The 67,834-nt window shown below is 51.7% G+C and overlaps 5 protein-coding genes across 16 annotated transcripts in view; 2 read left to right on the forward strand and 3 right to left on the reverse strand.

The window, feature by feature from the left end:
- Positions 1-2,504: 2,504 nt before the first annotated feature.
- Positions 2,505-15,795, reverse strand: RSAD1 (radical S-adenosyl methionine domain containing 1). 12 transcript variants are annotated; one of them, XR_006652986.3, is made up of 12 exons: positions 15,241-15,719; positions 14,699-14,832; positions 14,386-14,590; positions 11,696-12,061; positions 11,430-11,493; positions 10,831-10,978; positions 10,567-10,621; positions 9,763-9,866; positions 9,426-9,563; positions 6,085-6,340; positions 3,646-3,771; positions 2,513-2,959 (listed from the first exon to the last, which is right to left on the reverse strand). XR_006652986.3 is itself a non-coding variant. In XM_024573322.4 (10 exons), exons 1-9 carry the CDS (start codon positions 15,373-15,375, stop codon positions 9,446-9,448), a joined length of 1,329 nt encoding a protein of 442 aa, XP_024429090.2. In that variant the 5' UTR covers positions 15,376-15,719; the 3' UTR covers positions 5,637-6,340; positions 9,426-9,445. The 12 variants fall into 12 exon arrangements, 10 of the variants coding, with proteins under 10 accessions (XP_024429090.2, XP_024429089.2, XP_045038189.2 ...); XR_006652987.3 differs by lacking the exon at positions 9,763-9,866 and having other exon boundaries at positions 2,505-2,959; positions 15,241-15,786; XM_024573322.4 differs by lacking the exons at positions 2,513-2,959; positions 3,646-3,771 and having other exon boundaries at positions 5,637-6,340.
- A 1,803-nt stretch (positions 15,796-17,598) lies between these two features.
- Positions 17,599-39,013, reverse strand: ACSF2 (acyl-CoA synthetase family member 2). The gene is made up of 16 exons (XM_024573022.4): positions 38,845-39,013; positions 29,710-29,905; positions 29,224-29,352; positions 28,908-28,961; positions 28,416-28,534; positions 28,114-28,279; positions 27,463-27,558; positions 27,168-27,325; positions 26,788-26,879; positions 26,476-26,552; positions 20,741-20,848; positions 19,394-19,545; positions 18,441-18,582; positions 18,242-18,352; positions 18,033-18,101; positions 17,599-17,750 (listed from the first exon to the last, which is right to left on the reverse strand). The coding sequence occupies exons 1-16, from the start codon at positions 38,952-38,954 to the stop codon at positions 17,700-17,702; spliced, it is 1,830 nt and encodes a 609-aa protein (XP_024428790.2). The 5' UTR covers positions 38,955-39,013; the 3' UTR covers positions 17,599-17,699.
- Positions 22,009-26,271, forward strand: CHAD (chondroadherin). Its single transcript, XM_053910728.1, has 4 exons — positions 22,009-23,074; positions 24,915-25,078; positions 25,348-25,493; positions 25,838-26,271. Exons 1-3 carry the CDS (start codon positions 22,295-22,297, stop codon positions 25,487-25,489), a joined length of 1,086 nt encoding a protein of 361 aa, XP_053766703.1. The 5' UTR covers positions 22,009-22,294; the 3' UTR covers positions 25,490-25,493; positions 25,838-26,271.
- Positions 39,014-50,849: 11,836 nt separating the features above from the next.
- LRRC59 (leucine rich repeat containing 59) lies at positions 50,850-61,220 on the forward strand. Its single transcript, XM_045182336.3, has 7 exons — positions 50,850-51,186; positions 52,891-52,950; positions 54,586-54,744; positions 54,958-55,062; positions 58,121-58,193; positions 60,301-60,474; positions 60,841-61,220. Exons 1-7 carry the CDS (start codon positions 51,082-51,084, stop codon positions 61,083-61,085), a joined length of 921 nt encoding a protein of 306 aa, XP_045038271.2. The 5' UTR covers positions 50,850-51,081; the 3' UTR covers positions 61,086-61,220.
- A 1,319-nt stretch (positions 61,221-62,539) lies between these two features.
- The window catches only part of EME1 (essential meiotic structure-specific endonuclease 1), a 7,173-nt gene continuing 1,878 nt past the window's right edge, over positions 62,540-67,834 (reverse strand). The window contains exons 2-9 of the mRNA XM_045182335.3: positions 67,013-67,825; positions 66,801-66,928; positions 65,315-65,416; positions 65,106-65,227; positions 64,775-64,898; positions 64,427-64,542; positions 63,497-63,686; positions 62,540-63,246 (exon numbers count right to left, since the gene is read on the reverse strand). Of these exons, the coding sequence (XP_045038270.2) occupies positions 63,070-63,246; positions 63,497-63,686; positions 64,427-64,542; positions 64,775-64,898; positions 65,106-65,227; positions 65,315-65,416; positions 66,801-66,928; positions 67,013-67,799 (1,746 nt within the window). The 5' untranslated portion in view covers positions 67,800-67,825 and the 3' untranslated portion in view covers positions 62,540-63,069. The remainder of the gene's footprint in view (positions 63,247-63,496; positions 63,687-64,426; positions 64,543-64,774; positions 64,899-65,105; positions 65,228-65,314; positions 65,417-66,800; positions 66,929-67,012; positions 67,826-67,834) is intronic.

Below are 67,834 nucleotides of genomic sequence, written 5' to 3' on the forward strand. Positions count from 1 at the left end.
CACCCCAAAAAGAAACCTTGTACTCATTAGGAGCCACTCCCCATCCCCTCTTTCCCCTGCCCCTGGCACACAGTGATCTGCTCCCCTTCTCTATGGACTTGCCTATTCCGGACATTTCGTATGAATGAATGAAATACTATGTGTGGCCTTTCCCGTCTGGTTTCGTTCACTTAGCAAAATGCTCTTAAGGTGCATCCATATAACAAGTATCTGCACTCCATCCCTTTTTACTGCTGAATAATATTTCGCTGTATAACTATATATATCACGTTTTCTTTATCCATTCATCAGTTGGCTATTTGGGTTGTTTCCACTTTGTGACCATCATGAGTAATGCTGATGGGAACATTTGTGAACACGTTTTTAATTCTCTTAGGTATGTACCTGGGAGCGGGTGGCGGGGTCATATGGTAAGTCCATGTCCAGTTCTCTGAGGAGCCGCCAGACTGTTTCCCACAGCATCTGCACCATTTCGCATTTCCACCAGCAATGCATGAGGGTTCCAATTTCTCCACACCCTCACACACTTTTCTCATTTTCCTTTTTTAAAAAAAGTACAAGTATTCCAGTGGGTGTGGAGTAGTTTTGATTTGCATTTTCTTTTTTTTAAGATTTTATTTAATTTTAGAGAGAGAGGAAGGGAAGGAGGAGGGAGAGAAACATCTTGATGTGTGGTTGCCTCTCACATGCCCCCTACTGGGGACCTGGCCCTCAACACAGACTGGGAATCAAACCAGCGACCCCCTGGTTCACAGGCTGGCGCTCAGTCCACTGAGCTGCACCAGCCAGGGCTGATTTGCGTTTTCTTAATGGTTGTAATGATGTTAGCGGTTTCTCACGTGCGTATTGTTTCTCTGTGTATCTTCTTTGGAGGAATGTCTATTCACATCCTTTGCCCATTTAATTGGATTGTTTATCTTTGTTGTGTTGTAGGCATTTGTAATATAAACTGGATATGAAACCCTTATCAGATGCAACATTTGCAAATATTTTCTCCCATTCTGTGGGGTTTCCTTTCACTTTCTTGACAGTGTCCTCTGATGCACAAGTTTTAAATGTTGATGAAATCCAATTTATGTATTTTTATCTGGTTGCTTTAGTTATGTGTGCTAATTTTGTGAACATTCACAACCACCACGAGGTACGCCCCCCCATTTTACAGATAAGGCAACTGAGGCACAGAAATGTCAAGTACCTTGCCTGAGGTCAAGCAGCTAATAGGAGGCAGAGCTGGCTTCTGAACACAAGCACTCACGCTCACAGCCCCTGTGCTCGGTCTGGTGCGCAGGAGTAGACCCTCGAATTGTCGCTGGACCTTCAGACCTTGTTCAGGCACGATTGCCTGCGTGACAGTTTTTATACCTCATTTTGTAGTGTTTATAAGTTAATCTGAAGGGTCAGTGTGGGGTCAGGACCCGGGAGGAGGGACGTTTCCACCGCAACTTCCTCAGTGGTCTCAAGCAGCCCCCACAGCTGAAGCTCTGCCCACTTTGCCCCCATCAGTGCTGACAAGACACTCAGAAAAGGGTTCTGGCCTCTCACTGGGGACTGAATCCCTAGAAAAAAGGTCAGCAAAACAAATGAGGCCTGTGTAAATTGGTCAGGTTCAAGGGCAAGGGTTAAACCCCGGGCTGGGTCAGGGACAATGGGAATGGAGGTAAGGAGGTGTAAGGTCTAGGGAAGGACGAGGAGTAATGAGCAGCAGGAGAGGCCTGATCCGGATGTTTGGGCAAAGGAAAGACACGTGCTGGGAGTGTGTCCCAGGTGTCAGGGGTCTGGGAGGGAGGTGGGGGTGGCTCCTCCCTGCAGAGGTCAGCGCCTGAGGAATGGGGCCATTCCTGTCTGACCTGATGGGGTGAGCGTGGAGCAGTGTGAGGCGTCCCTGGCCGAGGGGCGTGCCCCTGTCTTCAGCTGGAGGCTGTCAGTCTGCCCCGTGGTACACACCCTCCCGGCTACCTGGGACGGGCAAGTTCTACACTGGGCCAGGGGGAATTTTCCAGAAGCCCAGGTTCCCTACCGCCAAGTTTCAGCATCATGGGGAAACGAGTCTCTGTTGTGTCAGGCACCAGGAGTTCCTGTTTGTGACCTGCCTTCTTTAGAGCTGGCATGCCCAGGGCACTGGATATCACAATGGAAACACTAACACACTTGTCAAATGTACAATTTTTGTGCCAAGAACTGCACTAAGGATCTTTCCTTCCTTCCTTCCATCCATCCGTCCATCATCACCAACCTCATAATAACCCTGAGGAAGGCACAGTCCCTGCTTTCATAGGTGAGAAAATGGAGGCTCATAGAGCGAGTGGCTTAACTAAGGTCACCTGGCTAGTGACACTGGCACCCATTCAGGGGCATTACTGTGGCATTGTTGTGGCAGCACCCCAGGCTTTACCCCAAAACTATGACCACCATCCCACCTCACCTCCACCCACAAGGAAGCAGGATGACGGGGCTGCTGCTCAGGCCAGATGTGAAATGTGGGCTGTGACCCGGGAGGAAGGAGTGGGGCGACTGGCTTCAGTGGACACAGAGGCCACGGGCTGCCGCCCTCCTGTCACTTGCTACTCCGAGAGCCCAGCACAGGAAGAACCCTCAGACTGGCTGAGTCCAGAGGCTCTGAGACACGTCTGAGCTCCCTGGAGAGCATCCACAGATGCAGGTTCCCGGACACAGAGACTTGCCGCAGACCTGAGGGGGGATGTCCAGACACCCATGTGATGGAGGCCCTGGTGTTGTGACGCAGAGCCAGGTCTGAGAGCCTGGGGCTGGCCCCACCCCTTCCCTCAACAGCCAAGAGAACTAGATCTCAGAGGAGGGCAGGTGTCCCGCCTGCAGTCACACCGGGAGGGAGCGGTGAGGTGGACATTCGAGCCGGGTGGGCCCGGCTGCCGCCATTAGACTGTGTCTCCTGGGAGAGGAAAGCCAACCAGAAAGGTGACCAAATCTCCAGAGTCTGGAGCTGATAAGAAAAGTCACAAGGCAAAAGATGGAGGAGATATATAAATATTTGAAATTTCTAAAAAACTCACTTCCAAAAAAGTAAAAATCCATTAACGATAAAAAGTATAGCGTGGTGGAAGCAATACTTGCAGCGAATAAGAGGGAGAGTCAATACTTGTAACATCTCTCTCTCTCTCTCTCTCTCCCCCTCTCCCTTTCTCTCCCTCTTCCCATCCATCCATCTATCCAGTCCATTCAAGTTAATTAAGAAGTCTTCAAGGCTTTAATTGGCTAAATAGCGAGCCTAAATGTGCACACGATTATCAGTAAACAAATATTTAATGGAGAATGTTCAATCTGGTTGGTAAACTTTAAAATGTAAATTAAAACAAGGTACCATTTATACATTAGACTTTTTCTAAACTCTACTTTTATATCTGTACCTATGTGTACGTTGCAGAAAAGGACTGGGAAGGATACACACAGGGGCAGAGCTGTCTGATTGCCTCAATATATATTCTCCCCCCTTTTAATTAACCATCCCTTCCACTGTGGGAGTCTGGGGTGGGGGAAAGCAGCAACGTGCTCAGTTTAAAAACTACACTTCCCAGCCTCCCTTTTAGAAAAGGGTGGCCAATGAGAAGCAAGCTGATGTCAAGGGGCAGGGGGACTTTCGAGGAAGCTCTTTAGGTGGGACTGATTTACCTGGGAAAAACCCACTGTTGCCCCGCCAGCCTTTCTCCTTCTTACTGCCTGGAATGCAGACATGATGGTTGGAGCTCCAGGGACCATGTTAGCCCAGAAGGAGACCTTAGAGATGGAAGCTGTAACCTGAGGATGCAGAACACAAAGATGGAAGCCTGGGTTCTTCCTGACCAATGAGCATGGGGCCACCCTGCCAGTCCTAAAATGCTGTGTCCAGACTTCTGTGTGGGACAAATGTACATTTATTTGTTCAAGCTTATGTTACTTTGATTTTATCATATGCAGTTAAGCCTGCACTTAACTGATACCTCAAACCTCTGAGGAAGTGGAACTTTCTACGCTGTGGTATCGCCTGCATGTATTAGCATTACTTTTTATACAATGTATTGGGGTATTATTTATAGAAGCCTCTGATTTGGAGCCCCAGAGAACTCAAGGTGAGTGCCAGCCCCACCACTTCCTAGCTATGTGGCCTGGAGCAGTCATTTTCTCTGAGCCTACTCTGTCCTCTGCAAAATGGGCGTGATAATAATAGAACTTATGTCACCAGGCTGTCGTGGAGCTTAAATGAGCTAATGCAGCTAGCGTTCTCGGTACGTGCCTGGCTCACAGCGAGTGTGAGCGATTATTGTGTGTTCTGCAACATGGGCACGAGTGGAGGCAGAACCAATCGGAGAAGCCCAGGGCATGTTGTTGAATGGAGGAAAAAGAAAACAAAACAGGTTGCAAAACTGGAACATAAGTATGATCCCTTTTGTGAAAAATTATTTTTATTTCTACATCTATATGTATATTTATGCATCAAGAGACGTCTGGAGGGATGGTTATCCAAATGTCAGTGACGGTAATTTCCAGGTAGGGGAATTTTTCTCTTTCCTATATATAGTTGTAAAAGAGAAAAACACATTATAATTCTTGAGCAGGAAAAGAAAAAAAGAAAAACCCTTTGTTAAACAATATTACAAGTCACACCCAGAATTATTAAAGCGTTCATGCCCTTTGACCCAGCTATCTCACTCTCGGGAACCAACCTGAGGAAATGATTCCAATGAAGGAAGACGCTATATCCATAAAAACAGGCACTGCAGCATTATTTATAATAGAGGAAAATGGGGACCCACTTAAGCGACTCACATTAGGGTAATAATCATTACATTATTCACTCATTGGAACACTGCAACAATTTAAATGAGAAAGATGATGGCCATGTAACAACATGGAAAATCGCTTATGGCAGGACGAGAGGCAGAGGGGCAGAACGCAAACAACACCTGTGCCAGGAGCGCTAATGGGCAAAGACCCTGCATGCACTTGGACGAGGGCTGGAAGGGAGCACGAGCAAAGAAAAACAGTTTAATTTGTAGGGGCCACTGATTGTGGGTGATTTGCTTTTCATTTAGAATTCGAATGTTTCCATAATGTTGTTTGTCTAATAGAAAAAAAAAATGGCTTTAAAAATCCCCACAAGGAAAAGAAGGAAGGGGAGCATGGAGAGAAAAATAGAAGAGAGATCTGGGACCCTGCCCGAAGGGGGGTCTGGGTACGAGAGATTCAGAGGCAACACACAGGCAAGTACTCCGAGGCCAGTCTTCTACCTGGTGGCCGCAGAGGTTGCCTCCCTTCCGCTCTCTGACTTGAGTGATCAGATGGGCAAAATAATTGCCAAAGTTAGGGAGGCAGTGTGTTAGCTGCTGACGAAGCTGAGAGTGCTCTTCAGGTTGGAATCATTTGGAAAAATGGATCACGCTTGCTATTGACAACAGTTTTAGAGAAATGAGAACACTAGCAAACTAGCAAGAGGGTGAGCTACTTCCTGCAGGGCAGTTTGGTATTGTGTACCGACCCCAAGGGAGGTGTGTCCTGGGCCAGCAGCCCCACTTCCGGGGATGTACCCTAAACCTAAGGAAGCGATTGAGCCAGTGCATAAAAATATTTACATACGATGCTCATCACAGAGTTTGTAAAAATAAAAAATTAAACCGTCAGTTTCACCAAAAAAGGAATTGGTAAATTTTGGCATAACCATGCCGTGGTACCTTATGAAGCTACACTAAAAAAAATGGTATGTAGGTGGGGGGAGGGGCGTGTAAGGGAACTGAAAGGTACTGTAAAAAAGAAATTACAATGAAAAAAGATTAAGAAATAAAATAAAAAATAGGATGTAGCTATAACTTTGACATGAAAGGACGCCCACCACATATTAGCTAGAACAAGAAGGCCCCAAAGAAAGAGGCATATTAACCTCATTTTTATGAGACTGTACAGCTAAATATGTTCATTTGCACATAAGAATGTTTGCTCATACACCAGAATCTTAACGGTGATTAATCTTTGAATGGTGGGATTACAAATTGTATCAGTCAGTTTAGTCTGTTATGCTGCAGCAATAAAGAACCCCCAAAATCTACTGGTTTACAAGAGTGAATGTGAATTTCTCACCCCTGCTCGAGGCACTGTGGTCCACTGCCCCTCTGCTCCTCTGGTCCCCGCCTTCTCTCCTCGAGTAAATCTTTACTTGAGGACCCAGGCCTACGACACAGTCTCTGTCTGAACATCGTGGTCTCTGCCTCGGAGAGAAAAGCCGGTGGACCCCCTACTGGCTCTTACAGTCAGTGCAGGCGAGTGAGTCTCTTGGTCCTTCCCAGATTCAGCGAGGCAGGGATAGACAGTCCCCCACAGGCTCTCGGGACGGGCCCTGGAGGAAGGGTCGTAAGCATTTTGAACGATAATACAATCTACTACATAAGTCGTCCTTGTCTTAGTCCGTTCGGGCTGCTGTAACAAAAATACCATAGACTGGGTGGATTAAACAGCAAACATTTATTTCTCACAGTTCTAGAGGCTAGGAAGTACAAGAGCAAGGTGCCGACAGATTCAGTGTCTTCCCTATGTGCCCTCCCATGAGGTGAGGGAGCTCTCTGAGGTCTTTTTACCAAGGGCGCTAATGCCATTCATGAAGGCTCCGTCCTCATGGCCTAATCACTGGCCAAAGCTCCTCCTCCCAGTATATCAGCTTGGGGGTGAGGTTTCCACGCAGGAATTCTGGGGAGCACAAACATTCAGTCTACAGAAATTTGATTATTTAAGTCCTTCTCTTTGCAGAATGCAGTTCTGTCCCAGGAAGTGGATGGTCTCACAGAGATGGGACACGCGGGCTCCCATTGTTCAAGCCTCTTCAGGAGAGAAAACACAGGCACTGAGTCTGAGCTACCCAGCACCAGGCAGAAATGGCAGCTTCAGGCTTGAGGCACATGGGCCAGAGAGAGGTGAGGATTTCGCCTGATTTTAGAGACAGGTCAAGTCAAGCTGAACCCACAGTAAGTATAATGATGTAACAGAAACTTCCGGATGCCCAGAACTTGAGGCAAGTTAGAGAGCCTTCTTGAATCTAAAATGAAAATTACAATAGCCACCCTGCCTCCTGCACATTACTTGGCGGGCGGTGGCAGGGGTGGGGGGGAGCTCAATCTTGGCTCTAAAATTGTTAGTGCTCTTGCAGGAGGAAGGTTTGGTCCTTCAAGCTGTGACCACACACTCAACATATTACATTTTACCAACTCCTCTCATCACCGGAGTAGCTTGATTCCCCCCTTTTAATTGTGTTCCTGAGTTCTTTAGTAGGGCAGGTGAAAAATGGCAATTGAAGTCTCAACACAGGGCATCCGTTTGAAGGATGAGCTATGGAAGAAGGCCTGGATGCAGAGGGAAGTAGCTATGTAGCTCTGTCCCCCTTGTCCCTCCTGACCCCAGCCTCTCAGGGTGGAAGGCAGACAATGATTAGAGCCATTTATGAAGCCTTTAAAAATTAGATTCCTGGGCCCTGATGGGTGTGGCTCAGTTTGGGGGCATTGTCTTGCAAAGCAAAAGGTCACCAGTTCGATTCCAGGTCAGGGCACATGCCTGGGTTGTGGGTTTGGTCCCCAGTAGGGGTGTGTATGAGAAGCAACCATCTGATGTTTCTCGCTCATATTGACCATTCTCTCCCTCTTTTTCTCCCTCCCTTCCCCTCTCTCTCAAAGCAAATAAATAAAATCTTTAAAAAAAAAATTAGATTCCTGGGCTCCACCTCCAGGAGGTTCTGATTCACCTGCAGAGAGTGGGACCAGGCTGTCACAGAAGCTGGTTCGTGCCACCCCCACCTGGCCCTGGCTCCAGGCCAGGCAGTCAGCCTAGGCCTAGTGAGCAGGGAGCCTGGGTGTCTCAGGTGGCATGAGCCCTGGCCGCTGGGAGAAACCTGAGCGGGCCCAGGTTATCTGATGGCGCACTTGCTCCGGCCCTGTGCTCACTTCTTGAATATCAAGATGAGGGGAAGGCTTGGGGACAGGCTGCCCTGGGCAGCACAGGCCACCCTGCCAGCTGCCCCAGGGCCAGAGGAGGTTGTAAGGAAAACGTATTCCTCCTTTCAGCTCCCAGCCCCTCAGGACCAGACGTGTTGCAGCCTTCCACAGTCCGCATGCCCATCCTTACTGATAACCCTGAAATCTATCTCTTTACACATCTGTCAGCGTGGCGGTGAGTTCCTCGAGGGCAGGGACAGGTCTTGTTCCCCTGTGCGCGCCCAGCACAGTGCCTGGCACACCAGCAGTGCCTGCTGAATATTTCATGAATAAATGAGAGGTAGTAACACTTACTACGTTACCTTGGGTCACAGAAGGACTGATATTCACACCCGCTAGGCACACGGGAAATGCACGTGCTCACTTCGAAGGGGCGGGGAACACCATCCGTAGTGGCCCAGCCAGAGGCTGAGCCGAGCGTGCCCCGATTTGCAGATGTACTAAGTTACTTTTGGTGTCAGGGTACCCTTAGACAGGAAAAGTTATGGAGCCTCTCCACAGGAAAACGGCTCTCTCTCACATATGCACACACCCTGCACACAATTTCTAGGTTAAGAGCGTCAGCCCTTCAAAAAGGGAAAGCCCTTTTGATGTGGATGAATGCCAATTAATGAACGTAGCCAGAGTGACAGAGTCAGAAACCAACATTTGCAACCCTCGATCTCATCATTGATTTAGACAAGGATTACTGATAGATGCTAAAATCATTGGGGAAGTAATTGTCAGGGAACAAGAAGACATCTCTGCCTAAACTAAGCTTCTTACCCCAAATCAGGATTCCACACTCCATAAAGGAGCCCGGACAAAGGAGAGGACCATAGTTAAGCCCGGACAGGCTCCAGACCATCTTATTAGGCTTTTCAATAAAACCAGGTGACGGTTGCTGCAAGTGAAAGGCCAGGGGAGAATTACCAGGCCGTGGGTCCTTTCTGAATCCTTCTCCCCTCTCCTTTTCCTGCTTGCCCCGCCCCCTACCTTCACTCTCTCCAAGGAAAGGCTGCAGGGAGAGGGGACTGAGGGAGGAGACCCTGGAGGATCTGTGAGGCTCCTCACACCCAGACAGATCCTGGTTGCCACTGGAGAAGACACAAGGCTTGCTCTGACCTCCCACTGTTCTCAGAGTCCAGCAGGCCGCTGTGCTGGACACACACGGGCCCGCCAGTATACCTCAGCCCCTTCTGGAAGCCTGAGAGCTCCACTCCTCAGAGCCTCTTGCCAGCCAGGATTGGCTTTAAGGCCACTAGTGAGAGGCACCTGCAGAAACCACCACTCCTTCTCTGGCAGTGGAGGGCGCACCTGCTGCCAGTTCCCAGACCAGAAAGGCCCTCCCACCCACCTCACTGTGGGTGGTCCCCTGAGGAAGCCAGGCCCCAGCAATGACCAGAACTGAGATAGCGCCCACCAGAGGAGATGTCTGAAGTGTCAGCTCAGCCCCAAGCCCACCTGGGATGCAGGGACATCTGTCATCCTCCTGGCACAGGGGAGGGAGTTTTCTGCTGCCAGGCCTCTTGGAGTCGAGGTAGAAGGGTCAGCAGCAGAGAGTCCAGCACAGCCAGGCCTTCCCAGGAACACCGAAGACCCCTGGAAAACCAAGAGGCCTGCACGTGTGACTGCCTCGTCTTACCAATTTCAACGCCTACCGTCTGCCAGTGCCACCAGCACCCGCGGGCCCCTCCTCATCAGTCTTTCTCACTTCTCCCAGGTGTGTGATCTGTAGTCAGGGCTTCCTGGGACTCCTAACCACCCCCCTCCTCAGCCCCCACCTCCACCGCCAACACACCTGCGATCCAGCAGCAACAGGCCCTGCTCCAGCAGCGTGTCCACCTCCTTGCTTGCTCCAAACACGTCCCACAGGGTCAGCTGGGGCTCAAACTGCTGCCAGTGCTGGGGCAACCAGGAGGGTCAGGGACCACAGGGTAGGTGGCTGGAGGGGCGACTCTGGGCCATGTGTCCGGGGGTATGGTGGGGGGTGAGGAAGGGTCCAGTTCAGGGATCTCAATCAACTGACTCTCACACACACCGGGCCCAGGCCCACAGATCAGCAGGGACGTGGGCACCTTCACTCCACGTTCAGGCCGAAACCCAGCTCCCAGCCAAGCCAGGACTCCCTTGGTTCCTTCCCACCACCACCCCCGCTGCTCAGCATGTGGTCAGGGCTTTATAGCCTCGACTTCACCCAGGGCAGCTCTAAGTTTGACTGATTATCTGCTGCACTGCCTATCTGAGCTCTCAGTGCTATTTAAAAACCTTTGAAAACCCTTAATCCAGCCTCTTCCCCCACGTAGCCGAGAAACCTGAAGTCCAGACAGGTGAAAGGGTGTGTGCCCAAGGTTGCAGTAGAAGGGGACTAGACCCTGGGTCTCTGTAGCCCTAGTCTAGGATTCTCACCATTGTACCACACTGCCCATTGATTCTGCCCATCAGGCCTTGGCTGGACTAAAGCCCACCCTCCAGCTGCCATCCCCAGAGGAATAGGAGGGGAAGGGTGTGTGTGTGTGCGCGCACGTGTGTAAAGAGAGAGAGAGAGAAATGATTATGCACAGCTTAGGAGGAAGCAGTGTGCCAGAGCCCCTGGACCCCTTACCTGGTGAGTGATCCCCACGTCTGTGCGTAGCCCCATTGCCAAAACTTCCTCCAGCCTGAAAGGAAAACCACCACGGGATCTTGGAGAAGAGACCTGTGCTTCTCCCAGTCTTCCAGCCCTATGCTGGGATGTGTGTATGGGGGGCGTGGGAGGGTCATGCAGTACGGGGCACGGCAAGGCAAGAAATAAAAAGGTGCGTGTGGAGGTGGTTCTGGGGGCGTGGGGCAACACCGGGGGAAGAGTCCTGTGCCCTCAGATGCTCACAGCTCCAGGTTGCCCAGGGGGGAGCGCTTCCGGGTCCCGTGGCCAAACAGCATCACCTCCTTCATCCAGCTGTCAGGCTCCAGGGTCTGGATCCTCGCCTCCCGAGCAAGGCCCCCGGCCCCCTGGGGTATAAACCGCCCATGGGCCCCTGGTGACATCAACGACCACACCCACTTCAATATCAGCTAATGCTGCATGCCTGTCGGATGGTAGGCCAGTGGTTCTCAAGGGTGATCCCTGGGCCAACAGCATCTCATATACTAGAAACACGAATTCTTGGGCCCTGCTCCCACCCTGCACAATCGGAAATTCTGGAGCGGATCTGGGTTCTGACAAGCACTCCTGGTAATTCTGACGTGTGCTAAAGGCTGAGAACCAGTGCCAGCCAGCCATCACCAAGCACCTCAAAATACACACTCAGTGGCTTTAAGGCGTCTGTCTGTCTTTCTGTCTTTCTCTCTCTCTCTCTCTCTCTTTTGTCACACTTTAATTATGAGGAAAGAGAGGCATGGAAAGATTAATAAGTGGCTCAAGATCACACAGCCATGACATTCCACTCCTGAGTCACTCATCCCTTCTATAGTTCACAGGGGACTCACCAGGCCCAACGCCAATGTACTGACCACACTGCCAGTAAGTCCAATTGTGGGTACTAAGCGCCCCCTGTGGGGAGGGAGGGAATAGTCAGCGCAGAGCAAAGCTGGCAGCCCAGTTGCTGCTCAGGTAAGGGGTTCCTGGTTAGAATGTCCCCCGACCTCAGGGTTCAAAGCACCCACCAGAGACCCTTCTCCCCACGGGACCACTTTCCCAGGTCACACCTTAGCCTGTCCACTCCCCACCTTCAGCCACCGGCCCCAGGACTTACATTCCGGGCGAAGTTGGAGACCTCATACTGGCGGAAGCCAGCCTCCCGAAGAACTGCCCGTCCCTCCTGGTACATCTCAGCAGCGAGCTCGGGGTCTGGGGCAGGAAGGGCACCCTTCTGCACCTGGGTAAAGAGGGCAGTGCCCCGCTCCAAGGACAGCTGGTAGAGGGAGATGTGGTCGTCACAGTGGTGCAGCAGGTCCTCCAGCTGCCTGAGCCACGGCCCCACCTGCTGTGCCGGCAGCCCCAGCATCAGGTCCACAGACACACGCCCGGGGAACAGGCACCGGGCCTCTGCCAGTGTCCGCAGAGCATCGCTGGCCGAGTGCGTCCGCCCCAGCACCTGGAGCTCAGTGTCATCCAGGGACTGCAGAGAGAGGGCCCGGGGTAAGCGCACAGGTCAGCTCAGGGGGAAACAGAAACACCTGACTGACCTGTCAGGAGAAAATGCAGATACAGGTGAAAATGCGGAGCATGGCAGGCAGCTGGAAGGTGGAAGGTCAAGCCAATACGAAGGGTATACCACTCACCAAAGGGCCACTACGTGCCAAGCATTTTTTGCAATGCCCAATTCATCCGCATAACCCTCCAACATTCATGCCATTTTACAGATGAGAACACTGACTTTCAGAGATGTTATGTAACTTACCCAAAGGCATACAGTGGCAAAGGCAGACCTGGAATTTAGTACTGTCTGGCCCCAAAGCCAAAGTCTTTTTTAATTTTTCTTTTTATTTTGAAATATTTCAAATCTATAGAAAATTTGAAAAAATATTTCAATAAACATCTTCATCCAGATTCACCAACTAACATTTGCCACATTTGCTTTGTCTCTCTATGAATACACACATGTATGAATTAGTATGCTGTTGAATCATACATCATACTAATAGTTGTAGAGACCACACGGTCCAAAAGAGCTTTCCGCAATGATGGAAATGTCCTACTTCCGCACTGTCCAATACAACAGGCATTGACCACATGGGGCTACTTCAATTTTAAGGTGATTAAATTTAAATAATCACCTTCCAAGAGTTTACTGGCATGTGGTCAGTGCAGATATAGACCATTTTAGTAGAATGTGATAGCAACTGGCCACATTTGCAAACTGGATATTTAAATTTTTTTTAAAGATTTATTTATTTTTAGAGAGGGGAAAGGAGGGAGAAATAGACGGAAAGAAACATCAGTGTGTGGTTGCCTCTCACACGCCCCCTCCTGGGGACCTGGCCCACACTCCAGGCATGTGCCCTAGACTCAGAATCGACCCGGGACCCTTTGGTTCACAGGCCAGCACTTAATCCACTGAGCCACACCAGCCAGGGCTGATTGTTTAAATTTAATGAACTTAAATAGTGTACCTTTTCACCCCTAAATACTTAAGTGTGCACTTCCTAACAACGAGGACATTCTCTTACATAACCACAGTCCAATTACAGAGTTCAGGAAAGGTAACATTGGTCCAATGCCATTATCTAATACACAGTCATATCCAAATTTGGTCAGCTGTGCCGACAATGTCTACTGTAGGCATTTCCTCTCCCCGCCCCACTCCAGGATCCAACCGGGGGTCAGGTCACCCATCGCACTGAGTTGTCATCGTCTCTCCAGTCCCCTTCAGTCTAGGTCCTCAGCCTTTGTGTTTCAAGACATTGGCATTTTCGAGGAATAAAGGACAGATGTTTTTCAAAATGTCTCTTAATGAAGAAATTCTAGAGATCAGCAGATCTCTAGACACATCATCGTCTTCACAGTTAACAAATGGTTAGTGTATACTGTACACTAAAGATTCATTAAGAGGTTAGATCAGTCTCATGTTACCTGTTCTTACCACACACACGAAAAGTCTCTACAGTTAGGTTTGCCTGAGGTTTCCTCACAACCAGATTCAAGGAATGTATGCACTTGGGGCCAGACTATCTCAGAAAGGATGGGTCCCTTTCCGGATGTCCCGCCGGGACCGGGCTCTGGCCCCAGATTCTATGGTCAGCGGTGCATGTATTAGCAGTGGGGAGAGCAATACTGGACATGAAAACACAAGGTGTCGGCCCGAGGGGAATATATTTCTGTCCACTGAAAAACCTTTAATGGCTTCCCTGTCACCACCAGGTGAAACCCAAACTCCCTAGTAGGGTGCTGAAGGCTTCCTTATCTCCATCCTCTTTAGTCATAAGGAATGACTCACAGCTCCCCCAAAACATGCAAGCCTCTTCCATATCCTGTGTCTTTTCCTCCCACACCCTCTTCCCTGGTGAACTCGCCTCCTCATTCAAACATCACCTCTCCAGGAAGGTTTCCATGATGTCATCAGACTGAGATGCCCTTCAGTCTGTACTCTGAGGGCCTTTTGTGGACACCCCCTATACCATGCTGCAATGACCTGACTACATGTTCGCCTCCTCCTTTATCTCCGATCTTGGAACAAATCTTTTTTGAGCATGTGCTATGTGCCGGGCACTATAGTGGGTGCTTGGAATTCTGTGATGAACAAAAAGGCATGCATGACCCCAGCCTCCCAGAGCTTGTGGTCTAGCACAGAAGCAATCACGTAGTTACAAAAGTGTCACCAGAAACTTTTCAGTACCTACTAGGCCCTGGCACCCAGAAGGAGCTCAATAAATGAATGTGACCAGAGGAGAGAGAGCACGGAAGGGCTAGGTGCCCTGGGATGGGGTGGATAAGATCGGTTACCTGGAGGCCAATGGACAACCTGTTGACTCCTGCTGCCCCAAATGCTGCCAGCCTAGACGCTGGGGCAGAAGTGGGGTTGGCTTCCAACGTGACTTCAGAGTCTGCAGGCAGGTGAGTTGCCTGGGCCACTGCCTCTAGGACAGCAGCCACAGTGTGGGGACTGGCCAGACTGGGAGTGCCCCCACCAAAGAACACAGACTCCACCCTGGGTAAAGAAGATGGAGAGGATGAGACCTGGGCGAGCCCTCCCGGATGCGTGCAGCACCTGTCCCATCCACCCCCTCCAAGTCCTGCCTCTGGCCCCCATACCCACCGATGCACCCCGCTGAGCCGCAGCAGCGTCTGAGCCTCAGTCACCAGGCAGCTCCGCACAGCTGCCTCCTCCACGCCGCGGGGGATGTACTTATTGAAGTTGCAGTAACTGCAGCGCTTCTCGCAGTAGGGCCACTGGGGGCAAAGGGTATTGAAGGGGGCGAGAGGTGACTCCGGACTGTCCTGGGTTCACATTCAGGGTGCAGTCGCACACATTCCCATCCCCATTCCAGGTTTGTCAACAGTGCCTACGTCATCTGAGCCATACAAGCCCCCAAGGCATGTCGGACTGGTATTATTATGCCCACTTCGATAATATTATACTGAGCTCTGAAGGGATATCACATGGTTAAGGGTCACTGAGCTGGTGAGCACCAGAAACTTCGAGTCCCTGGACCCAGACATTTCCCTGCCAGGGCACCAGGTTCCATCCAAGGCCTCGCCTGGGAGACAGGGGAAGTCGGCAGGTGGCAAGTCACTAGGTAGGTTCCGGCCGGCGCCGCCGCCGCGCCCCCGAAGCTCAGCCACCTCCTTCCCACTCACGTGGACGTAAAGCGCCGCGCGCTGGTTCTGAGTCACAGGACTCAGCGATCTTCCTGCGCCCTCCGTGCGGCGCCGCCTCCGCGCCACTTTGGCCGCAGCCGCCCAGGCCCCAGCCCGGGCCCCGGGAAGCGTCATGGTGCACACTGCGGCGAGACAGCCTGTGCACGAGGCAGGATCCGAGCCCGAGACGTGTCCAGGGTGCACAGTGTGCGCAGAGCCGAGCAGGTTGGGCCGACCCAGCGGAAGGAAGAGGGTCTGCGTGAACGAGCGCCGCTTCGGAAGACTCGCCTGGAGGACCCGGGGCCTTGGGTCTGTGGCGCCACCTGCCGGGCACCTCTGTGCCTGCAGTCATCCGTACTTTCAGGTTGGGGGGTGAGGGGCGCGCCTTTGGCACCTTGTCTTGGGGCGAGTTCCCTGACCCATCTAAGAACTCTTAGTTCGTTCAGTGAATTCCTTCACGTTTTATGTGCCTGGCAGAGAGCTGGGCGCTGGGAACAGCAGAGGCATAAGACCAGGTCACAATACAAGTGCATAAGATAGGAAAAGCAATCCAAGAAGAGACAACAGGCAACATATATTAATTCAGCACCTGCTGGATACCAAGGCAGCCTGCTCTGTCCTTTGGGGCGGTATGTTACAAGGGTCTCGGAGTCAGTATGGGAGCAGAGGATCCTTGGGCTGGATGTTGGAGGGGCAGAAACTCCCAGGGGAAGCCACTCGGCCAGGAGGTTAGGCTGTCATCTCCTGGGTCAGGCCTCCCCCATGTCTATACTCGCTGGTGGGAGAGTCAGGGATGGTAACTGTGGGAGAAACAGAGTTCAGGTGGAGGGCTGGGAAAACAGGCCCCTGAACTGTCCCATGAAGTTGAAAGATCACGGGCTTTTGGAGTCAGACAACTAGGTTCTAATTCCGGCTGCGTGTCCTTCAGCAAGACACCCAGCCGCCCTGAGTTTCTGCGTCATTTGTGAAGCGGGGCTAATGTCTACTTGACAGGGTTGTTGGGAAGATTTCAAGAAAGTGCCTGACCCTCGGAGTATCCTACACTTACGTTCGTTTTCTAAAAAGCAAAGAGTCTGACCGCTGTGGCTCAGTGGGTTGGGCATGGTCCCGTTCAGCAAACTAAGGTGGCTGATTGATGCGACCCAGTCAGGGCACAAGCCTGGGTTGTGTGCCAGGCCCCCACTAGGGGGCGTGCAAGAGGTAACCAACTGATGTTTCTCCTGCACAAAGGGAGCAGACACCTACGAGTGAAGATTGCAAGCAGGAAGAACTGTTTTTATTTCTTGGGTCAAGTTATAGCCTGCTTTATCTGGCTCTGCCCATCTGAGAAGCGCAGGTTCATTGATGAAAAAATAATAATAAAAATTGGGTTGCTTGAGGAGGTGGGGGAGGAAGAGAGAGTAAGGAGATGTGGGGTGATAGCTAAAGAATATGGAGTTTCTCTTTTTTAAACATATGAAGGATTTTTTCCCATCCCTAGTTATCCCTTCTATACCCTCTCTCACCTTCACCCACCCTCACATCCTTGGAGTTTCTTTTCAAGGAGATGAAAATGTTTAAAATCGACTGTGATGATAGTGGCATATACCTGTCAATATACTAAAAGCCAATGAATTGTACATTTTATTTGTTTTAAAGAAAGGGTAGGCTTTTTAAAATTGATTTTTTTTAATTTGTAAACATTTTTGTATTGATTTGAAAGAGAGAGAGAGAGAGGAAAGGGGAGAAACATTAATTTGTTGTTCCACTTGTTTATGCATTCACTGGTCGATTCTTATGTGTGCCCTGACTGGGGCTGAACCCACAACCTTGGCGTACCAGGATGACTCTCTAACTAACTGAGCTACCAGGCCAGAGTTTTGTTGATTTTTAGAGGAAGGGGGAGAGAGAGGGGCAGAGATCGAGACAGACAGACGGACAAACACCAACTTGTTGTCACACCCATCCATGCATTCATTGGTTGATTGTTGTATGTGCCCTGATTGGGGAATCAAACCCACAGCCTTGGCGTATCAGGACACTGCTCCAACCAACTAAACCACTCAGCCAGGGAGAATGGTACACTTTAAATGTGTGATTTGGATGGTACGTGCATTATATCTCAATGAAGCTGTTATAAAAAAGAACACTTCTTGCTGGACTAATCTGGTGACAATGTGAAAAAGAAATACGTATAGTTTTTAAAAATATGAAATACCAAAGGGACTGAGGGAGGATTAAATTAGTACATAACACACACCAAAGAGTTTAGCACCCTCACTGATAAGGAATGAGTTTGAAAGTGCTAGTTTCCCTCTGGCTTCTTCCCTTCTCCTTCCCATAGTAGCTGCCAAGAAATCACACCAGCAAGAGATCAGCCAAAGAAAACAGAGAAGCCCTTTATGTCAAATCACAAAGACAGAGGAGGGGAATGTGGGGGAAGGGCAGGCAGGGCCTGGGAGGACCCCTCTCCCCTTCATTCACAGGTTTAGATGCCGTTCCATCTGTTCTCGAAGCTTGAATTTCTGGATCTGGAGGAAAGAGAAAGGAGCGAGAGCTGGTCTTGTGACCTCTGCCAGCTAGAGAGACCTACCGCCTGGGCTTGCCTGGGACTGAGGAGTTTCTTAGGCTAAAGCCAGGAGAACTTTGGGCAAACCAGGATAAGCTGACTAGTTGGTCATCATACTGCCAGACTCTTACCTGTTGCTGAGGGAAGCAGGGGCAGGGGCGGGGGCGGGGGCGGGGCTGCCTGGCCTTCTGCACTTGGGCCCCAAGCTACCCTGCCCCTCCCTCATCTCCTTCACCTTACATACCTTTCCTGTGACTGTGAGGGGGTAGTTAGTGACAAACACAATGTATCGGGGAATCTTAAAGTGGGAGATCTGCAGACCAGAGGGAGATAAAGCGTGAGGCTGGGTGAAGGTCATGGGGTTAGAGAAGGGGACAGTGGGCTGAGTGGCTGGCAGGGAGAAGGGGCTGAAGAACCAGGCACCATCATTTGGGGGTGCATTGAGGCTCCCACCTTCCCTTTGCAGAAAGCCTTGATCTCCTCTGGCGTGGCCTCCTCCCCATTTTTCAGACGAATGCAGGCACAGATTTCCTCCCCCATCCGGTTGTCCTTCACTCCCACCACCTTCCAGAGTCACAGACAGATAATCAGACATCCCTAGCCCCATCCGTGTTTCCTACTCCTGGGGGCTCACCTGGACTGGGTGCCTCACCTGCACTTCCTGCACCTGTGGGTGTGTGTGAAGGAAGTTCTCCAGTTCTACAGGGTAGATGTTCTCGCCACCCCGGATGATCATATCCCTGGAGCGGCCCACGATTTTGCATAAGCCCTGCTCATCCATGGTGGCAGTATCTCTGTAAGGAAAGGCCAGAAATGGCCTCTTGCCTGTCTGCCTCAGCCAGCCGGCTTGCTCACTCATTCATCATGCTTTTATCGAGCACCTAATAGGTGTTTTGCACTGCTCTAGCCTCTGGAGGGTACAACATGAAGAAGACATTCCCTGGAATTTACAGTCTAGTTAGGGAGGCAAAAAAAAAAAAAAAAGCAAACCAATACCTACATATTCTCTTTCTCAAGATATCTGTACATACGCTTTTCTTGGTCGGCTTCTTTTCTATCATTCAGGTCTCAGGCAAACATTTCCATGTTAAGGAGGCCTTCTGTGACCACCCAAACTGAGAGAAGTTCCTCTCCCTATTAGTAGAACTTTCTTTCCTCTGACCCTATTTTTTTCCTTCATTTTTATCAACGTCTGAAATTATTGATATGTCTGGCTCTACCAGACATGTGAGAAGTAAGAGTAGGGTCCTTCTCGTCTTGCTTTCTCCTGGCCCGCTGGTGTCTACAACAGTGCTGGCGCGTGATGAGCACATAAGAAGAACTCGTTGCATTAACAGATGAGTGACTAAATCTGGCCCCGATTTTGCCAACGCTGGTGCAGCTTGCTGTCCTGGGCGCTCTCTTCAGTACCACGTTTGATCCTTCCGGGAGCCCTATGCGCTGCCTGCGACCATCCCCATTTCACACACTGTGGAGATGAAGTCTGTGAAGGGGCCACCTCGACACTCATATTCTCCCTCTTCTCATTGAATGTTCTTAGCTCAGCCCCAGGACCCCCGGCTCCCCTTCAGCAGCCAAACCCTTCACCCTGCCCTGCACTCTCACCCTGTCCGATACCACTTGTCGAGTCCAATCACTTCCTCAGTCTTCTGGGGATCGTTCCAGTAGCCCAGCATGACGCAGTACCCTCGGATGCACAGCTCTCCGGGTGTGTTCAGCTCTGCTGTGGCCCCCGTCTCCGTGTTCATGATCTTGGCCTGGGACAGGGCAGCTTCAGGCTAGGGTCTCCTACTCTCTCATTTCAGGATGGAGTGGAGTTACTCAGGAATGGGTGAGAGCTTTGCCTTTCCTCTCCCCAATAATGAGGCCCTTCTGGCTCTGCCCAGCCCGATCCAGGGAAGGGAGACAAAGGCCAGAGCGGATCCATCACCAGACACCTAAGCTGGGCATGCAAGAATAGGGGAAGCCCAGGCTGGGTGTGGGGAAGAAACAGGGTGGACAGGAGCTGCCACAGAGAAGGCCTATGGAGGGCCAGGCAGGCTGAGGAAAGAAATTTCTTTATAATTGTGCAAAAGAAAAGGAAGTGTTCTCTTACTTCCCATTAAGAAGTAAACAGAGAAGCCAAAGAGGGTGGTGTGGCTGGGCCACGAGAACAGGAGAGGTGGCAGAGAGGCAGAGTCTGAAATGAGCCTCAGCCAGTGTGAATGGACAGCTTAGCCTCTGTGTGCCTCAGTGTCTGCATCCGTGAAATGGGGAGAACTACGCTGGCCCTGTCTACCTCCCAGGTGGGCATCCCACAGAGAGGGGCAGTGAGGCCGTGGGATGTCACAGCACAGCACGCTCACTCCAGGGAGGAGGGAAGGAAAGATGTGCACCAGGATGGCGGTGGCTGGGGTGGGGGGGGCAGCAGCAGGGACACACTGGCAGTGACCCCAGAGGCACAAGGGCACAGGGGGCAAGGGAAACCAGGTGTAGGCTGGCATAAAGCACCACTGTTGGAGCAGGAAAGGAGTCACGGTTGGGAATTTGAGAGCGAGAGATGATCTGGGTCAGCCTTGAGGTGCAAGGGACACCCAAAGGGACAGGCTGCTTGGGAAATCCCGTGTTTACACAAAATGCAAAGACGAACTCTGCTGAAATAAGGGCAGGGGGGTCTACGGGAGAGAAAGAGCTGTGTAGGAAAAAAGATCTCTGTGCTTTGGCTCCTCTTTGAGGCTGTCCTGGCTGCCCCGAAACAGACAGTGGTGCTTGGCAAAAACACACCTCAGACAGGAAGGGAGGCTGCAGAGAAGTTCAGCTGGCAGCTGCTCACGGCCGGCCGCAGCCCAGCTCTTCCTCCCAGGCCTCAGCCCACAGAAAGCCCCAGGCCAGGCCGGGGGAAGACCCTGCTGCAGGTAAGGGGGAGTGCTCTCTGCAGGAGGTGGGGTCTGGGGGTCCTGGTCTGGGGCTCACCTCTGTGTGAGGCATGACTCTGCCCACACTGTGTGACTTCTGCTCCAAGGTGTCCTCTGGAAAGTGCATGAAGGTCACAGGGCTGTTCTCTGTGGTTCCGTAAGCAATCTGGAGGGTCCAGAAAGAATGTGGGGAGGGAGCTGGCTGACTGCAGAGGGATGGGTGAGCTGCCCTGAGGGGCTGGAAGGAACTCAAGGGAAAGTGAATGGCTGGAAAGAGTTGCAACTGGTAGAGGTCAGGGGTCAAGAGGCAGAGGTGCTGGGACATTGAGCTGATAACAAACAGAGGCCTCAGATGTGAAACTGATAGCAGGGAAACCACTCTCTTCTCACCAGGGTTCTCTCAGTCTCTGTTTCCCTGGGACCCTGATTGCGAGCCCCCCACCCCCGCCCCGGCCCCGCCTTTCCGCAGGAATGCGGACATGGTGGTTGGCAAGTGGGCACAGAGGTCTGGTCAGCTGAGGCAGCGCTGCCCACAGGACCTGAGCTGTCCAGGGCTGGTCCCTTGTAGCCAGGACCCAGGCCCCCTCACCCGCCAGCCCTCCCAGTCCTGGGGCTACTGCCCAGGTGTAGCCTCTGCCAAGTACATCTTGGCGCCACTGTGGCCACCACCCTGGGGATGGGAATGAGGGGATGGGATATTTTAAGGAGATTAAAAGGGGGTGGGGGTGGGACTGTGCTTGTTCAGTGGCCTGACTCCCTGCCTGTGGCCTTCAGGTGTGTTGGTGAGTCCTGTGGGTCACTCCCCACCATCACCACTGCACGCACGTGCATGCACACACACAAGCGTGCACATACACACCCTTTTCTGGTTGGTGTTCAGCCATGGAAAAAGGAGAGAGTGGTCACAGGGGAAACTCAAGCTTCAGGCTGGCAGAGAGGAGCCCGAGGCAAGTCCAGGGGTGGGGAAGGAGCTCCCATCTCCCTGGGGCTGGCGGCGTGTCTAGCCAGAAGGGGGAGCCCGACGCCAGGGCGGCTCGCTCGCTTGGCCGGCGCCGCACAAGAGCCCCATTAAAGCGCCGCCGGCTGGCCAACCGCAGCGAGACTCACGTCCGACTGTCCGGCCTCACTTCCTCCTTCGCTGGGTCCAGGGCACCTAGCCCAGTGTGCATGGGGGCGGGGGCAGGGGGGAGCGTGGCATGGAGGCTCCAAGTTAAGCAAACAAATACGTTCGCGGACCGCCTCCATCCCCGCGGTGTAATCACGGGGCTCGAAGCCACCCCCTAGCCCTCCGCCCCAAAGCATGGGGAAAGGAGCTAGGAGGTCTGAAAAGGAGCAGGGGCTGAGGTTGAGGGCCGCGGTCCCAGCCACGAGGGGTTGCCAGCTGAGGGAGGGGCCCGTCCCCTCCCAGTGGAGGGCGGGGGCGCATCACCCGGCGGGAGGGAGTTAAGCCCGGTGGCCTCGACGCTCCACGTAGGAGCTGGCTCCCGCTGTCGGTTGCGGTCAGGGCCACCATATAAATAGGGCGGGAGACCCGAGCGCCGAGGACTTCCCGCTGCCCGTGTGCCGCTGTCTTCGCCGCCGCTGCCCCCAGCCCGGCCCCAGGCGTCCCGCCATGGCCACGGCCTGCCCTATCCTCTTGCTCAGCCTCGGCCTCCTGGCCGGCCTGCTGCCGGCGCTGGCCGCCTGCCCCCAGAACTGCCACTGCCACGGCGACCTGCAGCACGTCATCTGCGACAAGGTGGGACTGCAGAAGATCCCCAAGGTATCAGAGAAGACCAAACTGCTCAACCTGCAGCGCAACAACTTCCCCGTGCTGGCTGCGAACTCGTTTAAGGGCATGCCCAACCTCGTGTCGCTGCACCTGCAGCACTGCCAGATCCGCGAGGTGAGCGCCGGCGCCTTCCGCGGCCTCAAGCAGCTCATCTACCTGTACCTGTCTCACAACGACATCCGCGTGCTGCGCGCTGGCGCCTTCGACGACCTGACCGAGCTCACCTACCTCTACCTGGACCACAACAAGGTGGCCGAGCTGCCCCGGGGGCTGCTCTCCCCGCTGGTCAACCTCTTCATCCTGCAACTTAACAACAACAAGATCCGAGAGCTGCGCGCAGGCGCCTTCCAGGGCGCCCAGGACCTGCGCTGGCTCTACCTGTCAGAAAACGCGCTCAGCTCCCTGCAGCCCGGAGCTCTCGATGACGTGGAGAACCTCGCCAAGTTCTACCTGGACAAGAACCAGCTGTCCAGCTACCCCTCGGCCGCGCTGAGCAAGCTGAGGGTGGTGGAAGAGCTGAAGTTGTCCCACAACCCCCTGAAGACCATTCCCGACAACGCCTTCCAGTCATTCGGCAGATACCTGGAGACCCTCTGGCTGGACAACACCAACCTGGAGAAGGTGAGCTGGCTGCAGAGCTCTGCCCTGGCTCCTTCTTCTCTGTCTCGAGGCCCAGGAATCCAGGGCCACAGCTGAGCACCACTCTCTCTCCCCTAAAATTGCCTCTGTCCCTCTGGCTATCTCCAAGGTGAGGAGCTCTGTCTCTTACTTATCTTGTCACATCCCCACTCTGCCCTGCTGCCCCTGTCCCTAGTCTCAACCAACGCCCTCCTAGCATTTGTACTTATAAATGGAGCTGGAGCCACTCTGGCCCCACTGATGGCCCCCAGGAGGTCTGTCCAATGCTCCCAAACCCCCTGCTGTGGGCAGCAGCCACCTCTTCCTGTTGGGCCTTCTGCCCCTCCTCTGCTGTGTTTCCCGTCTCCAGTAAACCTACCACCCCATAAAGGAAGGTTTGTTTATTGAGGAGACTTCCAGAAGAGCTAGGCGGATCAGGCCCACAAAGAGACCCTGTTCCTGGAGGTGGGTGTACAAGTGTGCTGTGGGGTGGGGCGGGGGCCTAGGGAGTGAGGGGGAGTAAATACAGGAGGAAGACCTCCTCCATGCCCCCTAGAGGTCCTGGTGGATTACACCCACCCGCCCCCACCGCCCCTCCACACACATATTCCACTGCATTCTAGATCCATTTCAACTGAATGGGGACTGGGGAGCAGAGGCTCCCCCAGATTGCGGGCATGGCACCCAAGAACTCTGTGAAGGGCAAAGGCAAGAACCACAGATCATTGTCAACCTTTGGCACAAGTCCCCAGGTGACTCCCTACAGGGACAACTAAGTGTGCCTCACTGTCCCCCAGACTACTGACGGCCCTTTGCCTACTCCAGTCCCCAGACCATCTCCTGGCTGCAGCCTCACTGAACCCTTCCTCCCTTGTGATGCTCAGCTCCTGGCCAGATGGTGCTGCCTTGGGTCTGGGTGGAATCTCTTCTTGGAGCTGGAAAAATTGCTCTGGCACAAGGGTTTCAGCCAGGAGGTTTGGGCAGGCACTGGGGCAAGGTGGGGCACACAGTCGTCAGAACAGTCCAGTTACCAGAGAACTTCACAGCCCTCCCTGGCCACGGGCATGGAGATGAGGGCAGAACCATGCCTTGTAGGCAGCCGACTTTTGTCTACATGGATGGAGCCTGCCTTTCCGTAGCCTGGCTGCTCCCCAGCTGAAGTCAGAGTCCCCTGTGCCCTCCACCCCCAGTGCCAGAGCCGCCTTTCAGTATGCAGCAGAACAGGGGCGACAGGGACTGATCTGGGGCAGGGGAGGCCAGGCAGGATCTGTGGCGCCTGGGCCAAGATGTGGGCACCAATAGAAGGTTTCCTCTGGCGCTGTCCAACCCGGCCAAGGCTCCTCCAAGGAGGCTCCACAAATAGCCTCTGGCAGGCGGTGAGGGAGCAGTGAGGACAGAGCTGGGGGAAGTCCCAGAACCTCTGGGCTGTGGGGAGCCTGGGCCCACTGCCCATCCCACCAAACACTGACCAGCTTCACCATGTGCCAGCTCCGGCCGCTGGGGCCAAACTCTGGCTGCCTCCCCAGGGGCAGTGTTTGTGCAGAAAGTGTGGTGCCAGGGGCAGAGGAGCTGGGTGTGGTCCCACAGCTACTGTGTACTCCCTAGTGTGACCCTGTGCAAGGGACCTAACTTTTCCCTCTCATCTGCATATTGGAAACAACACCAGCTATCTCAAAAATGTGGTTGTATGTATTAAATCATCAGAGACAACTCAGTCCCATTGTGACACTCAAGGTGTTACCGCTTATGTCCAGGGAAGGACCCTGCCCCTCTGGGGCCACAGAGCTGGGAAGGGCTGGATGCTGGGCCTACGGTGCTCACTCATGCCCACCTTACTCCCCAGTTCTCCGACGGTGCCTTCCTGGGTGTGACCACGCTGAAAAATGTCCATCTGGAGAACAACCGCCTGAACCAGCTGCCTTCCAACTTCCCCTTTGACAACCTGGAGACCCTCACTCTCACCAACAACCCCTGGAAGTGTACCTGCCAGCTCCGGGGCCTCCGGAGGTGAGCACACCCCCATGCCACCCCCAGAACCCGACCTCCTGTGATGCAGCGGAGACACACTGGCCCTGCGCTAAGATGTCCTGGGCATCTGTCCTACATCTGCTCTCTGATAGGCGTGGGGCTCTGAGAGTTCCTACATTTGCAAAATGAAGATGACAGTTCCCAGACTACCCCGGAGCCAAGCCAGTCCTGGCCCCATAGCAGCCTTGTCCCTTCCCCCACCACTGCCACATCTCTTCCCCAGCCCCGCCATCTCTCTGTCTCTCCAGGTGGCTGGAGGCCAAGACTTCCCGCCCAGATGCCACTTGCGCCTCACCCGCCAAGTTCCGGGGCCAGCACATCCGTGACACAGACGCCTTCCGTAGCTGCAAGTTTCCCACTAAGAGGTCCAAGAAAGCCAGCCGCCATTAAGCAGGTGGGAATGGGGCAGACGGGTCCTCAATCTGTGGAGATCCTGGCAAGTGAGGAGGGCGCCCCAGGGTACTACCTCCCCACAGGGTGCCCCCTCCCCACAGGGTGCCATGCAGACCCTCCAGTTTTGCAGGAAGAAGAGGGGAAGACAGGGGTCCCCTTCTAAAGGGGAAAGTGACACTGCCCAGGGCTCCCACCATTCTCTCCAACATCGTCTGGGTTATCAGAGCCCCAACAGCGACCCTCACTTCACCGCAGGTCCTGATCCAGCCAGTCCTGGTGACGGCTTTCTCCTCCTGTTGGAGAAACTACTGACCTCCCCACCTCCTGCCCCACCTTCTTCCACAGCCTCTGCTGATGCACAGAGCTGTTCACACCTAGACATGTCCTGGCCGGGGGACTCGGGACTCCAGCAGGGACCCAGCTCCACCATCTCCACCATCTCCACGTGACAGTGAGGGCTCCATCACACCTGGCCCCCCGCCGTGGCTCCTCTCACAGAAGCTGCTGCCGAGACCCCCAAGTCCTTCAGAACCAGAACTGGGCGGTCATCGGGGCAGCCATCCTTCTGTCTGCTCCCCTGACCCTTCCATTCAGAAACACATGTCAGATCCTTGCCCTACCCCTTGTTTCCAGAAAGGGTCGTAAGCTATACTCCAACTCTTCCAGCCCCTTCCTGCCAGGATGTGCTAGCAGGATACCGGTGCTTTGCCAAATGTCCCCCATGCTGCATTTCTTCCCCGGATTTCTATAAGTATAAATCTGTGTATGTATAATATTCACTCCCCGTTGTTTACTGTCTCCATGACTCGACAGCTGCGGCTGAGGCCAGATTGCATTTTCTCACATCTGCTTTCTAGAAGGAGGGTGGGCCGAGAGGGTCTACCCTGGAGACTGGCCTGGGCTCATCCTCAGTCCTCTACATCTGCCCTCATCCCAGGCTGGCCTGCCTCCCGCCCCAAGCCCCAGCCCCAGCCCTCACTCACTACCAGGTCCTTGGCGTTCAGCTTGTTCACGATGGCTCGGATCAGGTCTGGGGGTGCAGGGGCCCCACCAATGGCACCTGAATCAGAGAGAAGGCTGACACAGTTCCCCCTTTCTCTAGGGAAGAACATTCCCTGTCTTCCCTGACCCTGGACCTGTTCCTACACTTGGGCTGGTGTGCAGGGTTGCTGGGAATTTGCTTCCCTCCCAACCACGTTCCTACAGGGACCTTCTTGCCCCCTCAGTAAAGAACTGGGTGTATATCTAGCTCACCCGGGCCAATCCTGGCCTGGCCACCCTTGGCCCCATCCCACCTGCACTCATGGCTGAGATGTCGTAACTGGAGAAGTCTGGCTGGTTCAGAATGTCCACGTACATTGTGGGGGTGCCATACAGGAAGGTACCTCTGTATAAGGAGGGGTGGCATCTCAAAATCAGGTTTGGAAGTCAAATGGAACTCCTCTTCTCACCCACCCCACCTCGAACCTATCGTAGCGGCCAAGGCTGCAACTGTGGGAAACAGGCAGAAGTTCTTTGGGAGAAGGAACTGCTGCTCTCCTGGGGTCCCCCACTACCCTGTCTCCATTTCTCCTGGCCAGGGGGAGGAGACATCCTGGAGAGGGATCAGGTCCCAGGAGTGAGGAGGAATAGGAGGGTCTCATAGGCCCGCAGGTAGCTGCCCACTGATGCTCACCTCTCTCTGCTGATGGCCTCCAGCGCCTGCTTGCCATTAAAAACTGGAGAAGACAGGATGAGGGGAACGCCATGTACCACGCTCACCATTGTGCCCGCCACAGAGCCCATGCAGTGGTACAGGGGGACGGGCAGGATGATCCGCGGCTCCACTGGTGTCTGGGGAGGGAGGCAAGAGGCTAGATCTGTCCTGCAGCCAGGAGCTCCAGAAGCTGGTTCCTCTAGTCAGCAGGGAGAGCCCAGCAAGACCCCACCCATGCAGGGTGCCAGTAAGTCTTAGCCAGCACCCCCCTCACCTTCAGGTGCAGTTTCAAGCGCTTGCCTAACAAGTTGGAGTTGTTGACGATGTTGTAGTGGGAAAGGGTGGCCCCCTTGGGGCTGCCTGTGGTCCCCTGATGAGACAAACAGATAACACTTGGCCTCTTTCTCCCTACCTCCTTCACCCCCTGGGCCACTGCATGGAAGAGCACGGGACTGGGAGTCAGGAGACCGGGGCTGTTGCCCCAGATCCATTCATTCATTCAATAGGTGTTCACAAAGGTTTACCACATGCCTGCGTGGTGCCCAGCGTTAAGACCCAGAAACGTGGCAGGTAAGGTCTTACCAAGGGGCCCAGAGGACTCTGTGGCTCATGAGGAGATTCCCCTTCTAAGCCTCAATTTCCTCATCTGCTAAATGAGGGAGCAGGCTCTACCAGCTCTGGCCTGTGGGGGCACAGGGCATCTGCCCCTATGCTAGGGACAAGAGGGCCAGGGGAGGGGGGCATGTGACAAGGACACCCGTTGCTGATGTTTTCCAGGGTGGAGAGAACAGCTAGGGCCAGGCCCAGGAGAGTTATCTGCACTCTGACCTCATGCGTTGTGTCCTCATTCGAGGGCAAGGGTCACAGGGGCAGGCCGGGGTCAGCATGCCAGCCCGGGCTTGGGTCATGAAGACCTCTGCCTTACCGAGGTAAACTGGATGTTGACAGGGTCATAGCAAGACAGGAACTGCTCGGTGTGCCGGAGCCGGGCCAGATGCTGCTCTGTATTTCCGGCTGCCACCACATCCTCCAGGAGCAGTGTCCCTGGCAGAAGGGTATCCACTGAGATGAGTGTGGTCAGGTCTGGGAGCCTGGGGGTAGGGAGGGTGGCGAGTCAGGGACTGAGGGAGGGCGCACGAAGACACCAGCCTCCTCCCTGGGGATGGGTAGGGGCAGAGGGGGCCAGGATGCCACATAATGTACCCTTTCCAACCCGGGACATCCCACCTCTGACACTTCAAGGCCCCTGGCTGGGCCTTCTCCAACTCTGGACAGATCTGCTTCAGGATGTTGTAGTACTGCTGGGTCTTGAATTGCTCGGGGAACACGAGGGCTTTGCAGCCCACCTGTGGAACGGGAGTCCCCCCAGCCAGTCAGCAGAGAGCCCCACCCTGGGGATAGGGTGGAGCCCACACTGAAAGCTGCTCTCTCTGGCCCTGGCGGGTGTGGCTCGTGGACTGAGCACCGGCACACATGCACCACCACCCCAACACACAACTCACACACGCCTCTAACACCCCACACTGACTCACTCACATGCTGCCGTGCATGGGACCCGTGCATGTACCGCCACCCCCAACACGTACCAGCTTCGTGTCTGCCCAACTACCTCCTCCTCCCACCCACTCACAGCCTAAGGAAGGACAGACTGTGGTGTCGCCCGGCTGTGCATGCCCTCCCCACCCCATCCGCCCACTGTGACAGCTGAACAGACCCTACCTTCCTGAGGGCGTACTCCAGCTCCAAGGCCTGGTAGGCTGGGTTCACAGACACCTGCAAGGGTACAGCAGTGTCCTGGGCAGACCTTGTCCCTCTCATTGGCCCTCTATCCCTCAGGAGGTACAGAAACATGGTGCAGACAGAGGTAGCACCCTGCCCCTCTGGCCCTCCTTGGTGGCTTCAGGAGAAAGCCACCCAAATACCCATCCAAGCACTGGTTTGGTTCTGAGGCCAAGGGGCCAGCAGGCTTCCTTTGAATGATGCCCTCCTGATGCCCCCCTGCATACCCAGGTATGACAGGCCAGCCCCTCCTCACCAGAATGATGCCTGCCTGAGCCGTGGCCAGCTGCATTAGCACCCAGGCATAGGAGTTCGGTCCCCACATGCCCAGCCTGTCACCCTTGCAAAGGCCGATACTCAGGAGCCCAGAGGCAGCTTTGTCCACCTGGTGGAAACAGACAGGGCACAGGGGTAAGGTGTGGGCAAGCAGGAAGGGGCCATGACACCCGGCTCAGCTCTTGGCTCAGGTTTTCACATCAGAACCACCTAGATACAAGGCCTCGGTGGATCTGGAGGAGGGCATGGAATATGCAGTTCCTAAGGGCCCCAGGAGTGACTCACGCAGGAGGCATCCGGGCAACCTCTGCCTCAGCCCTATCCCCATCTCCTGACATCCTTTGGGGTTCCCAGGCAGCCCCAGCACCCTGCCCCACAGCTAGGTGCTGCCCTTGTGGCTCCCCTCAGCCAGGGAAGCCTGGGGACTAGCACCTGCCCACTTGAAGGGTTCAAGTTCAGGACCCACCTCTTCCTTGAGCTGGGCAAAGGTCAACCTGATGTCCTCATGGAGGACGACCAAGGCCTCTTGGTTTGGGAACCTCTGTGCTGTGGCAGCCAGGCACTGTCCCACGGTCTTGTTGATCAGATGAAATTGGGTGCAGCCCCGGACGTAGCTAAGGCCTCCGACGGGCAGGGTGGCAGTGGGATCCACCCCTCCGGAACTGTGGGGAGAGGCGCCATGGGCTGTGCTGCCCCAGGCCAGGCCTCCCCGACACCAGTGGTCTGGCACAACCAGCAGGGAGGTAGGTCCTTAGGGACCGCTGCTGAAACTGTCAGACCCGCCCCATCCATCCCCAGGAACCATCACCATTGAACTTAGGGGCTGCTTCACCTTTGGGAGATCCAAACCAGAATCTGACTTCATGTCCTTAATCAGAGAGAAGGCTCTTTCCCCCAACCCACTCTGCAGTTTCCATTCAGTGCCAGCGGCCTAGAGCCTTGGTGCAAACACACTGGAAGAGGAAACCGAGGCAAATCACACATGGCTTTAGCCCAACAGACAGGTTGCCTGAGAGGGGTAAGAACAATGGTCTTGTCCTAGAACCCCACCCTCCTGATGAAAAAAACCCCTGGGCATTTGTCACAGCCTAGATGGGTCCAACACAGGGACTAACCCTTAATGTAAAGTAGGGACTACAGTCCATAGTAATGGATCAAGGACGATGCACTAATTGTTAACAGGGGAAACTGTGTCAGGGCGGGGAGGGTGTAAAGAGCGCTAGTTCAACCTGCTCGGTTATTCTGTAACTCTAAAACTGTACTACAAAAGTTAAGTGTATTAATTATTAAAGAAACAAAATCATAAAAGGCCTCCCGAAGTCCAAGTACCACATGCTGAAGACTGTGTGTGCTCACGTGCTCCCCCTGGGTGGCAGCTGTGGGGCTCCCAGCCAGGCCTAAGGAGCAGTGTAGCGGGGCGCAGGTCCCATCAGAGAGGGCATGCTTCAGGTTCCAGTCTCCTAGGCCACCTCCGGGTCACCTCTGGGTCCCCACTGGGTGGTGTGGGCCCTGAGGGCCCATCCTGATGATTCATTTCTGCAGCTGCTAAACCATTGTTTATGGTTTGTGGAGGAGAATGTCTGGGGAGAATAAGGTGTGCAGGGCAGGGGGGAGCAGAGGGAACCCTGCCATCTCACAGGAGGGTGGGTCATGATGCCACCGATGAGGAGGTGGCCCTGACCTGACTCCGGAACTGGAGCTGGGGGTGAGGATGAGTCTCACAGTGGGGCAGTGCTAAAGCTCTGCAGGGAGTAAGCAGGCACCGGGCTGGGGTTGGAGGCCTGAGACCTCATCCTAGCTGTGCTGCTGGCTGGGTGAGTGACTGTCACAGACACCTCTGGTGTCCCACGTCATGTCTCCTCAGTGCATCTTTGGTTTTGGCTGCTGGGACAGTTCCTTGGGGGTCTGTCTGTTTAGGGACTTCCTCAAGACTCCCTTTCTGTAGCTGGACAGTTCTGGGAGGCAGCTGGGCCTTCTCAGAGGTCCTGGGGAGCAAAACCCTGGTTGCCTGGGGTGAGGACTTCAATTAACACAACTGATACTGGCTTCTCTCCCTCTCTCCTCCTCCCACTGCCTCCCTCCTGTTTCCTAGGATCACGAACAAACCATCTGCATCCAAGTCCTTGTTCTCAGGGGAATCCAAAATAAGACACAGGATGTATCTTCTCTAGGCCTCAGCTTCCCTACCTATAAAGTCTGGGGACTGAATCAGTGGTTATTCTCAAGGGAATGTTATCTAGTGCCCAGACAATCTTTTTCAAAGGGCTGTGGTGAGCCACCCAAGCCAGGCGGCTGCTGTGGGTGTGCTAAGCAGAAAATAGCCAAGACTGGCGGGGCTTTAAGATCCTGTGAGTCTGCACCCACAACTGTCCACAGGTTGACAGACGTAAAGAACTGCCGAGGTGGTTTCCAGTGGTCACCATGACACCCCTCAGGACAGACTATGCCCCCCAAATCCCTACCTCACAGGCATACTGGAGAGGATGAAGAATAAAGTGGAGAAATAAAATGGAGTCACTTCAGTCAAGCTGCTGAATTACTGAAATCAAGTGGTTGAGGCATGAGGAAATGATTCTCTTCTTTTTAAAAATTTTTTTTTATTCATTTTTATTTTATTTCTTAGAGAGAGGGGGAGGGAAGGAGGGAGAGAAACATCAATTAGTTGCCTCTTGTACAGGCCCCAACCGGGAATCAAACCAGTGACCTTTGGGCTTTGCGGGACAATGCCCAATCGACTGAGCCACACCGGTCAGGGCAAAATGATTCTATTCTTGCTTTAACTAGCCCAGGAACTTAAAGTTTTATATCGATACCCTGTTGATAATCCTCTGGTCCTTCAATCCATCCACTGAAGGACCAAAGAATGCTCATGTGCCCACTGGATATCTGGAAGATTACCATTTTGGAACAATCCAGAGGCTAGGAATGCAGGACTGGTTCTTCTTAAGAATTCAATTTTTACTATAGGGACCCTTAGCTTTTCATTCTTCAGAACACTCTGTGTACTGCCTAGTGGTGTGTCCAGTTTGCAAACCCTATGAGCCGTGAATAAAGCTTTATCTTCTTTCTAGCCAAAGCCTCCTGATTAGTTTATGCGAGGTCCATAAGGGCACTCAGGTTTGCTCACTGGGCAGCAGATGTGCTCTTTCCTTTGGGTTTGCAGAAGTGATAGTTGCAAGAACAACCATGTGGAGAGAACCTGCTTAAGAAGAAAGCCCCCACAAGAAAAAACAGGGAGAGAAGAGAGACAGAGGGAGACAGAGACAGAAACAGGAAGTCGCAGTGGCTGACTTAATCTCGAGGCAGTCGAATCCCTAGACACAGCCACGTAAGTCTACCTACCTCTGGACTTTCCACTGTCAAAAGCCAATAAATTCCCTCTCTAACTTTAACCCAGTTTGGGGGTGGGGTGGGAATAGCCAAACTCCATTTGTGACAACATGGATGAAACCTGAAGGACATTATGCTGAGTCAAGTAAACCACACACACCCCTGGCTGGTGTGGCTCAGCGGATTGAGTGCTGGGTTCGATTCCTAGTCAGGGCACATGCCTGGGTTGCGGGCCAGGTCGCAGGTGGGTACGTGTGAGAGGCAACTGATTGATGCATATATCTCCTACACATGGAGGTTTCTCTCCCTCCCTTCCTCTCTCTCTAAAAAATAAATAAAATCTTTTTTAAAAACCTTTTAAGGATTTGGGGAAGGAATTTGGGGAAAAGTTTAAAAAATTTTTTAAAAGATTTTAATTTATTCATTTTTAGAGAGAGAGGAAGGGAAGGAAGAAGAAAGGGAGAGAAACATCAATGTGTGGTTGCCTCTTTGGTTTGCAGCCACACCAGCCAAGGCCCTCGTTGTAATTCTGTGCTACAGTTTTGCAAGATGTTACTATTAGAGGAAACTGGATAAAGGCTACATAGGATCTGTTTCTATTATTTCTTACAACTGCATGTGAATGTTCATATCTCCAAATAAAAAGTTTAATTTAAAAACATTCTGAGAGTATATAATATTGGGGACTACAGGGTATATAACTGGGCTGCCCAGTTCAGTAGGCATGGAAGCCACATTGTCCCAGCACTCCCGGCTGAGACGGCCCCTTGACACATCTGCAAGACCTGTTCTGGGGCCCCCACTTCTCAGCTTGCCTTTTTACTGCCACACGCAAGAGGTGAAATATTGGGCAGATGAGACCGTGTCCTTTTCCCCATGGTTATCAAAGAAAGCTAAGTTGTTTAATGCATAACACACTCTCATGAATTTTTGTCAGGGTCATTGCTCCTTCCAAAAGCATCCCTTGGTTTCTGAGCAAAAGAAGCCTGGCACAAGAGTATATACTCTAAAATTCAAGAATATATAGGTAAAATTAGCCTGTGGAGATTATAAAGGAATAGTGATAGCCTCTGGTTGGGGAAGGGAATTGACTGGAAAGGGGCATGAGAGAAATTTCTAGCGGTGTGCTATCTGTCATATATGGTAGCCACTCGTCACATGTGGCTCTGGAACACAAGTCTGAATTGAGGTGTCCTGCAAGGGTTAAAAGATTTCATGAAAAAAAAAGAATGTAAAATATCTCACTAGCAGTTTTTATAAGATTGGTTATGTGCTGAAGTGATATTTTGGCTACACTAAGTTAAAGAAAATATATCATTAAAATTAATGTCGCTTACTTCTTACTACTTTTAAAATATAGCTGCTAGAAGTCTTTAAATTATATATGTGGCTCACATTATATTTCTATTGAATGGCACTGTTTTGGAGTGGTGGACAAGTTCTATATCTTGGAGTGTTGAGTAATGGGTATATACATTTGTGAAATTCACTGAGTTGTACATTTAAGATTTGTACATTTTACTGTATGTAAGTATACTGTAAAGCCCCATATCTTTCCACCGACCTAAGGTAGCCTCCCTAAAGGATTCTACAGCCTGCAAAGGACACAAAATACAAAGAACTCCCAAGTGGTAAAAAGTTTCAATAAGGTTTGAGCAAGGTACTCTGCATCGATGGAAGCTTCCATTTTTAGCAACCGGAACGAAATTGCTCTTTATGTGTGTTTGTGCGTATGCAGAGAAAGCACGCAGAAAATTGTTGAGTCCAGCAGATTCAAGAAGACGAGGACATTTTCAAAAGTCTGAAATACTTGGGGCCAGGAGGCATTCATGCTGCAGGTTTTCCCTTGGGCCACTTGGATGGGACCCTCAGGAAAAGCACACAGGAGTCAGGAGTAGGGGCGGGTTCAGGGCACGTGCCCTTTGATGGGATCACTAAGCTACATACAAGGTCTGGATCTTAGCTTTCTAGGGTCAAAACCCTTGATAAATGGCAGGTACCAGCAATCACTCACAGAGGACGAGGGAGAATCACAGAGTAACACTTCACCTAAGTATGAAGGATGCGTACTTCAACCACAGCCCTCTTGGATTCAGGGATCAGGTTCCAAGCCCAGGCTCCTTAGGAATCAGAGAATATCTATGGAAATGTAGAGTGCTTCTTGTCTAAGTGGCCTATTTTCCAAAGATGCCAAGGCCCAGAAAAGTTGGGTGACTTGCCTAAGCCATACTGAGTTAGAAGTGGTAGGGCTTGTACTTGTGGTCACCTGACTGCAAGCTGAGAAACACGTGCATGCCAACCAGGTTCAAAAAACATGCTTTGTAAGCTAGAAACACAACTTGTTTCTTTAGGAAGGGAGGGCAACTGGCAAGATGGAGTGCTGGTATCTGTCATTTATCAGACATTCCCCTAGTAAGGCCAGCTCAACAAATGCAATGACACCCAGGGCTTTTGGTTTGTGCAGCAAGATCAGGAAAAAGAAAAAAGTAGCCCTTAATCCTAACACTCAGCACAAGCACAGGCCTTCCCATCAATGCACCGTGAGCAGCGCCACCTTGGTTTAGGCAGTTCGGCCAGTCCCTCCTCCTCTCCCGGCTGTTAAACTTGGGGCCTTGGGGTCATTGCAGGAATGTGCAAGGCCATTGTTTCCCAAGCGGCATCTGTATAATAATTCATCACTGCCATGAGCTGAATCTCTCCTTGGCACCAGGCTGTGGGTTAAGAATTTTCTTATGTAACCTCATTAAATACTCACCACAACAGGACACATCAGAAAAGTCAAGTTCAACTTCAGTGCCAAGGCTACCAGCTAGAAAGTGGTTCATCTGAACCCACATCTGTCTGACTCTAAAGTTTCTGTCTGTTGATTGAATGGATAAAATAATACCGGGAGGGCTTCATACCCAGATTCAAGAGTTCAAGCATAAGCAAGGTTCCATACAAGTCTGGAGGCTCCATACTTCAAACTCAATACAGTCCTATCACTGACAGGTTCAGGCCTCTTGAGGAAAGCTTTCCTAAGCCTATTTCTACAAATCAGATTCTCTCTTGCTTTGATTGACATCCATGGTGTGGCAGCCCCCTTTCTGCCCAAAGTCAGCGAGTCTATGGACTTGCCCATAGATGCTTTTTAAGGCCAAGAACTCGGTGAAAACAAGTTTGTATCCACCACCGCACCCTCCACAGTCGATTGTACACCTACTCGGTGCAAGAAAGGAGAGGATAACTAAAACCAATGTGTACCATTCACTGACTGCAAGGCCAAGTTTACAGTTCATTTTCTATCATTCCATTTAGAGTGGAGGACCCCCTTGTATAAGGGATACCATGATCCCTATCCCTTGCATAGGGATATCATCATCCAATCACTTGTCAATCGTCTTTGGGGAATTATAAGAAGAGTCGACTTTGTGTAATTACTATGGTTCCCATCCAAAACACTTCCTGGCTTAATACAATCCCCTCATACAGGGGTAGCACTGCATAGTTTCTGAGAATGGTCCCCCTAATTACAGCCATCCCCTTGGCGGGTAGTCCATGAGGGCCGCTTACTCTCTGCCCCAGCCATCGCACCGAGTCCCTGGAGCCCTGGCTCTGAGCATCACACCTGATTCTGAGAGGCTCAAGTCACTGTTCCCTCCGACCTTCCCAGCTCCAAGTGCTCCCAACCCCCTAGATGAGCGCTTTTCAACTTTTTTCATTTCATAGCGCACATACACTAATTACTGAAATTCTGCGGCATCCCCCACAAAAAATCTTTTTTGCCGATTTGACAAAAAAATAGGCATAATTTTGATTCATTCCCACCAGATGGCTATTGTTGTATTGGCTGCTGTCATTTTTTCATTTGACAATCTAAGGGAAAAAAAGGTCAGTGCCCCTCACTGAATAGTCAGGTATTGCATGTTTTAAAAATTCTTGCAGCACAATGGCTGAAAATCACTGCCCTAGATGGATGCAACTAGACCCCCTTTAGAGATCTGGAGGAAGCCTGTTCACCTCCGGTTCATCAAGGGACCAGTGTTGGATTGCTCCCTCCAAGACCCTCTGAAGCCCCAGAGTAGGGACTTCCTTGGGGAAGGGGATCGTATGGTGGCAAAGGGAAGTTGCCGGTGGTTCAGATCTGGAGAGCAATGGACAGCTTCTTATTTCATTCTGGGGGGAAAGGCTCTGCACAGCCCTGACTTGGATGGGGAGTGTCCAAAAGATCCAAGGACTAGACTTGTGGCTAAGCAGAGACTGCCATCCTTGCAACTGGCCAGGAGAGAGAAGCAGGTGCAAGAAAGAGGCCACCAAGAAGGGGATCCTCTTCTCCTTTCAAATACGTTGGAATTCCTACCCACATGTCATTTGAAGGTTCTCAGGGCCCAGCTCTGCCCCAAAGGAAAGACTGAGAAGAACACGCCTTTGTCAATCCAACAAGTAGGTAGCATTAGTGACAAACTCACCATGCTTAGGGGTTAAGTCACGAGCCAAGGCTATACAGCAAATAGGCAGAGTGCCAGGGCTGTAACTCAAGAGCCGCCTTGATCCTTACTAACAGGTAAACCTGGAAATCTGAGAAATAACAGGCCTGGGTGTTGGGCAGCAAGAAATTGAGTTGTAAGGGACCAGATCAGAAAGAGCAAAGGACAGAAGTCCAGGAGTTGTGCACATCACTTGACTTGGAACACTGAGTCACAGTCACGTGGCCTTACGCTTTTCCCTGCTAGACTGCAAGTTGCTGGAGGACTGGGTCCAATGGCTTCCACAGCCACAGTACCCACCAGGGGCTTCGGCATAGGTTTTAGGAATGTCTGTTGAATGGTTGAGACTCCCGAGGGTTTTCGAATGGGAAAGTGGGAGTGGAAGGGATGGGGAGGAATCAGGCCAAAAGCGTTGGAAATCTTCTCTCTCTAGACAAGCAGGTCTTTTCACGACACAGAATTTCTCGGAGGCCTGGTGCCCTTACCCTGTAATGGCAGGCCAGTAGTAAGGGGGTGACCTATTTGGCTCACACACACACAGAAAGTTCAAAGGTCAGAAATGTTGCCAGGTACCCAGAGATGACCTAATTTAGCATCACGAAACATGTACACTTTGTGGGGTAACTGTCCTTAGAGCCCTGTCAGTATAAGAGGGCACGCAGGGATCCAGAGGTGGGGCCTGGAGGGTAAGGGAGAGCACGATGCTTGAGGGTGCCCAGGGAGGCACTTGGAAGTTGTGAGGGACCGCGCGGGGAGACAGCCCAGCTCTCTGCACCAGAATCCCATCTACTAACCAGGCTGGAGTCTGGGTTTCCCCTCAGAAAATTAGACAGCGTGATCTCAAAGCAAGTTCAAAACACTGGGACCTTGGAATTTTAGCCAAAATAGGAGTTTGCACCTCCCTCCAACCCCCACCACCCATTTTTTTTAAAAAAACCAAACAGCTCTCTCAGATGAGAAGCCTCTTTGGGCTTCTCTTCCCTTTTCCATGCCCAGGCCCACTCTCTGAGATCTGGTGTCCAAAACTGTGTTCTGACCGGGGACTTAGAACCCTGCCCAGCTGAGTGGCAGGACAGGTTCAGTGGTGCCCAGGCTTCCCAGGTGCTGAAGGTAAACACCACCACCACTCAACACATCAGTGGAAGCCCAGTTCTGCTTAAGCAACACACTTCCACAGGAACAATCAGACCGGCCAGCAGCATTACTTATTGTACTGCTTGAGAGGCCGCAGGGCATCCTTCACCTTCTAGTCCCCACCCCACCCTTTGCACTGCGGACAAAGGAAAATAGGCCCAGTAAGTAGCAGGGCTCAAAAGCAGTGTTTGTCAGTAGGTAATGAGGAGAGGGGAGACTGCTGAGTTTAGTGGCCTGGGATGGGCAAGACCCGGCTGCAAATCCCCAAGTTTACCCCTGAAGGGGGTCCAGCTCAGAGGCAGTGCCCTGGGGACAGAGCCAAGGCCTTGCCTCTGCCCTTCTTCAAGCTAGACCGCTAAAGGCCCACGCTTCTGGCGCTCTGCGTGCCCAAGAACCTAAGAATCTGGAGTCCTGCACCAGAACCCGGAATCAGTGCAGGGTCAGTGACAGCCACCAGCCAAGTTCCAATCTGCAACAATTAGGCCATTATTTCCTGTTGCCTATGTGCTAGGTGCGGCGTACCTACTCCTGCGAGTGCCATGCAGAGAGGTGCAGCAGCTGCAGGCCTCCCAGTCGGAGTGGGATCGGCCCCCAATGAAGTCCTGAAGGAACCACCCCCACCCCCCACTTCCAGACACTGGCCGGGCCCTTCTCTTCCCCTGGCCCCGTACCTGAGGGGACAAACACCCCGCATCCTTGCTTCCTGCCAACCCCGAGAGAGAATGGTGCGCGTCCCTAGCACTCCGCCGGGGCCGGCACACAGCCTCCAGAGGCGCAGCATCCCGACGCAGACAGTCCTGGCTCACTAAGCCAGTGTCCCGGCCCAAGAAAACTTTTAAAACGAGCCAAGGTGGGGGCCAGCGCGGAGCAGGAGGGGCGGGGCGGGGCGGGGCGGGGCGTGGAGAAAGCGGCCTGGCGTCTGGCCCCCCCCTCCCCTGCCGGTAGCCCGAGACCCGCGGCCCTCCCCCTCCCACCCTCGAAGGATTGCCCTGATTTCCCTCTGGATTCGAGAGCCCCTAGCTGCAGCCTAAGGCAGGTTCCCCTCCCAGCCACCAGGGACCTGGGTTTCCCTCTGGATTCGAGAGCCCCTGGCTGCAGCCCAAGGCAGGTTCCCCTCCCAGCCACCAGGGACCTGGGTTTGGGGGCTCAAGATCTTGTTGACTTTCGGAGAGGGGAGCCAGTAGAGCTTGAATGCAGGGCGGTGGTGAGTCTCCCCTTCGTGAGATCGAGACCAGTTTAGCGAGAGGTCCCGTGCTGTCACCTCCTCCCCCACAGGATTAGGCTCCCAAAGCCTGCCAACTCAATCAGAGGGCAGAGAAGGGGTGGAGATGGAAGGGCGCTGGGACAGCAGCAGAGGCCCCACGTGAGTTTCAGAAGGGAGGCCAGTTAGTATGCCCATCCCCCATGGGGCAGCCTGCCATCCCTCTCCCTGGGCCTTTATCCTCCCACCTGCACAGGCAGGTGGCCTCAAGGCACTCTGCCACCTGTGTTTCACCGTCTCTCCTCTGCCCACTCTGCACAGCCTCTTGAGCTGCCGTAGGTGTGAATGGAAAGTGAGCTCACTCTACCTCCAGACCCCCTTTATAGTCCCCTGAGCTGAGGTGTGCTGCAGGATGGAGAGGTGACTGCCCATCTCTGGTCCTGGCTGGAAAAGGTGGCACTGGGGCACCAGAATGGCACGTGTGCCAGGTCCACACTGTCTGTCTCCAACCTTGACCCTTCCTCTAGAGGGGAGAGGGAGAGCAATAGGGCAAAGGCCTGGCAGGGTGACATCCCTTCTCATGACCCAGAGGTGGTGATGAAAGCTGGTCCAGACGGAAGGGACAGCTCAGTGTGGGGTCTGGCCTGAGAAGACCTAGGCCCTTGTCGGGGAACTTTGGCCCAAATGCAAAGGAGGCTACGCTGCTCCTCTTCATGACCCTGGGAGTGACCTCTGGTCCCCCTGGAACCGGGCTCCTGGGGACAGTCTCCCCACTTCAGATTGTGTGGGGAGGGAGCAGAGAGGGAGACAGGGGAGCAGAGTGAATGTGAGGAGCTCGGCTTGCTAGCCTGCACCTTCCTGATGAGACTAATTCACTGACTCTGATAGCCCAACCCAGGCATGTGGGGTGAGGGCGAGTTTCCCAAGTCTGGGGTATCAACCTGCCTGGCAGGCTCTGCCACTGGCTTGCTGGGTGACCCTGGGTAAGTCTTGGCCCTCTCTGGGCCTGTGAAGTGAGGGGTGGGTACTGATCTTGCAGGCCCTCCCACTTACCTTGCTAGTTTGAGGGCCATTCTTGGGGAATGAGAGGGATGAGTTCATCCTTGAACTTTGCTGCAGAGTTGGCTCTCCACATACTGGAATTTTTCTGCCTTCCCAGACACACATGCGTGGAATCACAGCCATCAGTTTCAGGACACTTCCCACAAGTCAGACTCTTCAAGAATGTTATTTCTGGCCCACACAATCACCCTGCAAGAAACAGAAATGCTTTGGAATTTGTCTGTGTTTTAATGGGTGAAGAAACTGAGACTCAGAGAGGTTCAGCTACTTCCCAAGGCCAAAGCGAGCACAGTGAGCACAGGCCAAGGCTCTGCCCATCCTCACTTTGTGGCTTTGGGGAAGTCGTGGAGCCTTGCCAGCCTTAGATGTCATCTTTAAGACAGGGGTAATAGTGTCAGCCTCATGCAGAGGGTTGGGTGGTACTCACCAGTTTTCAGAGATTGGTAGTTTCTCCCGCCATCCTCTCCCTCCTCCTATATCTACACTTTGAGGCATTCCTCTGCGCCAGGTGTTGCAAACCTTTTTTGGGGGAGGAGAAATTACTTTTCATCCCTGCAAAGCTGTGGCAGTCCTGGTGGACATGGTTCCGTGGGAGGGGAAGGCTGGGAGAAAGGGTAGTGAAGACCTGGTGTGTGAGTCCTTGAGTGTTGGTTTTAGATCGTGTTGAACAGAATTCTTGGGTCACTTTGAAGGTGTGGGAAGCAGGGCATGTGGGCCATCCAGGCCCTTCAACTTTCTCCCTCTTCCTTCAACCAAATCCATTCCTCATAGCTCCCCAGGGCTCTTTCCGCCTGAACCCAGCACATTCGCTGTGCGCCGGATGGGACTCACACAGTTCATGGTCCCTGTGATTTTGCGAGAGAGAAACAGCAATTGGTTGCCTCTCGCACATACCCTGACCGGGACCGAACCCACAGCCCACGCATGTGCCCTGACCAGGAATCACACCTGCGACCCTCCAGTCCATGGGCTGACGCTCCAATCACCTGAGCCACATTGGCCAGGGCTGATTTCTTAAAATTCTTGTTATCAACCTATGAAAAAAGTTCAGACAACTTCATGGTACAATAGTTAGGAAACTGTGAATGCTATGAACCTGGAAGTCACACCTGGCTGCAGTTGAGAGGTAAGGGGCAGGAAATGGGGAGTGGAGGCAGATTTCCTGACCTTACAAATCAAGGGGCCTAGAGATCCTGTCTACCGAGGATGGAACATGAAATAAAGGAGTATGTTACTCAAAGTTACAAAGGCAACCAGTATATATACAAAGTAACAAGAAAACTATTTAGGAGGACTTGGGGGGATGAAAGTGCAAATCTTTACCTATCAAACAGAAAAACCAAGAAATGGTTGAATAAGTATATTGTTTAGAAGTAAATAACAGAAGAAGACAAAACAGAAATGGCTAAAATACTTCAAAATGGTTCCCTTTGGACTCGAATAGACATTTCTCCAAAGAAGATATACGAATGGCCAGGGAACACATGAAAAGATACTCAGCATTACTAGTCCCTGGGGAAATGCAAATCCAACCCACAGATACCACCTCACACCCATTAGGATGGCTATCCAGAAGGACAAAGAACAACTAATGTGGGTGAGGACGTGGAGAAATTGGGGCGCTTGCGCACTGTGTTGGTAGGAATGGGGAGTGGTACAGCGTGGCAGTTCCTCAAAAAATTAAAAACAGAATTCACCACTTGATCTAGCGATTCCACTTTGGGGTATGGGCCTAAAAGAACTGAAGGTAGGAACTCACGCAGATGTTTGTACAACAATACTCATAGCAATATTATTAACAACAGAAGACAAACAGCCCTGGCCAGGTAGCACAGGTGGTTACAGCATTGTCCCAATAAGCCAAGGTTGCGGGTTCGATCTCCAGTCAGAGCACAGACAGGAACCAACCAGTGAATGCAATGTTTCTCTCTCCCTCTCCTTTCCTCTCTCTAAAATCAATAAAATAAAAAAAAAAGAAATAAAAGACAGTCCTGGCCGGTGTGGCTCAGTGGATTGAGCACTGGCTTGCAGACCAAAATGTCGCCAGTTTGATTCCCAGTCAGGGCCCGTGGCCAGGTTGTGGGCCGGGTCCCCAGTTGCAGGCATGCGAGAAGCAACCAATCAATATTTGTCTCCCTTTCTTTCTCCCTACTTTCCTCTCTCTCTCTAAAAAAAAAAGAAAGAAAGAAAAAAGAAATAAAAGACTAACACCCTAGATGTTCTTCAATGAAGGAAAAACAAAAAATGGTATACAGGGCGGAGCAAAAGGAGGTTTACAGCTGTATGTGAAACACAGTTTATTCTTGTATTATTATGTATTAATTATTGTATTATTTTCAATATGAAGAAACTGTAAACCTCCTTTTGCCCCATCCTGAATACAGACAATAGAATATTACTCAGCCTTACAAAGGAAGAAAATTCTGAGGTGGAACCAAGACGAAGGTGTAGGTAGACACACTGCGCCTCCTCACACAACCAAAATAAGGACAACAACAATTTAAAAACAAAAACAACCGGAACGGACAGAAAATCGAACTGCAAGGAAGTCTGACAACCAAGGAGATAAAAAAAAAAAAAGAAAAAGAAAAAGAAAAGAAACATTCATCCAGACCGGTAGGAGGGGCCGAGATGGGCAGCCAGGGCAGAGAGGACTCGCGTTGCCAAGGCCGGACCCAGAGACTGGAGGATTGTTGAATGAACGGGGCAGGCAGCGCAACTGCTAGCAGACCCCACGGCCCCACATTTGCACACAGATAAACCGGGCTGAACTGCGGGGGAGTGAAACAGACTGTGCAACCCAGGGCTCCAGCTCAGGGGAAATAAAGCCTCAAACCTCTGATTGAAAACACCCGTGGGGGTTGAGGTGGCATCGGGATAAACTCCCAGCCTCACAGGAGGGTTTGTTGAAGAGACCCACAGGGGCCTAGAGCGTGCACAAGCCCACCCACTCGGGAACCAGCATCAGAGGGGCCCCATTTGATTGTGGGTATCGGAGGGAGTGACTGAAATCTGATGGAGAGTGGAGCAGGCGCCATTGCTTCTTCTCGGCCCCTCCCCCACATACAGCCTCACATGGCAGGGATCAGCATTACCTGCTGGGTGAACACCTAAAGCTCCGCCCCTTTACATAACAGACACGCCAAGACCCCCCCCAAAAAAAAAAAAAGGCTCAAATGAAAGAACAGTTCAAAGCTCCAGAAATAATTCAACCAAGCAGCGAACAGGTAGCCAACCTATCAGATGCACAGTTCAAAACACTGGTAATTAGGATGCTCACAGAATTGGTTGAATTTGGTCGAAAATTAGATGAAAAAATGAAGGCTATGCTAAGAGAGACAAAGGAAAATGTACAGGGAACCAATAGTGATGCAAAGGAAGCTGGGAGTCAAATCAATATTGTGGACCAGAAGTAAGAAAGAAACATCCAACCAGAAAAGAATGAAGAAACAAGAATTTGGAAAAATGAGGAGAGGCTTAGGAACCTCCAGGACATCTTGAAACGTTCCAACATCCGAATTATAGGGGTGCCAGAAGGAGAAGAGGAAGAACAAAAAAATTGAAAACTTATTTGAACAAATAATGAAGGAGAACTTCCCTAATCTGGCAAAGGAAATAGACTTCCAGGAAGTCCAGGAAGCTCAGAGAGTCCCAAAGAAGCTGGATCCAAGGAGGAACACACCAAGGCACATCATTATCACATTTCCCAAGATTAACGATAAGGAAAGAATCTTAGAAGGAGCAAGAGGAAAGGACACAGTTACCTACAAAGGAGTTCCCATAAGACTGTCAGTGATTTCTCAACAGAGACCTTACAGGCAAGAAGGGGCTGGAAAGAAGTATTCCAAGTCATGAAAGGCAAGGGCCTACATCCAAGATTACTCTATCCAGCAAAGCTATCATTTAGAATGGAAGGGCAGATAAAGTGCTTCTCAGATAAGGTCAAGTTAAAGGAGTTCATCATTACCAAGTCCTTATTATATGAAATGTTAAAGGGACTTATCTAAGAAAAAGAAGATCAAAAATAGGAACAGTAAAAATGACAGCAAACTCACAGCTATTAACAACCACACCTAAAACAAAAACAAAAGCAAACTAAGCAAACAACTAGAACAGGAACAGAACCATAGAGATGGAGATCACATGGAGGGTTATCAACAGGGGAGTGGGAAGGAGAGACAGGGGGGAAGGTACAGAGAATAAGTAGCATAAATGATAGGTAGAAAATAGACAAGGGGAGGGTAAGAATAGTGTAGGAAATGTAGAAGCCAAAGAACTCATAAGTATGACCCATGGACATGAACTATAGGGGGGGAATGTGGGAGGGAGGGGGTGGGCAGGATGGAGTGGAGTGAAGAAGGGGAAATGGGACAACTATAATAGCATAATCAATAAATATATTAAAAAAAAGAAAGGAAGAAAATTCTGACACCTGCTACAACAGCGATGATCTTTGAAAGCATTACACAAAAGTGAAATAAGCCAGAGAGAACAGGATGAACATTTGCGTGGTCCCACTTCCACAGGGCAGCTAGAGTAGCCACATTCGCAGAGACAGGCAGCGGGGGCCGTGGGGAGGGCGAGTGGGCACTCCCTGTTGTGTGTGTGTGTGTGTGTTTAGTTTGCGAAGATGGAAGAGTTCTGGAGGTGACTGGTTGCATAGCAACGTGAAGGTACTTCATGCCACTGAACTGTACACCGAAAATGTTTTAAATGATAAATTTTACTTATGTCTATTTTACAGCAGGAACAGAAAATGGCTCTCTGAACAGGTCTAGGGAAGCATCCCAACTAGCACCACTGATTGAGCGCAGGGACTAGTGTGTTTTGTGAGGCTTTTGCCCTAAAGCATTGAGGGCAAAGGGCTCCCATATGCCTGCAGTCAGCCTCGGAGTCAGGTCTAGGAAGAATCCATCTCTGCTTCTCTTTCTTTCAATGACCTTAAGCAAATATCTTCCCTCTGATGTGACTTTTCATAGCTCTGTTGTAATTGACTGTTTCTAAGTAGCATATGAAAAAATCCCTTTTATTTTTTATAAGTTTTTTAAGTTGATTTTTTGAGAGAAAGAGAGAAACATTGCTTTGTTGTTCCACTTATTTATGCATTCACTGGCTGATTCTTGTATGTGCCCTGACCAGGGATTGAACCTACCACCATGGTGTATGGAGATGAAGCTCTCACCAAATGAGCAACCTGGCCAGGGTGGAAAGCATCCCTTTTAAAGAATTCTCTTCACTGTCTGTCCGAGAAAGGAGCGATGTAATAAGAAACACGGCAGCTATGAAGGAGAGGTTGGGGGGGAAGAGAGACTGCTGGCAGCCACATAAAGAGAGTAGAGGAAGAGAAGGGAGAGAGTTGTAATTTTGAAAGAAGAGATGGCAGTGACTTGGAATATAATATTTGTATTTTGCCAATTCGATCCAATACCGAAAGAAAACCAAACAGTAGCCAATACCAAAATTAAAAAGACTAATAAAAATTGTTCTAAAAATGAATGTTTCTGACCTTCAAATGGAAAGTGAAAATAAGGAATGTGTTCTGAATTGCTGGGCAGAGTAAAATTATTTTGATCACAACTAATAACCAATGGCAGACACGGGCAGATGTGATCTTAAACAATCAGTATTTTCTTGCTGACAGCCCCAAACTGAAAAACTAAGTAAGCTGCAATCCCAGCAGCTGCCAAAAGTTGTGAAAGTCTCACTTTCAGAAAGAATATGGGGCAAAAATCTGTCTTTGGATGATTTCATTTTTAACTTGAGTCAAAGTCGAGAGCTAACGTTAACTGGAAAGTCTTGGATAAGGACCCAGTGTCTTGATAAATTAGAACAAATCTTATTTATCTTCCTTTTCCTCACTCATGGTTTAATAGACGTTCATTGAGTGCTGACTTAATACCAGGCACAATGCTGGGTGCTTAGTCTGGAGACATGAATGAGACAGGACATCTGTCCTCAGGGAGCTTGCTAGTAAAGGACACCAACTCTGAGACCGACAGTGGCAGGCAATATGACCAGTGCTGTAGGATAGGGGGCACAGGGGACAGGCACCTACCCTAGGCATGTTGCAGAAATTCTCACAGTCCAGACAAAGGAGTAGTACATTAGTTTCCTATTATTGGTGGAATAAATCACACAAATTTAGTGGCTTAAACAGCAAAAGTTTATTATCTTACAGTTCTAGAGATTAGAAGAAGTGAGTCTTATGGGACTAAAATCCAAGTATTGGCAGGGTTGGTTCCTTTTAGAGGCTCCAGAGGAGAATTGTTCTTTGTCTCTTTCAGGTCCAGGTAGTCCTTGGCTTGTATAGGGAACTGTTCCATGCGTGGGAAATGTAGCCCAGCTCCCCCTTGGAAAAGCCAGTGGGTGCGAGTTTCAGCAGGTAGGATCCATGCCCATGAACAGGTACTCCCGTGGGGAATCAGGCTACATTGTACCTAGGCTGCTATGAGACTTGCTTTTGCTAAAACTCCCTCAACCTGGATTGAGGCAGCAAATGTTTACTGAGTATCTTTAACTTCCTAAAATCTGAGCTAAACCACCCAAGTATGGAGTGTAACCAGTTCAACCACTTTTCCCTTTACATTTGCAAATATCCTTCTTCTCTGATGTAATTAGCAACACCTTGTCCTTTGTTACCTGTAAAAGGTAACTACCCAAAACAAACCTGTTCATAGTAAATGAGGACCATTCTTGATGTAATGTACTTCGAAAAGCAATAAAAGCCTGTCCAGGCAGGGGTCGGCTCTCTCTACCCTCTCGCCCTCTCTCACTTAGAGAGTGGCTGTGCCCTCCCTTTTTCTCCACGGGATTTCTGTAGTCCATGTGTATTTGTCTATTGCCACCACAACACAGGATCCTGCTGGCCAGGATCCGCATCAGGCTTGTGGCCACAGCACTCTCATCTCTGCCTCCAAGGTCACATTGGGTCACATTGTCTCCTCTTCTGTGTCCAAGCTCCCTCTGCCTTTCTTTTGTTTCTTTTTAAGTTTCTTTAAAAAAAAAAAAAGATTTTATTTATTTCTAGAGAAGCGGCAAGGAGGGAGAAAGAGAGGGAGAGAAATATCCATGTGTGAGAGAGAAACATCAGTCGGCTGTCTCCCGCTGGGGAGCTGGCCTGCAATCCAGGCGTGTGTCCTGACTGGGAATTGAGCCGGTGACCTTTTGGTTCACAGGCCAGAGCTCAATCCACTGAGCCACAACAGCCAGGGCCTCTACCTTTCTTATAAGGACACTTAGGATTGTACTTGGGGCTACCTGAATAATCCCGGGCAATCTCTCCATCTCCAGACCCTTAATTTAATCACATTCTGATTTATTCAGCCATTTCCCTTTTGGCTTTAAATGCAATCTTAATTATACATTAAGGACTCATATACATTTGTATCTGTTTCCAGGTTGTCTCTGTTGTTCCATTGACACCTGCCTATGACAATGCTAGACGTTTTGAATTTTATCATAAGGTCTAATATGTGGTTGAGCAAGAGGCCCCTTGTGGCAATTTTTTTTCCATTTCATGAAGTGTTAGCAATTATTGTACATTTATCCTTCCATATTAATTTCATTCCCCCCTCTAATATTCATTTCAAGATCATTTTTACCTCCTTCTAAAAACAAAACAGGCAGCATTTGAGATCTTGTTTCCAAGCATTTGTCATCAGTTTTAGCTCAAATAAACTCATTAAAAAAAAAAAAGAACAAAACAAAACTCTTGTTAGGATTTCTAACTGTAGTTGCTTTAAATATGAAGCTGATTTGGGCATGGGCTGATTTACAGGAACATGGCGTATTATTTTACACGTGAACTTATTTAAAGCAAATACATAAATTTGCTTTAAGTAAATAAGAACGGTAAGCTCTGTAAATAGAGATCATTCGTTTTAAAAAGTACTTTGGGGACTGCAGTCTTCAAGGGCGCCTGAGTCTGCCTTTATTTCAATCCACCTCTGACTGTGATGACAAACCGTGAAGGGGGCCCCGCCGCGCTCGGAAGTTTGACTCAGGCTGCATAGTGCTATTTGGCTCCTCACGTGTCTCTCTGCGGGTCCCTGACACACGTTCCCATTTTATTACTCCCATTTTACAGAGGGAGAAACAGGGGAGGTGGAGCGGCGTGCCAAGATCACACTAGAGCTAGCAGAAGCAATGCTGACCTGACGCCCAAGGTCTGACCAAGAATAGCTGCCTCTTATCCTGGTCCCGATCTCGGGCTTCTCAGGCTCCCTCACATAGCATCAACGGGCAGGCACCAGGGGTCACTTGGCTTGGGGGCCACAGCACCGAACCAGGCTCTCGAAAAAGCCGCCAACAGATGACAGGCTTCACTTTCTCATGAATATGCAGGTTGACAGCCTTAGGGGCATAAACAAATCTTTCTCAAAGTAAACAGCTGCTGTCAACTCCTGATGCTGCACTGCTTCGCTTCTCCGGCCCGGCCGGTGTGTCTCTTCCGGTCGGACTCGGAGCCATTCTTCAAAGCCCAACTGAAATGCCACCTCCTTGTGGGGCCTTTTCTGGTTTCTTCTTTCTTCCTAGGCTCCTCCTTCCTGCCGTGGTGGGTATGACCCACCTTTCTTGAAATGCATTTACTTACTTGCTGTGACTGTCCTTAAACAGTTAAATAGATGGCCTTGCTGAGCCTCAATTACTTCCTTTGTAAAACTGAGATAATATCTGCCACATACGGCTGATTTCAGAGAGATGATATATGTAAATCAGGACAGAGTGACGTTATCACGTATATCTGCACAGCCCTGAACATTCACACGCAGATTTTGTCTATATGTGTTAGAACCCTTGTTCTTTCTATTTTACGCAGCAGTTATTTGTGTCGACTGTGGGCTCCCGTGGGAGGGGGTGAGGGAAAATAGCGTGTGGGGAAAAGCAACAGGATTTGGAATCAAAAGATCTGGGTCTGCCCCCTCCAACCCGCTGGATGACTAAGGACAAGGCATTCCTCTCCCCTGACTTTCTTTCTTTGTAAAAGGAAGATACACAATAATGTGTCCCATAGTCTTTTAATGTACATTATCACAATAAGATAATGGATACTACAGGGCTTTAGAGATTGCCAAGGGCTAATATCTTACTACCCAATTGCCCTTGTCTATTTCCCAAAGCTCAGCATAGTGACTCTCGGGGGGCAGGAGGAGTGCACACGAGAATTTATTAAATGAGTAGACCTTTGCACTGACTTCATTTGGTCTTCACATTTCCCCTCTGAGATAAGCCTTAATCCCCCATTTCAAAGATGAGGAAACCGAGGTTTGGAGTGGGTAAAGTGCTTCATTCATCCATTCAACAAACACCCGAATGAGCAACTATCATGCATCAGATGCTTGGATAGTGGGGTTACAAAGATAAAATCCCTGCCCTTCACAATCCAGGGTGGAGGACAGGCACACAAAGATAAATATAACACAAGACAGATTATGAATTATAGCTAGTATTTACTGGGTTCTTACTAAGTCCAGTGCAAGCTGTTCCTGTGTTTCACTCATTCAGTCCTTCTCAAAAAGGCATTATTATGTATTCACAGATTAGGCATGGTGATTGCTTAAGGTTTCCAAAGTACCAAGGGGCAGAGCCAAGATTAATATCCAGTTGGCCTAGTGACAGAAGCCCCACCTTAGTCACCAAGCTCTACCACCTCTGATACTAAGGCAGCACACAGGGCATCGTCAGAGCCCTGGGGAGGGACCCCTAACTCAGTCTGGGCTTCACTAGGTGGTCGGGGAGATTTCCTGAAGGACTGGGGGGTTAGCTAAGCAGAGGTGGGTGGAGAAGGCGGGGCCGTTGCTGGACAGGGAAAGGTGAGGAGGCCACCTGCTGGGGCTCTACACTGCATCCCAGGCAGGGACCCGGGCTTATGAGGAGGCTGCAGAAGAAGGCAGGGCCCAGTCTGGAAGGGAGAGTGAACCACATCCACGAGGTAGCTGAGGTTTGAAGGGCCCTGGCTAGAGTTTTAGAAACATCCTCTGGGCAGCCGGTGGATGAGAGGAAGAGAGACTCAGGGATCCGCGCCCCAAGTTGATGGCTGCCCGGACAAGGTCTGGGGCGGTGAGGAAGGGATAAGGGACATTCAGAGGTTGAATTTGCCGGATAATTTAGATTGTTAAATAGAGGAGAGGGAGCACTTTTGAAGGACAGTTGCGGCTCCTAGTCCAGGGGAATAGGGGCGATCTCATGAGGTCAGTTTTGGATTCAGCCCAGGCCTCCCGACTCCCATTCCCGTGCCCTTTGGCCTCCTGGCTTGGTCCGCGAGGTCGTCCGCGGACGTGTCCCCGAGTCACCAGCGAACGCGGATGCCCCGCCTCTCTCGTGTTGGTGGCGGCTGCAGTGCGCTGCCCTAGGCGCCAGACGGCGCTCCCGCACCGGCCAGGGCCACTCTGGCCTTGCCCGTCTCGGTGGCCGCGGAAGGTGACGTGGACACGGAAGTGGTCGTCGTCGTCGCGGCGGCACCGGTGGGAGCAGGGCGCAGGGATCGGAGTGCGGCCGGGCGGGCGGCCGAGCGCGGAGGTTTCGCATCTGGGGCGGCGGAGGACGTTGTGGGTTGGGTGCAAGTCCGCTGAGCCGAGGAACGGCTTCTCAGGTATCTCCTGCAGGTCGGAGCCCCGGAGCCAGGACCCGCTCAGCCGGCGTCACCATGACCAAGGCCGGTAGCAAGGGCGGGAATCTCCGCGACAAGCTGGATGGCAATGAGCTGGACCTGAGCCTCAGCGACCTGAACGAGGTCCCGGTCAAGGAGCTGGTCAGTATAGTCGCGCGAGGCCCAGGCGTCCACTCGCGACTGATGCTGGCCCTTGCGTGGGCTGCCTCCTTTCTCATGCCTGTTTTCACGTCTTAAAATAAGGTGGGGGGAAGTGGAACTAAGTCACCGGGGAGGTTGCGTCCGGCCCCAGCGTTCTTCCTGGGATGTACACGTGTCACTTTGGCGTAGTTCCAGAACAAGGGGTCGGTCGGAGCTGCTTATTTGGAATTGGGCTTTGTATAGGCCAAGAGTGAATCTCCCCGCCTCCCATTTGGGGTTTTTTCACAGCGCCCCGCTCGGTGCTTGACTCCAGGTAGGAGTCCACGGAGCGGTTGCTGGATGTATTCGGAGAATGAATGAACAAATGAATGAATGACTAAGTCTGAGAGGTAGGCGTCCGGGTAAAGCGGGGTGTGGCTCAGAACCCGGCTTTCCTAGGAAACCACCAATCCCCTTTGGCCACCTCAGCCCGGAGGCGTCCTTCATTGAAAAAGATGAGGTCTCAGTGCTTGGTTGGCAAGGTCTCTTGCACCGGAATCCCGGGGTCCATCCCTCCAAACCCCTCTACTCCCACAGTCCCACCCAGGAAACTGAGGCCTGTGGCCCTTGGGAGATTACACAGCTAGTTGCCAAAGTGGAGTGAGATCGTTCATCCCTGCTTTTCGCACCTGGTCCCCACCTGCACCCTCCTCTCTGGCCTCACTTTGGATGAGGTAGACTTTTCTCACTGCCTTTGGCGCTTGACCTAGTCTGTCCTCTGCCTTGGCTGTGTAGTATGGAGATTAGCACTGGATTTCCAGTTAATATATCAACACCACTGCTTAAGAGCTGAGTGTCTTTGGCAAGCTAGTTAACTTTTATGCCTAGATTTCTTCAGTTATAAAATGGTGATAACAGTTCCCGTCTCATAGAGGTTGTGAGGATTCAGTAAGATTGTAATGTGAAATATTTGGCTGGTAGCAAATGCTGATACATGGAGCTGTTAGAATGGCTTTCTTCCCACTGTACTATCTAAAACATTTTTAGGTGGTCAGACTTTATTCCTGGGACTTTCTGACCATTGGAAAGTGTAGGTTGGCCCAGGGACCTTTACTGAGTATTTGGCTTTTCCCCCACCCCAGGAAGAGCGCCAGCCTTGTTTCCAGCTGGCCTTAGGCCTGCTGTCCGAAAGCATTCGCTCCGGGTATCCGGTCAGCCCAGCATTGCCCCTAGGGAGAAAACGCGTCAGTTTTGCTGAGCGCCTCCAGTCCTGAACACCAGGGAGGATGGGGATGGGCCGAGAGGGCCTTGCCTTCGCTCTGATACTCACTCATTTGTTCACTCAGTCATGAAGCAGCCAACGTGCATAGTGAGTGCCTGCAAGGTCTGAACGAGGGAATGTGGAAATCGCAAAGCCATGTTAGACACAATCCCTGCCCCGAAACCTAATAGGGAAGGGTGCTGAAGAAACTATTAGAAGTGGGAGAGAGAATTTCCAAGAATCTGTTTTCTTTCCTTGGCTGTTCCACAGCCAAACCCCTGTTCTTTGCATTCTTCCCTCCCTTGCGGTTGACCAGCTCATTTCCCCTCTCCTACCCCTAGGAACATTATACTTTAGTGTTTGTTTTTAAAGGCCTTTCCTAATCATGGGAACTGGTAAATGCTCCCTTAGCAGATATCACTGCATGTGTTGATCTGACGTTTTGTTCTCCTTCCCTTTCCTAGGCTGCCCTTCCAAAGGCCACCATACTGGATCTGTCCTGCAATAAGCTGACTGCTCTACCGGTAAGACTGGCAAGCAAGCGCGACTCCTTCTAGAGCCCCGATGCTTCATCTTCCTGTTTGGGGGAGTTGCGTTGTAAGGCATAATTTTAGGATGGGCCTGTAGGCAGGTTTCAGTTGTATCCGAATGTGTTGGGGATAGAGCAGGGTGGTTCGTCTCTGCAGGAAAGGAAGCACAGGTAGGGGCCGCATGCTTTAGAATAGCGAGAAAGTCAGGCAGCAGAAAACCGAAGTCAACGATGGGATGCTGGCTGAGTCACTTACCGGGCTCATCTTTTTTCTGCCTTATTTTCTTAGTTGAAAACTAGTTTACCTCCCTATTGCCTAGAGGAGGCTGGAGACCTTTGTAAACTGCTCTGCATTTCAGGGGGAAAGGTGTTTATTAACAGCCTCCTTGTGCATCGTTTGATGGGGAACAGGAAAAAGTGTGATTTTTTAGGGGGCTTCTGTCTCATTATCCTTTTGATCTTTAATTACTTGAGATACCTTTTTGTGTCCAGCACATGCGGTCTGTGGTCAAATCCTTTTGATTTTTCTCGTACCACTTCTTCGTTTGCTCCACCCATGTAGGCGCTGGAGTCATTCAGCCCTTCAGCCTCTCCCGGGTAGCGGATGCTCTCTCCGCCGTAGCCCTGCTCCTTCACAGTCAGGCCTGAGTGTGTCGTCACTGTTGCCTTTCCCACTCGTTACCCTGGCCACGTCACTCCTTGCCATTCTCTGTTGGGCTCAGGAATTGAATCTCAGAAGCTGGTAGTTTCTTCACTGGGTCCTTAGTCCATTCCCAGCGTTCACCTGGGGCTCTCACTCGCTGTCTTCGCGTCGTCCCGCAGCTCTTCCGGGCCATATCTGACACTGGAAAAGGCACCTGAGATCCCACTTCTTCCAGGAGGTGTTCTGTGCCTAATTAAAGAAGGGCAGCCGTCCCTTGCCACCCGACACCTGCTGTACTCTCTGTCAGATGGTCACTCCGCACCCCTAAGTGTCCGTCTCAGTCCATGTCAGTTGTCTTGCCTTCCTCTGCAGTGCAGAGCCCCTGGCACTTGTAAGTCCCCAGGGAGCACGAGTAGTGCCTCGTTAGCCGAAGTTGGAACGTCACTCGGAGTGGAGCTGAGAGAGGCTTAATGACAAGAGGGGTGGTTTGGCCTGTGCTGGAGAAGGGCCAGGATATGGGTAGGGTGGGCCTCACCCGCTCTGTCAGTCGTGTAAAGAACACTCTAGGGCGCCTGTTCTGGGTGCTACAGAAATAACAATAGCACCCGTTATTCAAGGGGTGCTTGATCTTTTTAGGAAAACAGTTGGTCTCACTGTGTTTTGACAGCTCCTGTGGAAGGGTGGCGTGGGAGAACGGAGTGGGTCCCCAGTCACTCCAGGAGCAATGTGGAGGATAGGTCAGGGGGAGAACTGCGGGTGAAGGAACCCACACTTACCTTGTGCCTACTTTGCGCTCGGCCCTTTTGCAGACACAGCTCGCTATTTACCACCAAGGGTGATGTTTGTTGTGTCCATTTTCATCTGAGGTAGAATAGCTGGTAAAATGTAGTCGGGATTTACACATGGGGCCTCCGACTTGGGGGCTTCAGGACTGCCTCATCAAGGTGTGTGAGCCCCAGGCTCAGGTGTCCTTTCTTTGGGTCCTAGTCGGATTTCTGCGGCCTCACGCACCTGGTGAGGCTGGACCTGAGTAAGAACAAACTGCAGCAGCTGCCAGCTGACTTTGGCCGTCTGGTCAACCTCCAGCACCTGGACCTCCTCAACAACAAACTGGTCACCCTGCCTGTCAGCTTTGCTCAGCTCAAGGTAATGATTCATGAACTGGTGTTCTCGGCCCGGTGTGGCAGAGGGCTCAGGGACACGTGGGACATGGCTTTGCAAAGGGCTGGCTGATAGAGACGCTGCCAGGGACTTTCCCTGCAGCTGGGACACAGGGACTCTCGTCCTACTCATTTTGTTGCTCTTGGAGGGACTCTGTGTGGGAACTTAAGGCCTTAGCCAGCCTCTCTGCCCCTCTAGAGCCTGAAGTGGCTGGACCTGAAGGATAATCCCCTGGACCCTGCCCTGGCCAAAGTGGCAGGGGACTGCTTGGACGAGAAGCAGTGTAAGCAGTGCGCCAGCAAGGTAAGCGCGGAGCTCCCGGTGTCTCCCTCACGCTCTCTCCCGGGACTTGCCTCTGCCTCCTCTCGCTTTCCCTCTGAAGGCACCGTCGCTGTGTGTGGGTGAAGGCACTAGGGTCTCAGTGATACACGTCTGCCACGAGCCTGGCAAGCAGAGGGACTTTGTGTTTACTCCGCAAGTAGTAGAACAGCACCATCTCTGCCCTGCTGCGGGACTTCAGTTCTTAAGAAACCAGGACCTTCCCAGAGCAGCATTTCACTGTCAGGTGTTATCTGAATGGGACAAGAAGGTTATGGGCTGTGGCCTTTCTGAGTCAGTTATTGTAGGAATTTTGATAATAAAGGTGTTGGTGAATGTTTGTGAGTTTGTAGCTATAAACAGACATATCCTTTGCAGTTGAGTCATTCGACATCGTGAGGAAATAAAGGCAGCATGGAAGGCAAACAACTGCCATTAACCTTGAAGAGGCCACACAAGGCCCCTAAGAACAGTACTAGACCCACCTCTCAAAGACTCCCAACTATAGTCACTTTTCCCCGCCGGCTTTAGAATGGATTGCCGCTGCTTCGGCTGAGCACCAGATGACTTTGGCTATGTTTAAGGGGCATGGTGAACAAAAAGGACTTAACTTTAAGTCTGAATGGATGTAAGTGAAATGCATATGATGGTCTCTGTATAGCTGGAGAGTCATGGCCCTTCTTATCATTAGCTCAGGGCTTCTTCGCTAGGCCCATCATCCGTACCACCCGTTGTCACAAGAAACCAATGACAAAGTGGAGACAGCCTAGTAGCCAAGGCGACAGTTTGCCCTCAGCTGGGAACAGTGCTGGTGGCCAGCAAAATCCTCTTCTGAAAACGTGGTGCTCCAGGAGCGACGTTTGTTTCAGAGACCGTAGTAGCTGCCACGGACCACTCTCCCTTTGTCCCACACGGTTTAGGGGCTTCATAGCCCTCAAAACCCTGGGAAGCAGGCGTTCACATCTCCGACACGAGAAACCTTCACTGTGCACAGGCCTTTCGCTTGTCCACATATTCGTTCAACAAGTAACACATTGAACCATATGAAATTGCTAATACTTTGTACTTTGTGACTTATAAAAATGATTTTTATTGAGTGCAAAGGTCTTTAGCAGTACTGACACATACCTTCCAGACAAAGTCCCCGGCAGCACAGTGCATTGTGGGTGTGGTCTCCCATGGCGCACCTCCAGGCACTGCAGGGTTGTGGTGTGGGCCAGTCAGAATGAGGTCACTCGTCTCCAGGAGCTAGTTTAGGTCTCATCCTGTGTGTTCATGGGTTAGATCAGCTTGGTACGTAGGAAAGCACCTTTTAAAAATAAATTGTTAGTTCAGCAGTATTCATCAAGCACTTACTATTTGCTGTGGACTCGGAGAGGCAGACAAAGTCTACCCTCGAGGGCTTACAGTCTAGACTAGAGGGGTCTCTCCCATTTCTGAGCTGGCTGTGTTTTCGGGTAAGTAACTCCTGATGTAGGGGAAAAGGGGACATCTCTTAAACCTCCCCACTTTTTACGTAGTTGGCCGTACACTCCCTAAAACCAACGGCATGGTTGGTGCTTATTTACAATTCAGAGTTCAGAGCGACACAGGGACTTTGAACTTGGGCTGCCTGTCTCCATCATGCTTTCCCTTCTTCCAGATCCTGTAACTCCTTGTTGAGAAGCCAGTTTTTAGGAAGCTCGAGTCCCTTCGGAGAGGTTAGACTCCTGCGCTGCACAGGACAGGGTTCCTTGCGGCTTCAGACCAGGCTGTTGGAGGGAGCTGCTTTTGCAGGTCCGCGCCCGAGCCCTCTCGTGATGGGTGCGTGCCTGTCTGAAGTTCCCGCAGAGTAAAATAATTTCGTTTGCATAGCTGTCTGTCCTGTAGGGTGTCTAGTGCAGTAGTGAAACACGGACAGTTTGCTCTCATAATTTAAAATAGTTCAGGTTTTCCTCTTTTTCACTGATGCAGTGAAGAAGCTGAAGTAAGAAAGCAGTAGGATTTATTGAGCACATATAAGGCCGAGGGTTATGTTGGCAGCTAGTACAAGTCCTGTAATCTAATCTGTGCAACAGGTCAGAGAAGCCTTATCTCCATTTTCCAACTGAGAGTATCTGCTCAGAAAGGTTAAGCACTGGCTAAGGTCACACTGCGAATAAGTAAGTGGTGGGGTCAGGATTGTGTTGAACTCCAGGCTTACACTCTGTCCCCTACATCCAAGGAATACCAGCTTCTAAAAAATACAAACAGACCTAAAAAAAAAAAAAAGTCACTTACCTGTTCCCCTAACCAGGCCCATCGGGAGAATCTCTGAGGTTGTTTCATCTGAGGCCCACCATGACTGAGCTGAGGAGGATTCGAGGGGCTCAGGGCACCAGGGGGTCGTGTGGTGTTTGGGCCGAATGCCCCTGCCCTCTCTCCTCCAGCTCTGCAGCCTCTGCGTGAGGGAGTGGAACAGGCTCTGGGGACTCGGGAGACCCGAACTCCCAGTTGTGCTGCTTTCTGACCATGCGGCGTGGGCCAGTTCGCCCCATCAGAACCTGTTTGCTTCCTTTTGAAAGGGGAATCCAGTCAGTTGTTCATCGAACGTGTATTGACTGAGCGCCTGTAATGAGCTAAGCTCTGTGCTCGCCCACAGACAGGACAGTAATCCCTACCCTTTGGAACTCCACAGTTTTACAAATGAGCTAGATAAGAAAACCCCCCAGCACGGGGAGGAGGAGAACCTGCGGCAGCTGAAGGAGGAGGGTCAGGAAAGCGTCTTGGGGGAACCGGTGTCCCTGCTCGTCACAGAGTCGCTGGGAGAATTCTGTGAAATCCTGCATGGCAGAGACTGTAAATGGCAGGGTTTTACAGATTCCAGTTGCGTTCACAAACTTTTGCCCTGACAGCTGTAGTGAACTGGGCTCATAGACTCCTCTGCAGGGCTGGCACTAAGTTAGGCTACAGAGAGGATTCACTCCATTGGCTCTGCGCAGCTGCCGGCCCATGATCTGGGACCCTGAGAAGAGCACTTCCACTGCCGCGTGGGGTCCTCGAGCGCCCTCCTCTGCCTTTGCAGGTGTTACAGCACATGAAGTCCGTGCAGGCGGACCAGGAGCGAGAGAGGCAGCGGCGGCTGGAGGTAGAACGAGGTAGGTGGCCGTCCCTTCTCAAGTCCTCCTCCGGGCCCTGATCCCAGCAGCTGGTTCTGCTTCAGGAGCTGGAGTCCTGCAGAGGAGCTGTGCAGAGCAGCGGGGAACAGCATGGTGGTAGACAGCATTGTCTTTGTCTGACGGACTTCTCCCCAGTCCTGGTTTTTGCACTAGCTGCAAAGTCATGTTCAGCTGCCTGTCTCCCTGTCTGCTTGGAGGATTAATAGGCATCTCAAATTAAGCATGGCTAAAACAGGTCCCTTTCAGCCCCTCACAGTGTTCCTTCCAGGAAATCACTATCCCTGCAGTCACTGAAACCAGTGACTAGAAAGCCGTCCATGACTCCTGCTTCCTGTCACTCCTATGTCCAGTCTGTCAGCACGTCCCGTTATGTGACCACTTCTCCGCCTCCAGTGCCACCACCAAAATCAAGCCTCCACCCTATGGGCTGCTGTAGTACCTCCTCACACAGTGTCCTGTCTCCATGCTTGTGCCCTCTCTGCAAAGTCATTCTCCACGCAGCAGCCAGAGAGCTTTTTAAACACATCAGTTATGCTGCTGTTTGCTTAGAACCCTTTAATGGCTTCCAGCTGAACTTAGAATGGAGTTCAAACTCAGTAACGTGGCCGACAAGGCCCGCCTCGGCCCCAGCCTTCTCACTTCCCAGCCTTGTTCCACACCCACACACAGAATTGTTAACTTCACCCACACAGGCCTCTCCTGTCGCTCGCACACACCAAGCACAGTCTCATCTTTGGGGCTTTGCTCGGTCTCCTTTTCCCTCAGATCTTTCCAGAGTTGGTTTCAGGTAATTCTTCATGTCTCTGCTCAAATGTTGCCTTAGGTTAACCCTAACCCTTTCCAAGCCACCTGAACTAGAATAGCCACCCCACCTGTCATCCTCCGTCACATCTTCTGTCATTTCCTTTGGCACACATCACTGTCTTTTTTAGTGTTTGTTCACTTGTTTATTGTTTGTCTCCTTCTCTAGAAAGTAGGTGACTTAGGCCCTGGAACCTGGCTCGTCTTCACTGCTGTGTCTCGGACACGTAGAACAAGGCCTGCCACACCGGCGCTCTGTCGCCTGACTGGCTGACTCCTGAGCCCCTTACTGGAGGACTCCTGTGGTTGGAGGAGGGACGTATGTGGCACTGACTGCAGGCAGTCCCTAAGACAGAACTCCGACCTGTGACTGTCCCTTAGACGTGCGTGGCTCCTGTGACGCCGTGTTTACTCTGACCACTGCTGCTTTTACTTCTTGACGGCATGTTCTCTTGAGGCCGAGGGGTGGTGTGTTCTTGGCGTCCCCGGTGCCCAGCTGGGACTTAGAGCTTGTTTGTTCATAGAGAAGCAGTGGAAAGTACCGTACTTACAGTACTACTATTCAGCTACAGGATGGTTCAATTAGGCTTTTAGGCCCTAAAAGGACATTTAGCCACCATTTGTGGCCTTCTGGCTTTGGAAAAATGTACTTCAGATTTCCAAATAACTAATTTGGAAATGCATTTTGGAACCCGATAATTTGTGAGTTAGGTACCGCACGTAAACATCCTTTGGCTGTAAAGTAAATCAGAACGCGTTAAGTCTGGACATTACAAACTGTTAGTCTCGCTGTTTGAGAAAAACATGTCTATCATCTCCAACCCTGAACCTGAGTGTTCACTTTCTCTTCTTACTTGCCCTTCTCAAGCCACCTTTCCCTCCGTAGCTTGGGGGGCTAGGAACGCCATAGACTCAGCACCTCCATTGTTCCCTCTCCTCGGAGCTGAGCTGTATGAAGCTGTCAGATGCTGTGCTTTCTGAGTCAGTACCTAGTTCTAGAGGAGCACCCAGCGCATCATCCACGCCTGTCTTATGTCCCTCTTGTTACTGCACCCTAATCTCTCTGCAGCTCGTGGCTAGAAACCTCTTAATGAGTCCCCTCCGCAAACTCTGAGAGCAGCTCACTATTTGCAGGGAGGGCAGAAACACAGCTCCTTCCTTTTACGCACTGTTTGTGACCCATGACCTAGGGAAAATGAGGCTGAATCCATACTTTTAACCAGTTGGGGAAGCACACTGGAAGGTGGTGGGGAGAGAAACCATTTGGGGGCATATTTTCATGTAGAGGCTGAGAAGAAGCGGGAGGCCAAGCAGCGAGCCAAGGAGGCTCAGGAGCGGGAACTGCGGAAGCGGGAGAAGGCAGAGGAAAAGGAGCGCCGGAGAAAGGAGTACGATGCCCTGAAAGCATCCAAACGAGAGCAGGAGAAGAAACCTAAGAAGGAAACAAATCAGGCCCCGAGTAAGTCTCCCTTCACTTGCAAGGCTACAGCAGGGCACAGTGGGGAGACTCGCGCGTGTGTTTTCGAGAACTTAGGATCCTGGGGACTGGATGCAATGTGAGACATCCAGAATGAGTTCCAGTTTGGAGTGTCTCCCTCGAGGTCCAAGGAGAAGGCATTTGTATTTCTGCCTCCACGTAGTACAGTTTTTAAGAGCTCAGGTGTCCTTAAAACAGTTTTCTCTTCAGGCCTGGGGAGCTCTCATCAAAGAAGGGCGGGTGGGGGGGGGTGTGAACCTGCACGGAGGAGGCTAGCGTAGGTTGGTAGAGCGGGTGGGTCTCCTCAGGCTGACTGAACTTTTTTGTCTACTGTGACTGTCACTCCAGAATCCAAGTCCGGCTCTCGGTCCCGTAAGCCACCTGCCCGGAAACACACCCGGTCCTGGGCTGTGCTGAAGCTGCTGCTGCTGCTGCTGCTGTGTGTGGCCAGTGGGCTGGTGGTTTGCCGGGTGACAGAGCTGCAGCAGCAGCCCCTCTGCACCAGCGTGAACGCCATCTACGACAATGCGGTCCAGGGCCTGCGCAGCCACCACATCCTCCAGTGGGTCCTGCAGACCGACTCTCAGCAGTGAGCTCGTCCGCAACACCGGCTGCCTCCCAGCCTCGGAGCTTGGATTCCTATGGAATTGGGTTCTGCTGGACACAACCTCTTTTTAGCGTCAGACCTACCTGCCGTCATTAAATGGCTGCTCATTGGTACTTGAGAACCTCCTCTTTGTAGGACTTCTTTGTTCCTCAGTCAGGGTTCCCTGGTGGAATAAGTGGAAGGTGGGGAGAGAAAAAAACCCTGCATGCCTAAAGGATAGGCTTGGGGGTGGGGAGAGGGAGAAAAACAGAGCCTTTCTGGCTGTTACACAAAGCTATGTAAAGGCTCATTTCTACTAAATGGTCAGCGGTCACTACATTTATACTTTTGTATGTCACAAACCCTTTCATTCCTCCCTGAGTAGCCAGGGCAGATCAGGAGGCAGTGGGCTGTTGCTGGGGACTAGGGGGACACCATACTCACCAAATCGGAGGGGAGGGGCACACCTGTTTTCTTAAGGGTCTCAGGCATTCAGACGTTTTGATGACCACACAAAACCTCAGGCTCTGAAAAGGACTTTAAGACTATCCAGTCCAACAGAACAGTTGCTGATCAGGAACTTGAGGCTTTCCATGACTTGCTTAGTCTCCCAGTTAGTTTGACAGAGCTGGACTTCCGCTCTGGTATCCTTTTTTTCTTTCCCATCATTTTGCCTTCCTTATAACGTCCCGAGAGAACGGAACTCACACCAGAACTGAGTATCGCAGCCAGAGTATGGAGTCTTTCGTGTAGACAGATTCACGAGTCACACATCGTCTCAGTCACGAGGGTCGCCGACAGCCCCTGTGCAGTCCTGCGCCTAGTTACGTGGCTTCCCTAAAACACCTGGACTTTGGAGCAGTAACTCTCCCCCACTGCCAGCAGACAAGGCGGACCTTTGCTAAGCCACACTATGTGACAGCTGTTAGTCCGTGTGACTGAATACCTCAAAGGCAACCTGAAAACTCAAGTGCCACAGACCGAGGCTTAGGGTTGTTTGATTCTGGACCTAGAGCTAAACTGAGGCAGTGAAGGGAAGCAATCAGGTAGCAACACGGCATCTGACAGTAGTTGGGGACTAATGACTAGTGCAAGTAGAGGCAGGGCTGCCAGTCTCTTGTCCATGGGGGTGTTTCCTTGCTCAGTGGCCCCTTTTGCTCCATCCCGACAACAGCGGGGTGAAGGGACCAGAACGGCCCGAGCCATGGTGCTCACTCGCTGAGGTCTGATGGCAAGCTCCTTGCCTCTCGCCCGGGAGAGCAAGAACCTGTTACGGTCCAGACCTGGAGAGGATGGGTCCAGCTTCTAAGTCATAGTGACCCAGTTGGATAGGACTGCCACTTGTGACTGTCCTGATATTGGAAGAAATGACTTCTCTCCCCGAAGCACAGCTCTGCTGCGTAGGCCCACACCTTACTTGCTATCACTACACATTCCTTTAGTCTTCCTCCAAGCTCCAGAGCCATTGGTACAAATGCTTTATTGACACTAACCACGTAGTACATAAAACAAGACTGAGAATACAGAAATTGGCAGTGACCAGACCCATTCCCTGGCTGGTTGAGGCAGCCCCAGTGCTCCAAGGCTGGAGCGCACCCAGCGCTGAGGGCAGTTCACTCACTATCTCTAGATCTGATGACGAGGTTCTTTTGGATTTCTACAACTATTAAACATGGGTCTGAGCAGTCTGTCTGTGTTCCTTTGTGTTTGGGGGCTGGCTGGGGCGGAGGCCGGGGTAGGGGTGGCTCATGCATGGCAGTTGATTTTTGCCAGGAGAGGGGCACTGAATGCTGATGAAAGTAAGTGCAGATGTCTCAGCCGGCTGACAGGAAGGGAGACCTTCAAAGATCACGATACCTGTGGTCTGTTGTGGACCCAGGCCTGTGCTGTGGGAAGCACTTCCAATCCCGTCTCTGTAGTCATGCCCCGAGGGGGGCGAGGTGGGCGAGGTGGAAATCTCTAGCTTTTCATCTCGTCCCTGTGGGCTAGTGTTAGTCTGTACCGTCCAAAGAGAGAGCTGGCTGCAGCGTGGTCATGTGAAGGTAGATACGTCTGGACAGCTCTGGTCCAACACGGCGGGAGGTGGACGTCACGCCTTCCCCACGGCGCACCTGTATGTCTGCAAGCAGATTCTGGCGTTCTTGTTCCGAAAAACACCGCCTATAAGCCTGAAAGTGGAAAATGATCTCTTAATACCACACCGTCCACAGTCACCCTCATCTATGAACAAGATGTGGTGACCATGGGACGGAATGAAGCTGCCCTCCCACCCTGGGTCAGTGTTAACCTGGATCTGGGCAGAACTGCACTGTTGACCTACAAGGCATCCTTGGGCCCTCACGAATGCCACCCGTGGAAACCCTGTGGGAGTCCCACTAAGGTCACAGCGCACTAGCCGCAGCCCTCGGAGCAGCATACCTGGACCAGGAGCTGTGGGGAGGGGTAGGCGGCCACAACAGCACTGGCCATTTCCAGGCTGACGCGGTTCAGCTGCTGAATCTGTCTCCTCCAGACCTGAGCAAGCCCCCTGCCAGCACGGTCCACCTTCGCCCCTCCAGCCCAGTCACTCTCCAGGCAGAAGGAGAAACTAGTTTGCTCTCGGAGTTTCCTGTAAACAGCACAGATGAAGAGCTGGTTACTTTCCTGCACCTGTCCCCTTAACTGGGAACTTAAACCCCTCCCTCCAGTGACCTTGGAAGAGGTGGACATGTTCTATCTTGCTCACTTTGATTCCAAGTGCTAGTTATGGATTCCCTTAAAAGCAACACGTAGTCCTTCTCATTAAAAGAGAAGGTAGCAGAAAAGTACAAGAATCTTTTGTGTTGAGATGGGCTGCACTGACCAGAGGCAGTGCACAGGGTCAGACATTGGGGACTGGATATCAGGCAGCGTGCTCTCTGTTCTGGTTCTTCCAACCTGCTAGGAACTTGTTAAGTCAGGCTTTTCAGGCCTCAGTTCCCTCAGGTAGAAAACGAGGGACTTGGTTATTAATTTTAAATTCTGACTATGAACACCCCTTGAGCTAAGTAGGCTAAAGATTTCATTTTACAAGAACCTATCACATTCTGACCTGACCTGTCATGAATCCCGGCAACTTGGCCTGCTGGTGACCGGCTGGTGACCGCCACCAACCAGCAGAACACAAACAGAAGCTAAAGCGGAATATCTGAAAGGGACTGGGCCTGAGGGCTCTTCCCCAGAGTCCCCAGCATGAAGTCAGCCCCTGCTTCAAGCCTGACAGACGATGGACTGACTGCACAGTTCAGGGGAGAGGGACATCTTTGGACCCCGGAACCGTGGTAAAGGGCCAGACCCAGCAGCAGGGCTGGGGTTTGCCCGGGCACTTACTTGAAGGGCGCCTCAGCCACAGACTTTGTGAACGCGCACGCGAAGTCAGCCAGCTCTTTCCAGCTCTGCACAACTCGAGCCTGGGCGCGTGTGTGTAGCTGCAGATCCACCAATGCCTAGACCCAAAGGCAGACGGACTGGAGTGGAGGTGAGACTGGTCTGAAGTTGTTCTCCCCTCCCAGTTCACTGAGGCTGCACGCCAGCCCGTTGGCTCCTGTTTGGCTCCTTCTCTCCTACCCGGTACCAAGGCAGAGTACTGGCCAGCAGGCACTTCACTCTTTCTCAATAGCAAATTGGGTTAGGTCAGAGTGGGTGCCCAGCCTGACTCAGGCAACAGGATGTTCTTACCTTCTCCATGTCTACCCTGGATACCGTGGGCCCTGTGTTGGCCTCTGGTGTTCTATTTTTCTTCTTCTTGGCCTGTTCTCTGATTGCCACTCCCCGCTTCCTTTTCCTTGGAGGATTCGGAGCACTGGAGCGGGGGAAGAAATCAAAGAAGGGTGGTGCCTTCAGGCTGGACTGAAGTAGAAGAGGTACGAGAAGACTGGACCAGAGCACCCTACAGGGCTTGGCTGGGATGCTCTGTAGCAGAGGGACCGAGATCTGGGATGAATAAATTCACCCCTTTTGGCCCTAGGGCTGCCCCTTTTGATGCTAAGTCTTGAGGACAAATCCAAACCTGAGGCATTTCTCCAGATCCACAATCACCAGTGACAGGGCTTTCCCTGCTGTCCTTGCTGTGATGTCAGTTACAAAGCTCCGAAGTGTTTCTTTCCCGTCCTCAGTGCCGCCTGCACTTCCCTGCATAAAGGAGCAGAAACTGCATTAATGCTTGCCCCCCCCCACCCCATCCCATGCGTCAGTGCCCATCCCTCCAGCTCTGCCCACCTGCTGGAAGTTGTGGACCATGAACACAAACGCCTCTGCCAGGAGCAGCACCAGGACCATTGGCTCCTCCAGCCAGCCCTCCTCTCCAGCCTGCCAAGGCACCTAGAACCCAGCAGAGGCGGCAAGTCAGCAGGTGCTCGCCACCTGCGAAACCCAGGCCTTCTGGGTGAAGGAACTCACCCCCCGCAGCCTAGTTCACGTCGCTTTATTCTTTTTCTTCCGGAATGAAGTCACGGTGGCAAGAACCAATAACCTATGATCCTGTCCATCCCCAGTCTCAACTATTCGGCCTTGGTATATTGCACCTCAAAGGCGGTGGATAATGAAGGAACATTAGCGTGTTGAAATGGGCTGAGAAAATTATGAGATCAAACAAGACAGCAAAAAAATAATGTTCAAAAAAATAATGTTTCACCTAGACTCTTGAAAATGCGGGGTAGAGTGTTTTGGATTTGCAGATGAGACAGACGGAAGGTACAGGAGCTATAGTACCCCGGGGAGCCTGGGCCGGGAGGGAACGTGTACCCTGTGCCTACCTAGGTGCTCAGTGCTTGCTTATCTCATTTAGGCCCCAAAACACTGTGGGGGGCAATGGAAGGGACATAACAGTGTCCTCATTTTATACACGAGGCACACAATGATGAAATAATTTGCCCAGAATCATGGCAACAAAGCCACAGGCTGTGAGGCAAATGCAAGCCCCAAAATATATTCCCAAAGCCCACTTAGAACTAGGAAGCCTGTGCAGATTCCACAGATCCACCCTCCACCCCTCCCCACTCTGCTCTCTGCCCAAGGCGGGTGATCTCTACAGACCAGGGCAGTGTCCGCATGCGCTCTGGCTGGGTATGGCCGGGGGGAAAGCCAGCAGGAGATTGGAGGGAAGGAGGAGGGTCAAGTCAGGGTATTTCTTCCCTTGGCTCCCTCCCAAGAGGGTCACCTAGGATTTTCTACACTCCTGCTGGACGTCAAGCTTCTTTCAAGCCGGTCCTCTCTACATGTCTCTCCTGGATTCTGGTAACCACTTCCTCCCCTCATCCCTTCAGGCCTGGGCATGGTAACAACTATGGTAACCTGGCGGTACCCAACCAGGGCGATGTTCCTCCCACAAGGAACATCTGCAACATCTGGAGACATTTTCGATTGTCACGACTGGGAGGAGTGCCACTGGCATCTAGTGGGCAGATGCCAGGGAGGCTGCTAAACATTCTACCACGCACAGGACAGCTCAGCACTACAGAATTTCCTGAAATGGCAACAGTGCCTGAGGTGGAGAAACCCCGAGTTAATGCAGTTATTACCCTGGAGTACTGCACTGTCCTTTGTAGTTCCCTTGTACCCTGCCCATGCCTTGGAAAACAGTCCCTTTATTAAATCCTCCTCAAAGTATCCTGAGTGTACCATCTGCTTTCCTGCTGAGGCCTTGACTGATGTGTGTAAGGGGGAGGAGGGAGGGAGAGGACAGACACAGCCAGAAAAGCCCTACCGCACACGGCCCGGCCCTTCTCCTCCAGGTGATGCTGCACGGCACGGCCTGGGCCTCAATCACACAGCTGCACTCCATGGACTGCAGCGCTCCGAGGAGCTGGCCCCCACCTTCCATCTGTAAAAGCACTGCAACAGACAGGACAGGGGCTGTCAGTGGGTGGCCCAGGAAGCAGAGGCCCAGCCCAGGGTGAAGACAGATGCTGGGAGGACCTGGATCCAGCACCACAACGAGGTGTTTTAAGCACTCCTCTGGCCTCTGGGCTTTTGGCCTGTGGACCAGTGCTGCCTTCCTTTTCCTTTGCGATTGCGTCAGGGCGTTTTCCTTCTGGCCTGCTTGTCCCCGTGGCTGGCATCCCTTTGAGCCTCTCCTCTGGACCTCCTGATTGTGCTTGGTTCTCTTCTGAGATGGAGGGGCCTCCGCATTTGTTTTCGTTGCCGTCAAGTTGTAGCTCCGGAGAGGGCTGGTAGCTCGGGGGGCTGGAGGCCGACGGCGTGCACTGTCCACCACGGGATCCTTGTTATTTGGCGTACACGTCTCTGAGGTGTAACTGGGGGGAACATCACGGGTCTTTGGAGACGACTGCTTTTTCCTGTCACGTGATGCTCCTTCGTTATTTTTATGATCCAAAATGCGTTTACCTGGGGAGCTAGAGTTCTCAGGGCTCAGCTGCTTGTGGGTCAAAAACTTACAGGTAAGCCTCTCAGCCAGGGGAATAAGTTGCTCCTCATCCTCACTTCCACTGCTCAGCGCCCTGGCTGACTGGGTTTGTGTGACAGTTTCAGCTGTATCTAGGACAGGTGGTGGATCTTTCAACCTTGGTGATGGAGGACAGGAGGCCTCAGAATCTGAGCTACCAACCACCACAACCTTCTCTTCCCTCTGAGGCTGCTTCCTCGTTGTTGACGGTGGTTCCTTCTTCAGAAAGGTAAATACTGGCAACTCCTCAGCATCACTCTCACTGGGTTCCAGTGAGAGCGACAACTCCTTTAGAGCCATCAATACGTGATTATCAAATTAATTCTCTAAAAGAC

Source organism: Desmodus rotundus, chromosome 9, assembly GCF_022682495.2.
Source record: "Desmodus rotundus isolate HL8 chromosome 9, HLdesRot8A.1, whole genome shotgun sequence".
NCBI lineage: Eukaryota > Metazoa > Chordata > Mammalia > Chiroptera > Phyllostomidae > Desmodus > Desmodus rotundus.

Bases quoted from the DNA above. Each gene is read 5' to 3' on its own strand.
- CHAD (XM_053910728.1), top strand. From the start codon at position 22,295: ATGGCCACGGCCTGCCCTATCCTCTTGCTCAGCCTCGGCCTCCTGGCC. The intron at 23,075-24,914 runs GTGAGCTGGCTG...CTTACTCCCCAG, and splicing joins ACAACACCAACCTGGAGAAG to TTCTCCGACGGTGCCTTCCT. The intron at 25,079-25,347 runs GTGAGCACACCC...CTGTCTCTCCAG, and splicing joins CAGCTCCGGGGCCTCCGGAG to GTGGCTGGAGGCCAAGACTT.
- ACSF2 (XM_024573022.4), bottom strand. From the start codon at position 38,954: ATGCTGCGCCTCTGGAGGCTGTGTGCCGGCCCCGGCGGAGTGCTAGGG. The intron at 27,326-27,462 runs GTGAGGGGGGTG...CTCCCTCCCCAG, and splicing joins GCTTGAAACTGCACCTGAAG to ACACCAGTGGAGCCGCGGAT. The intron at 17,751-18,032 runs GTATGTAAGGTG...TCTTTCCTCCAG, and splicing joins CCCTCACAGTCACAGGAAAG to ATCCAGAAATTCAAGCTTCG.
- LRRC59 (XM_045182336.3), top strand. From the start codon at position 51,082: ATGACCAAGGCCGGTAGCAAGGGCGGGAATCTCCGCGACAAGCTGGAT. The intron at 55,063-58,120 runs GTAAGCGCGGAG...CTGCCTTTGCAG, and splicing joins GTAAGCAGTGCGCCAGCAAG to GTGTTACAGCACATGAAGTC. The intron at 58,194-60,300 runs GTAGGTGGCCGT...ATTTTCATGTAG, and splicing joins GCGGCTGGAGGTAGAACGAG to AGGCTGAGAAGAAGCGGGAG.
- RSAD1 (XM_045182253.3), bottom strand. From the start codon at position 15,375: ATGACGCTTCCCGGGGCCCGGGCTGGGGCCTGGGCGGCTGCGGCCAAA. The intron at 12,062-14,385 runs GTAACCGATCTT...CTCTCTCTGCAG, and splicing joins GGTTGTCCATTGGCCTCCAG to TCCCTGGATGACACTGAGCT. The intron at 10,622-10,830 runs GTGAGCATCTGA...TTTTCCTTTCAG, and splicing joins CCCCTGGGCAACCTGGAGCT to GCTGGAGGAAGTTTTGGCAA.